The sequence below is a fragment of the Manis pentadactyla genome, chromosome 1 (genome assembly GCF_030020395.1).
Source record: "Manis pentadactyla isolate mManPen7 chromosome 1, mManPen7.hap1, whole genome shotgun sequence".
NCBI lineage: Eukaryota > Metazoa > Chordata > Mammalia > Pholidota > Manidae > Manis > Manis pentadactyla.
Window position 1 is genome coordinate 83,021,426 of NC_080019.1, and position 72,089 is coordinate 83,093,514.

The window sequence follows — 72,089 nt, forward strand, 5'->3', positions numbered from 1 at the left end:
TCTTTTAATTTTTTTTACTAAATCTTTTTAATTGAAGTATTTTTGACATACAATCTTACATTGGTTTCAAATATACCACACAGTGGTTCAACAATTATGCATATTACTAAATCCTCACCCTCACTAGTGCAGTTACTATCTGTCAACATTGGAAGATGTTACAGAACCATTGGCTATATTGTCCATGTTGCACTACTATCCCCATGACCAGCTTATGTTATGATTGAGAATTTTTGTGCTCCTTTATCCCCCTCACCCTCCCCACCCATCTATCCCCACCCCTCCCCCATGGTAACCACCAGACACTTCTCAGTGTCTATGAGTCTACTGCTGTTTTGTTCATTCTGATTTGCTTTGTTTTTATGTTCCACAAGTAAGTGAAATTATGTGGTATTTGTCTTTCTCTGCCTGGCTTATTTCATTTAGTATAATGCCCTCTAGAACCACTCATGTTGTTCCAAATGGCAGGATTTCTTTTTTTTTTATGGCTGAATAATACTCCATCGTGTATGTGTACCATATCTTCTTTATCCATTCATTTGCTGACAGACACTTTGGTTGCTTCCATATTTTGGCTATTGTAAGTAATGGGGTGATAAACATTGGACTGAGGATATCTTTTTGAATCAGGGATTTTGTTTTCTTCAGGTAAATTCCTAGAAGTGGAATTACTGGGTTGAATGATATTTTCTTTTTAGTTTTTTGAGGAACCTCCAAACAGCTTTCCACAGCAATTTTACCAATTTACATTCCCACCAACAGTGTAGGAGAGTTCCCATTTCACCACACCATCACCAACACTTTCAGATAGTCTTTGGATAGTGGCCATTCTAACTGGTGTGAGGTGACATCTCATTGCAGTTTTGATTTGCATTTCCCTGATGATTAGTGATGTGGACCATATTTTCATGTGCCTGTTGGCCATCTGTTATTCTTCTTTGGAAAAATGTCTAGTCATGTCCTCTGCCCATTTTATAATTGGGTTATTTATTTTGGTGTTGAGGTGTATGAGCTCTTTATATGTTTTGGATGTTAACCCCTTACCTGATAAATTGTTTACAAATATATTATCCCATATTGTAGCATGCCTTTTGTTCTGCTGATGGTGTCCTTTGCCATAACTTTTAGTTTGATGTATTCCCACTAGTTCATTTTTTATTTTGTTTCCTTTGCCTGAGGAGTTGTGTCCAGGAAAAAACTGCTCATGCTTATGTTTAAGAGATTGTTGCCTATGTTTTCTTCTGAGAGTTTTATCGTTTTATATCTTACATTCAGGTCTTTGATCCACTTTGAGTTTACTTTTATGTGTGGAGATAGACAGAAATCCAGGTTCATTCTCTTGCATGTATCTGTCCAGTTTTTCCAATACCAGGTGTTGAAGAGGGTGTTTTTTCCCCATTGTATATTCATGGCTCCTTTATCATATATTAATTGACCACGTATACATGGGTTTATATCTGGGATCTCTATTCTATTCCATTTATCTATGGGTCTGTACTTGAGTTAGTACCTTATTGTTTTGATTATTATAGCTTTGTATCACAGCTTAAAGTCAGGGAGTGTAATACTCCCATCTTTGTTCTTCTTTCTCAGGATGGCTTTGGCTATTCAGAGTCTTTTGTGGTTCCATACGACTTTTAGAACTATTTGTTTAAGTTCATTGAACAGTGCCACTGGTATTTTGACAGGGATTGCATTGAATCTGTAAATTGCTTTGGGAAGGATGGCATTTTTACAATATTAATTCTTCCTATCCATAAGCACGGGATGTATTTCCATTTATTGGTGTCTTTTAAAATTTCTCTTATGAGTGTCTTATAGTTTTCAGAATACAGGTCTTTCACCTTGTCTTGCCAATGGGTTTCAGCCTTGGGCAAGTTCACTGTGGATTCAGTGTGACCAAAGAAAATGACAGTAGAATATTCTTGGGGTGAAAGGGTTACACCCAACTTTATTTCCATGGTGGCAGGTCAGTCACTAAAATCCCATTTACTCAGAGCAAGTCTACATGCAGCAAGCCAGTCTCTGCCTCTGGGCCTTTCTGCCCTCACAGCCGTCCCGCACAGCCATCCTCTGGGCCTCTGTTCTCCACACTGCCACCACTCCAGCCTCTGCTCTGGTCTCCTGCAGCCTTGCAGCCATGCCACCATGTCACCCAGAGCAACGGGTGGAGCTTTTTATATAGAGTCAATAGCAACATATTGCCCACACGTAGTGACCTAGCTGACCAGGGCCAGGTGAGAATCCTGGTCATAGGACCTTTCATTTTATCCACACATCTCCTTGGTTAGGTTTATTCCTAGATATTTTATTCTTTTTGATGCAATTGTAAATGGAATTGTTTTTCTGATTTCTCTTTTTGCTAGTTTATTGTTAGTATATAGGAATGTAACAGATTTCTGTTTATTAATTTTGTATCCTACAGCTTTGCTGAATCTGGTTATTAGTTCTAGGAGTTTTTTGGTGGAGTCTTTAGGGTTTTTCTATGTTTAATGTCATTTAATCTCCAAATAGTTACAGTTTAACTTCTTCCTCACCAATTTGGATGCCTTTTATCTCTTTGTGTTGTCTAATTGCCACAGCTAGGACCTCCAGAACTACGTTGAGTAAAAGTGGGGAGAGTGGGTATCTTTGTCTTGTTCCTCATCTTAGAGGAAAAGCTTTGAGCTTTTCGCTATTAAGTATGTTGACTGTGGGTTTGTGGCATATGGCCTTCATTATGTTGAGGTACATACCCTCTGTACCCATTTTGTTGAGAGTTTTTATCATGAATGGATATTGAATTTTGTCAAGTGCTTTTTCAACATTTATTGAGAAGATCATGTGGTTTTTATCCTTCTTTTTGTTAATGTGGTATATGATATTGATTCAATGGCCTCAGCAGCCCAAAAATAGCTTTTACTGATGTATAAGAACAGATTCAGATAAGGCTTTGCTATGACTGTTATGTGTCATACTGTTATGTCCTATTATTTCAGATCTATACTGATACATATTAGCTGAACTAATTTAATATTTCTATCTCACTTGATAGAAACTAAAGTTCACTCATCAGTGAAAAGGAAGAGGCAAAAGCCAAAATAGAGACATTTAGCATGGATCAAGATACAAGTCTAGGAACCTCTTTTTTCACAAAGGTGGCAGTGGTGAGTAGCAAGAGCGGACATGAAAAAACAAAAAATAATTGAGCCCTCAGTGTAGCACGGTTCCTAAAAAGCAAGCTAATTAAAGGCAGGGAGTTATAAGGTGGCGACTGATAGCAAGAACCATCTCCCTGTGTCTCAGTCGCTCAGCTGCTTCTCTCCACCTGTCGCCCAGCTTCCCCTGGAATACTCTGTGCTTCCACTTACTCCTTTCCCTTTCATTCCCTCTTGCATTTCCTCAGCTGGCTAACCTTAGGAGGAAAACTACATGATTTAGTACTTCACAGTAAGTGGTGAATGGTGGAGAGGCTTATCTTTCTCATTCGTGGTGCATTCACACCAAATTTTGATTTCACTATTCAGAATGGCCCCTCAAACTACATTTCTCCCTCTCCCAGAGAACAGGGAATTGAGAAGTCCTGGAGGGTTCAGGAAAGGCAAGTTTCCTGCACTCCAGGGACGACTTCAGGGCTTTCCTTGTCCAGCTCTCAGCATCTTTCTGCTCAAAAACACCTTTATCACTGAGTAGGAGATCCCGTGCTGGGCTGACCTTGCAGACTCAGCATCATCCCTACTTCCTGCCCTTGGAAGGGGAGATACTTCACTGTCCAAAATCCTTTGCTAGCCGGTTTCTTACGATTCCCCATAAGAGGCACCAGCCCCAAGCCTGAGGGTTGCCCGGCCTGGACAAGCAGCAGCCGTCACTCACCTGCGGCAGGAGGGGCGGCTGTCTTGGAGGCGGCAGCTTCTTGGGTTTCCGGCACTTGTTCGCCTGGGCACGGCTGGCTTCCTGAGCTTCCTTCACATCCACGCTTCCTGAAAGCCTGCAGGGATTCTCCTTGACCTCCATTTCCCCGGCCTTTAGGATGCTTCTGGAAGCACCTAATCCCTCCCCACTATTTTCCTGACAGAACTCCAACTGAAATGGACGCGGGTGCCACTTTGTTCATTCTCTGGTATCCTGAAGTGAGTTTCCTGAACAAGAATGGAAACTCAAGTTGTGTCCTAAATTTATAATGAAGCATATTTCTTGGCATTTCCTAGTCATTTTATATACTTTTCTTGAAATCTCCCATACTCCCCCAAAACTCAACAAATGAAAGCACCATCATTCTTATTTTTTTTCATTTATTATAGCTGCTATTGTTGTTATTGTATCTTGCTTTATACCAGAATTGTGACAAAGAGCAATTAATTTTACAGAAAGTGAAGAAAGGTAGGAAGGTTGCTCTAATTTTTCCCAAACCTGGCTGGAGGGAAAATTTGCACATCTTTGAAGTTTATGAAACAGGCGTCGAATCTTTATTAAAATGGCCAGCAGAAGAAGGTCATCCCCATTCAGGTACCAGAGAACTGGAATCTCCTTGGGGTTCGATAGCTTGTCAGCAAAGAGAAAGAGAGAAGCTCAGTTCCACCGTGGGAATGGTGACCGTGCACAGGGGTGGGGGTACCATTTGGGGTTGGAGTCCCTCTGAGTCTAATTAATCTACAAATGGGGGCAGTAGTGTTATGCTCATCTGGACGAGGAATGTGCTGAAATGCTGTGTTAGACTAGACCAAACAATTTGAATACTCTGCAGTGCTTATAATTTATTCAAATAACTTACCAGCATATTACCAAGGGGCACACAAAGGTGCTGCAAATACAGCTCCTTCCCTGGGAAGTGCCCAGTAGCAGGGAGCGTGGTATGTGCTGGGCTGGATGCTGGGCAAGCACTGAGGGGACGGCCTTCCTCAGGAAAGGTAGCACCTGAGCTGGGTTTCCAAGAAGGACCAGGGACGATTAAAATGCCCCTCCTTCTAACATGCCCCTGCCTCCAGGAGGCCATCCACATTAACCTCTCCATGACCCTTCCTCGGCCTCTGCTCGCCCCACTTCCTCACAGCCTTTGGTAGTTCAGGCTGATGTCTCCTCGCAGCTGCAGGAAGGTGATGGATCTGTAAGAACTGTCTTGCTTGAGGTGTTTTCAGTCTGTGGCTTCGAGACCAGCCTGGGAGCAGTGTTTAACCTCAGCGGGGGTGGGGGCTAAGCGCAAGCTGAACTACTACTTTCTGCTCAGGAGGACCACTTACCTGCAAAGGACACAAGAACTCACAGTATTTTTCTGCATTTTAATCCCTCCCACATTGAAAGGAAGGTAGGAAGGGAAGGAGGGAAGGTGGGGTATGTGACAGATGAATAACGAAGAATGGATCAGCATTTTCAACCTCCCTTCAAACCTATACCCCATAAAATGACAGAAAACTCTTTTGGAGAGTAAATCAGTAATGGTTCTAGGAAATAGGGAAGATTTTCATCAGCAGGAATAATCTTAAGGAATTCCTGAAAATCAAAAAGGAGGTGAGACCAATACCCACAGAGAGATAATGACCCAATGACACCCCTAACTCCGGACAACACATTCTGAGTTCAAAGTCAACGGAAATGAGCAGCAAGAGGGGCCCTGATGTTAAATATTAGGAAGATCAGTTGGAGGCAACCCCTTTCTCTCCCCTCTGTGCTGAGCCGTGATGCCCGTGTACTGGGGCTGGAAACCCAGCCCTGGGACTGGCCTTCTGCCCCTCCCCAGCACACACCACATCTCCATGGGGGCAAACTTCAGTAAGCTGAACATGCAGGAAAACGGGGATTCTCAAATATGAAAATGAACACACAACCAAGAATCACTGCATATTTGAGGCCATGAAGGATAGGCACCAGATTTACCTATCAGAGATACAGGCACTCAAGGAAACAGAATTAGTAGCCTAAGGAAGACTTGAAAATATATATAGTTAATATTTTCTGAGGGATTTGAGAGAATTATTGTTGAGGAGAAGAAATAACTAAAGGGCTTGGAGGTTAATTCTGTACATATAGAAAAAAGATATGTTCACAATTTTAGAGTAGCCATTAAAATATCATGTATATAAGATTAGTCTGTCAGGTTGAAGAAAGCAACAAAACCCAGTTATATGATATTTGTTTTTAAGAGACACATCTAACCCAAAACTACATAAAAAGGGTGAAAATCAAAGGTTGAAAAAAATGTAGCAAGTGAATGCTAAGTACAAGAAAGCAGGTGTAGTAATTTAGCATCATGGAATAGCACTGAAGGCAAAGATGAGTAATAGGGAAACTGGGAATAATACACATTGGCAATATTAAAAATTTTTTGTCAAAATAAAAACAAATTTTTTACATAATGGGCACAGCCAAAGACCAAATATTTGAAGTGGAAGATGGAGCTGTCTCAGGGTGAAAGGTACAATTTACCAAGAAGAGAATCAACATCTTTAATTTCCTAACCACAGAGTTTCAAGATATATAAAGCAAAACCTGATAGAAGTAGTAGGAAAAATGGACATCTACACAATCACATTGGGAGACTTTCATGCATTTCTCAGAAATAATCCAACAAACTAAAAACAGTTATAGGGAGAAGTGTGAATAGAACAATTAGATATATACAATTCTGTGCCAACAATATACTTTTGGTGGTGGGGTGGTCAAATGTGTATGGGATAGAGAAATTGTGTAATAATACCAGTACATTTTAAACAGGAAAAAATGCAAGCCATATTTACTTGACCATTTGGAAATTAACAAGAAAAGGATAGTAAATTTTAAAACTCTCTTTGAAAGTTCAATAACTATTGAGGTAAAGAAATCAAAATAGAAATCACAAACTCTTTGGAAGTGAAGGGAAATGAGAGCACTACATAATAAACTGTGGCCTATGGCCAAAGGGGCTCAGAGTGCCGGGGAGGGTGGATGGAATGCTGCTAGTTTCGATACAAGTGGTCAGGAAAGGACTCTGTGACCAGAAATGAAGGAAGGGAGGCAGCAGCTACATGTTAAATGGGGGAGGATCATTTTAGGTTGAGGGCATAGCAAGTGCAAAAGCCCTGTGGCAGGAACATGCCTGCTATTATCTAGGAACAACAAAATGCCAGTGTGGCTGGAGCAGCACAAGCGAGGAGAGAGTACTGCATAGGGAATGGAAGGAAGCCCAGATCATGTACAGTATTGCAGGCTTTTTGTAGGATCTTGGCTTTTAGTCTAAGTAAGATTAGAAGCCACTGGATAGTTTGACCATACTTATGTTTTTAAAGTATCACTCCAACTCTTTGGTTAGAATAGACTTTGGGAAAACCAGTCACTCCAACTCTTTGATTAGAATAGACATTGGGAAGACCAGAGGCATGGAGGCTCATCAGGAGGTGCTGTAATAATTGAAACAGATGGATTAGGTACAGGAGGCAGATCTGAGTGATAGTATTAGAGGATGTGAGGAGGGTTAGCATTTATAGGACTTGCAGATAAAGATGTGGGGCTGTGAAACAGAGAGGAGGAGAACTACTCCCGAGTTTTCGGCCTGGGCAACTGAAAGAATGCAGTTGCCATTTTTTGAGATGGAGCAAGCTTTTTTAATATAATTTTGCTATGGTAAGTTTTTAATGTTCTCTTAAACACTCAAATGGAGATGTAGGCTTGGAATTGGAGATATGCAAGTTTAGAGTTATGGGAGATCCATCTGGAGATAAAATTAAAGGATTATCTGCATGTAGATAGAATTTAAGGGCAGGAGACACTGAATGAGATCACTTAGGAAGTGAGTATAGAGAAAAGATGAGCCCAAGAACAAGTCTTGGAGCCTCTCCATATTTAGAAAACGAGGAGATGAAGAAAATCAGTAAAGAAAAATGAGAAGGAATAGTCATTGAGGTGGAAGTAAAACCAAGGGAGAGTACTGTCCTGGTAACAAGGGAAGAAATGCTTCCAGGAGGAGGAAGTGAGCAACCATGTCCAGTGCTGCTGAGAGGTCATTAGATGTAGCATGAGTTATGATGGGACAAATGGAATATTTTGTAGCAATTAAAAATAAAATGTAGACATGGAAAAACCTCTAATACTTAGGGCATTCTGTTTGTTTTCCACTTAACAATACAATCAGTATAGTATGATCCAGCTTTTATTTTTAAAAAGGAAGATGTATGTAAATAATTTGTAAATATGTATAAAAAAAATACACACCGAATTTTGGGTGGTGATTACCTTTGGGAAGGGAGTTTGAGTAGAAGAAAGGATGAAGGGGCATCTCATTTTTTACTCTATTTTTTTTAATTGAAGTGTTGATATACAACCTTATATTGATTTCAAGTATATAACACCACTGTGTTACCCACATTATTCAGCAGTTACCCATATTATTAAATCCTCACCCCCACTAGTACAGTTACTATTTGTTGACACAGGAAGATATTACAGACTCATTGGCTGTATTCTCCATGCTGTACTACTATCCCCATGACCAACTTATATTAATGGTTGTGAATTATTATGCCCTTTACCCCCCTCAACCTCCCGACTCACCCACCCTAACCCCTCCCCCATGGTAAGCGCTAGTTACTTCTCAGTGTTCATGTACTCTCATATTTTTATATCATTTGAATCTTCAAATATGAGAATGTATTCACATATCACTTATGTAATTTTTAAAAAGGGGTAATCATAAGGACAATGAGAAAAGTAAAAACTTTTAACATAAAGTTATTTTGCGTCAAAAGACTTTTTCTGATTAAAAACACTTTTAAGGAGGGAAAGGGGACAAGGAAAGAGTGTTTTTCACATTTTTGGTAAGAATGCATTTACCATGAATGGAATGTACCAAAAGGAGGCTATATCGTAAATTTCTAACCAAGAAAGAAACTTGTCCGGAGCCTAAACAAACTGAACGTAGCTAGAATGGTGCTTAGCACATTGTAAACCCTCACTCTGTGGTGGTTGGATCTGAAGTCTCCCTTTTGTTGATGTTTGTAAAATATTCCTGCTTGTGCTGTATATTGAGGTCATATTTCCACTTAAAAGTATAGCCATTTTAGAAGTTGAAGACACCTTTGAAGTTTGGCGTGATCTCTTCCTTTAATAATAGATGACATGAAGGTCCTCAGAGTTTAAGAGACTTGTTCAAAGTGACACATTATATATGCTATATATGTATATAGATACACATAGATCTTTATTTATATCTTTCTTTATATCTATATATATGTTTCAGCTTTATTGAGACATAATTGACAAACCCTACATCTGTGCTGAGCTATCATTCACTGAGTATTTGTTGCCAAGCACCACACTAGGTACTTGGCATTCTCACTGAACCTTCACAGCTTCTATAAGGTAGGAATTATTATCCCCACTTTATAGATGAAGGAACTGAAGTTTAAGTACACCCACTTAGCTAAGTGGCAGAGTTGTAGTCAAAACTACATCTCTGTAACCTGAAGTCCATCTTCTCAACCATGTGTGGCAGTGCCAGTCTCTGAGAGTGTACACTGGGCATGATCGAAGAATCAGTAAGGGAGAGATTCTGTCCTTCAGGAGCTCAGCATCCAGTAGAAAAGTCAGCCATGTGGGCAAGTAAGGGAGCATGGTTTGGCAAATGCAGGAATAGGGCTGAGTACATGGACAATGAAGAGAAGGATGTCACTGACCTTGACCTGGTAAAGGAGTCGGGGGTTTTGGAAGAGCCTCCACAGAGACGGGGCTTATGCTTGGTCTTGAACATGGTTAGAACCCACATCTCCTGACTTAGCCCTGGGCTTTCTATTATAACTTGGAGAAAAACAAGCCCAATACAAAATCCTAAGACCAGCTCCCCAAATCAGCTCTACTCAGTCACAGAGTAAACATTTAGGAAAGGTCTCGTGGATCCAAGTATGAATTAAAAAGAATTTCTGAGGAGGAAGAAACAATTGATAATGCTGCCTTCATTCCTTACGAAATTTTCACTGTGTGTTTTTTCATTGAATTCCAAAATTCTTAGTAGACAGTAGATTATACACAAGTATAATGTATTAGTAATAACACTAATGAAAGTTATTTTACTCTTACTATTCTAAATGTTTTAAACTCTTTTAAAAAATATACCTACCTTCACTTTGCTTCCAACACTGATTCTTGCCTGTTGGCCCATTGCTAGAAAAGTGATTGAAATCTTGTCTTGTTCTAAGATGCGAACTCCAATGTAACGATTCAGAGCCAGAAAAATAGGTTTAAATGAAGCAAAGGGTGAGAAATTGATGGAACTTGACCAATTCCAAGCTCTTACTCTGTTGCCAGCTTGATCTGAATATTGACCTCCCAAGATATTGATGTATACCCTGGGCAGAAAGGAAATTAAAACCATAAACAATAACATTAGACTTCAATCTTGAAAATGGCCCTGCCACTTGCTAACCAACATGAGTAGCACTATAAGCTAGCCAATAGCATATGAATGGTGGGAAACCTCAGGTGACCTGAGGACTACTAACACTGTGACTGAATGCTATGCTAATCTGGAATACTGGGTCCAATTCAATACCTACTGATAAATTAAAATGGATCCCAAGGATGAAACCAGGATGATAAAGGGGGTCTGAAAAATTATGTGCTGGGAAGGATGAAGGAGCAGGGAAGTTTAGTCTGGACAAGAAGAAATACAGGAGAGCAGGCTATATCTGAAAGGATAAAAGAGCAGTGCCATGATTCAGGGGATAGCTAATGCTATAGTGGTAATAATTTTGCAATATGTAATTATCAATGTTGTATACCTTTAACTTACACAATATTACCTGTCAATTATATTCAATAACATTGGGGGAAAAAAGGAGAAATAAAATTTTGCAAAACCCAAAAAAACAAATGACAGCAGGAGGAACCTAGAAGCCTACCAGACATTTCCATTGGGATGATAGCAGAAACTTCTGCCTGAAGAATCTAGCACTGCCAGGATTGCAGGATTAGTGGGTATGTCTCCTTGGACTATACAGGTGAAACCACTTATTTTGTTGGGCACTCGGATGATGGCTAGGTTTCCAGATGGGTAGCTGGGATCAGGTAAGGTCACTGAATTTTTCTAATAGTCCTTGACTATTCTGGGAATAAATTCAATTTAAGAGAGAGCCCTATGAAACTATAAAGTTCTGAGGATAGGAGGTGCTCTAATTACAAAAGGATTTTAGCTCTTTGTGTGGACCAAAATATACTTATGAAACACAAATGGAAGATAAAAATATATAAAAAGAATTATATATCATGACAAAGTACTGTTTATCCCAGGAATGCAAGATTGGTTTAACATCTGAAAATCAATTAATGAAATATACTAAATTGATATAATAAAGAGCAAAAAACACATGACCTTCTCAATAGGCACAGAAAAAACATTTGGTAAAGTCCAATACCTTTTCATGATAAATAACTCAATGAACAAGGAATATAAGGGAATCTCCTCAACCTGATAATTTAACAAAAACCCAGAACTAATGTCAGACTTAATGATAAAAGACTAAGTGTATTCTTCCTGAGATGAGGAACTAAACAAATTGTCCACTCTCTTCACTTCTATTCAACATTGCACTGGATGTTCTAATCAGAGAAATTTTATGAAGAAAAAGAAATGAAAGACATCCAGATTGGTAATGGAAGAAATAAATCTATCTCTATTTGCTGAGGACATACAATTGTATATAGAAAATCCTAAGGAATCCACAAAACAACATATTAGAATTAGCAAATGAGTTCAGCAAGGTTATAGGCTACAAGATTAATACATAAAAATAAATTGCATTCTATATAGTAGCAGTGAATTTCACATTCTGAGAATGAAATTTTCAAAAATTCCATTTATAATAGCATAAAAAATGTTCATCAAATAGCATCAAATTTGTTCAATAGATTGTTCAACTATTCTATTGTATTATTATTACTATTATTATTGTCTAATGGTCCTCTTAATTATTTTTACTGATGTCTAGTTTATATACTATCTTAGATTGGTTTCAAGTATACAGCACAGTGGTTCAACCAGTTACCCATATTACTAAATCCTCATTCTCACTAGTGCAGTTACTATCTGTCAGCATAGGAAGATGTTATAGGACCACTGGCTATATTCTCCATATTGTACTGCCATCCCTGTGACCAACTTATATTATGATTGAGAATTTTTGTGCCACTTTGCTCCCCTCACCCTCCCCACCCACCTATCCCCACCCCTCCCCCATGGTAACCAGTAATCACTTCTCAGTGTCTGTGAGTCTACCGCTGTTTTGTTCAATCTGTTTTGCTTTGTTTTTAGATTCCACAAAAAAAAATCACACACAATAATTTACTGTTACTATTCAGTCCTATCTAAGCTGGCCAGAAATCCAGAGATGAAGTATACACAAGACTGATTCTGAATCATTTTGAAAATCAGCCATGGCCTTCAAGAAAGTTAAGAAGAATTAAAGGCAGGCATGAAATGATAACTAATAATAAAAGTTAGGAATGTTATTTAAAATTTATTGATATAATCAAAACCTACACTCTTTCTCATAGGCACTAAAACATATTTCTTATGCCATGAAAGTCATATTTCTGGTTGACTATTGAGGTTTGACTAAGTATTTAGAAAACTATAACTAAAAATGACTTTTTCCCACAAAGTGAGTCCTCAGGTGACCAAAAAAGACCTTGTTATTTCATAGTTTTGTCTGTTTTTTACTTTCCTTGAGTAATAACTTTTGATACTGTGTCAGATCACTAGAATTACAGATCACTGACAGTTCAAGTGATCAATAACTTAGTGTTCCATAAAATGGATATTGAATTTTTGTAATAAAAAATAACATGCTGCTCATGGATGTGTAAATTAGTACACATTTTCTGGGGGGCAAAACTCTATCAAAATTTTAACATATCCATAATCTCTTACCCAGAATTTCTACCTCCTGGTATTTAACTCAGGGAAATAAGTGGTAAGATGCAACAAAAAATGCACAAAGCTCTTCATTTTGCTGTTGTATGTAATAGCAAAAAATTCAACTGCCTTTGTTCAATACTAGGGTATAGGTTAAATGAAGTATAGTTCACCCCTACAATGAAATACCATGAGGTTATAAAATGGTGATATATCTCTGTATGTATTTATTGCATATTATGTAAAGGGATGAGTTATAAAATACTAGTAACTAGTTGAAGAATTGATTTTTAAAGAATTATATATTTGCTCATAGGAAAAAGGAAAGATTTATAAGAAGAAGGTAACAGCTTTTCCCTGGGTAGTAGCATTTGAGGATAATTTATATTTTTCTGTTTATGTATTTTTATATATTTTCTCTCTCTGTAAAGAAATAAAGCCAATAAAATAACTTGATTAAAGAAAGGATACAATATTTGCATTGTCCCATCTGGAAATGACGTCAGAAACTTGCTGCCATGTTTGTAGTACCTCTCTGAAAGCTCATTCCTCACCGTCTATAAGTTACAGGCAATAAAAGGATACCGAACTGTTAATTGTTTCCGATACAACGCATTAAGTATGACAACAACAGACATCTCTGCTTGTTAGGCAGTGATACAAACCATTTCTTACTTTACATTTTTGGCCTCGCATCAGTAACAAGGAACAATCCTTGGGAATCAGTAAAGATCAGCCCTAACTCTTGCAGCTAACTTGATAATAGCCTTCGCAGCAGCCCTCTGATAATACGTGTCTGTTTGAAGGAGCTTGTGGTTGGTTGGTTGGTCAGTTTTTACTTTGTTCACATATTGCTATAGAAACAAGACAAGATAAAAACCAGCCCTAGCACAATGGAAATCTTCAAAATATTGATTGTTGTGGTGGTTACTGTCAATAGTCATGGAGCTGTACATCGAAGAAAGGTGGATTTCACTGTATGTGAATTATTCTTCAATAAATTGCCTTTGAACTCCAGCTTGTGCTGTAGCATCTGGTGTCTCTTCACGATGGCTCATGAAGTTGTTTGGGCAAGATACTTAGTGGAGTGCGAGCAGATGAAGAGAGAAATAAAGGGAGATATTCTGGATTAAAGCCCCAAGTTTAACTATTTTATATGAAATAATAGATGAATTTGTACCCAACAAGGCTTTATAATAAAGATTCCATTTAATTCTATTTATTCTGGATCTTGAATTGTAATCAAATGGATATAAAAATTCCTAGAGCTGAATAATTAATCGAAAATTTCATGCAATAGTTGCTATTTCTTTTGGAAGATAATACAGTTTTTCATTTTTAAAACTTACAAAATACATTGAGTTAAGTGTTAAAACATGGTATTCTGTTAATGAATAATTATAAAGTGAATACCCATGTTATCACCATCCAGGTCAAGAAATAGAACGATGCTGCTGACTTAGAAGCCCCCTGTGTATCTGGCATAAAGTCAATATCCTTCCTTCCTAGACATAACCACTAGTCTGATTTCATAGTCATTGCTCTGCTCTTTTAAATTTATAAACAATACAGTTTAACTTTTCCCATTTTGAATTTTACATAAATGGAATCATAATTATGTAGTTTTTGTATTTTGTTTCTTTCTATTAACATTATGTTTGTGAGATACATACACATCCCAGTGTGTAGCTGTTGTCCAATAACTTTTATTTGTGTATATTCCATTGTATGAATTTATCACTGTTTACCTATTCATTCTATTCTATTGTTAATGGTTATTTGGGTTGTTTCCAGTCTGGGGCTATGATAAACAATTTATTTAAACATTTTTATGTATGTATGCTGGTACCCAGTTCCGCTGAGATATTATACCTAGAGGCAGAATTTGCTGAATTCCAAGATATGCCTGCCTTCCCCTTTACTAGATAATGCCAAAGTGATTTCCAAATTGTACCAATTTACATCCCACTAAAGGCAAATAACAGTGACTATTGCTCTATATCCTTCACAACATTCAATACTTTAAACTCCCACTTAACTTTTTAAAACTCCAGACTTTATTATTATTATTGCCAATATCTAGGTAGGTACTGATCTCTAATTGTAGCTTTAACTTTTCTTCCCTAAAATATAAACATTTTCCTTTTAATTTTCCTCAGGTTACACTAATGAGGTCGAGCACATTTTCATGTTTATTAACCATTTGATTTTTCTTCTTTGAGAAGTGTCCGAGTTTGACCCATTTTTTTGTTAGGTAGATTATTTTTTCATGGTGATTTACAGAAATTCTTTATATGTTTAGGATTCAAGTTCTTTGTATATCATATGTGCTGCAAATATTTCTCCCTTCACTTGTCTTTCACCATTTCAACTTTAATTTATCAAATTATATATGGATACTGCTTTTTTCATCAGATAGTAAATCTTCCCCCAGCCTGAGGTAATAAAGCTATTCTATATATTAAAGAAATCTTTGTAGTTTTGCGTTGCACATTTAGGTCTTTAATCCACTTGGAGTTGATTTTTACGTAAGATGTGTGGTAGGGGTTCCAATTTCTTTAAAAAAGTATGGATATCTGGTTCTTCCAGCATTATGTATTGAAAAGATGTTCCTTTCTCCGTTATTGTGCAGGGCCACTGCTGTCATAAGTCAAAGTTTATGTATGCAAGAGTCTGATTCTGTATCATGGATTTCTCTGTTTATCTTGCCCCAACACTACACTGTCTTACTATATTCTGTAATAGCTTTTTATATTTGGCAGAGCACAGTCCCCTCTCTCTCAACCTCCTTCAAAAATGTATTGGCTATTCTAGGCTCTTCATATTTCCATGTAAATTTATAATCAATTTGTCAAGACTTCCCTTCTGCCAACACACATAAATATACAATCCTGTTAGAAAAGAATGTCATCTTTAAAATATTTAATCTTCCAACCCATGAACATCGGGTCAAATTTGTTGTTCAACAGGTTGTTCAACTATTCTTTTGTATTATTATTACTATTAATATTGTCTAATGGTCCTCTTAATTATTTTTACTGATGTCTAGTTTATATACAATCTTAGATTGGTTTCAAGTATACAGCACAGTGGTTCAACCAGTTACCCATATTACTAAATCCTCATTCTCACTAGTGCAGTTACTATCTGTCAGCATAGGAAGATGTTATAGGACCACTGGCTATATTCTCCATATTGTACTGCCATCCCTGTGACCAACTTATATTATGATTGAGAATTTTTGTGCCACTTTGCTCCCCTCACCCTCCCCACCCACCTATCCCCACCCCTCCCCCATGGTAACCAGTAATCACTTCTCAGTGTCTGTGAGTCTACCGCTGTTTTGTTCAATCTGTTTTGCTTTGTTTTTAGATTCCACAAGTAAGTGAAATCACATGGTATTTGTCTTTCTCAGTCTGGCTTATTTCATTGAGCCTAATATCCTCTAGGTCTATCCATGTTGTCACAAATGGCAGGATTTCTTTATTCTTTATGGATGAATAATATTCCACTGCATATATATACCACATCTTCTTTATCCATTCATCTATTGATGGACACTTAGGTTGCTTCCATATCTTGGCTATTGTAAATAATGTGGCAAAAAACATAGGGCTGCATATAACCTTTCGAGTCAGGGATTCTGTTTTCTTTGGGTAAATTCCTAGGTGTGAGTTACTAGTCATATGGTATTTCTATTTTTAGTGTTTTGAAGAACTTCTATACTGCATTCACAGTGGCTGTACCAATTTACATTCCCACCAACAGTGTAGGAGGGTTCCCATTTCTCCACATCCTCACCAACACTTGTTAATTCTTGTCTTTGGGATAGTGGCCATTCTGGTGTGAGGTGGTATCTCATATGGTTTTGATTTGCATTTCACTGATGATTAGTGACGTGGAGCCTCTTTTCATGCCTGTTAGCAGACTGTATTTCTTCTTTGGAAAAATGTTTATTCAGGTCCTCTGCCCATTTTTAAATTGGGTTATTTGGGGTTTTTTTGGTGTTGAGGTGTGAACTCTTTATATATTTTGGAGGCTAACTCCTCATCTGATAAATTGTTTATGAATATATTCTTCCTTACCTTAGGTTGCCTTTTTGTTCTGCTGATGATGTACTTTGGTGTACAGAAGGTTTTTAGTTTGATATAGTACCACTTGTGCATTTTTTGTTTTGTTTTTCTTGCCCAAGGAGTTGTGTCCAGGAAGAAATTCCTCAGGCTTATGTTCAATAGAATTTTGCCTATATTTTCTTCTAAGAGTTTTATGGTTTCATGTCTTATATTTAGGTCCTCAAACCATTTTGAGTCACTTTGTGTATGGAGTTAGATAGTAATCCAGTTTTCTGTTGCATGTAGCTGTCCAGTTTTCCAAATAGCCCTCTCAATTTTTGAGAAAGGTAAGCTAAAGTATCCCATTTTGATTATGGAGTTTCAAATTTTTCCTTTTACTTTGAAATTTTGCTTTATATATTTTGAGTTGATGTTAATGTGAGAAATTGTTTTGTGATGTTACAGCTTCCTGGTGGATTAAAACTTATCATTATGAAGTGATCCTCTTTACCTCTAGTAATAGTCTTTAGTATTTTTATATTATAGTACTTTTATTATTTATATTTAATATTTTTTTATCCTTATATTTTTTATGTGTCTCTTGTAAACAATGTATGGTTGGAATTATTCCTTTAAAAAGGTAATCTGAGAGGAGAAAAGATGGTGGCATGAATAGGATGATAGAAATCTCCTCCTGAAACCACATATATTTTGAAAATACAGCAAATACAACTATTCCTAAAAGAGTGACCAGAACTAAGAGTATACCAGCCAGTCTATATCGTGGAGAAGTCAACAACTCACAGAAAAGGATAAAGTAAAAAGACATGACCCAGCAGGAACTGAGCACTCTCCCCGCCCCAGCTCACCCATGGGAGGAAGAGAATCAAAGCGGGGAGGGAGTGGAAGCACAGGACTGCTAATACCCAGCCCTAGAAATCTACCCTGGGAGCACAGACCCACTCTGCATGGTGATCTGGAGATTAGAGGGGCTGAAAACCAAAGTCAGAGACTAAGACTGAGAACAGGTTCCCATGACTGGCTGCCCTGGGACAAAAGAAAAGCAGGAGCATTAAAAGACTTCTCAAGAGTCATAAGGCTGCTAAAGGGGCAAGGGTTTAGGAGAAGGAACAGGTGGACATAATTGTCCTGACACACTCAGCCCAGCAGGTTGGGAACTTTTAGGAGCTTCAGGCACTCTATCCCCCTGGTTGGCAATGCAGCCCTGAGGCCCCTCACCATGATAAGCAACCTGCTGCTCCTTCTTACCCACTGGCACCTGTGCACAAACCCACTGTCCCCACCATAGGTGCAAACCAGCCATAGGACAGCCCTGCCTACAGCAACTATACAGCTTAATGCAGAGGCTTCTCCTTGCAAGCAGCTAACCGGCCCAGACTGCAGAGACAGGCACAGTGACCAGGAAGCACGAAAGGCCTCCCTGCAAACACCTATGCCACTTGCCAGTGACCCCCGCCATTGCCCTAAACAATCCTGAAGGCCACACCACCCATGGCAGCTTAGGGGATTAACCCAGAGGCTGCTCCCTGAATGCAGTTAACTGGCACAGACAGTGGAGACAGGCACTGACTGTGACTGGCAAGTAGGAAGGGACGTTGTCCTCCCAGCTGACACCTGCATCATTTGCCTGTGACCACTCCCATTGCTCCAGGACTATGAAAAGGCAGAAGAACCTTTTTCAACCCCAAATCCCTCAAACACCAGAAAGAGGGCTTGGTGAGACTGAAATAATCAATCTTCCTCCAAAAGAATTCAAAATAAAAGTCATAAACATGCTAATGGAGCTACAGAAAAACATTGAAGAGCTAAGGGACGAATTCAGGAGGCAGATAATTAAAATGAAACAAACAATGGTGGGATTTAAAAGCAGAAGAGATGAGATAGAGGAGAAAGTAAATGGAATAGAAATTAAAGAACAGAAATACAGAGAAGCTGAGACAGAGAGAGAAAAAAGGATCTCTAGGAATGAAAGAATATTAAGAGAACTGTGTGACCAATCCAAATGAAACAATATTCACATTATAGGGGTACCAGAAGAAGAAGAAGAGAGAAAAAGGATAGAAAGTATCTTTGAAGAAATACTTGCTGAAAACTTCCCCAATGTGGGGAAGGAAATAATCTCTCAGGCCATGGAAGTCCAGAGATGTCCCAACACAAGGGACCCAAGGAGGACAATACCAAGTCATACAATAATTAAAATGGCACAGATCAAAGACAAGGACAGAGTATTAAAAGCAGCCAGAGAGAGAAAAAAGATAACCTTCAAAGGAAAACCCATCAGGCTATCATCAGACTTCTCAGCAGAAACCTTACAGGCCAGAAGGGAGTAGTATGATATATTCAGTGCAATGAAACAGAAGGGCCTCAAACCAAGAATACTTTATTCAACAAGATTATCATTTAAGTCTGAAGGAGGGATCGAACAATTCCCAGATAAGCAAAAGCTGAGGGAATTTACCTCCCACAAACCATCCCTACAGTGTATTTTTTTTTTTGAGAGGGCATCTCTCATATTTATTGATCAAATGGTTGTTAACAACAATAAAATTCTGTATAGGGGACTCAATGCACAATCATTAATCAATCCCAAGCCTAATTCTCAACAGTCTCCAATCTTCTGAAGCATAATGAACAAGTTCTTACATGGTGAACAAATTCTTACATAGTGAATAAGTTCTTACATGGTGAACAAGTTCTTACATGGTGAACAGTGCAAGGGCAGTCATCACAGAAACTTTCGGTTTTGATCACGCATTATGAACTATAAACAATCAGGTCAAATATGAATATTTGTTTGATTTTTATACTTGATTTATATGTGATTCCCACATTTCTCCCTTATTATTATTATTATTTTTTAAATAAAATGCTGAAGTGTCTCTACAGTGTATTTTAAAGGGACCGCTCTAGATGGAAGTGTGCTTAAGGCTAAATAGCTGTCACCAGAGGAAAAAAAAAAAACCACAGCAAAAGTAGACCAACTAAATACTACACAAATGCAAAATTAAATCAGCTACCCACAAAGTCAGTCAAGGGATACACAAAGAGTACAGAATGTGACACCTAACATATAAAGAGTGGAGGAGGAATAAAAAGAAGGGAGAGAAAAAAGAATTTTCAGACTCTGTTTATAATAGCATAATAAGTGAGTTAAGGTAGACTGCAAAACAGAAAAGAAGCTGCCCTTAAACCTTTGGTAACCACAAATCCAAAGCCTGCAATGGCAACAAGTACATACTTATCGAAAATCACCCTAAATGTACATGGACTGAATGCAACAATCAAAAGACATAGAGTTACAGAATGGATAAAAAAGCAAGACCCATCTATATGCCGCCTACAAGAGACTCACTTCAAACCCAAAGACATACACAGACTATAAGTGAAGGGATGGAAAAAGATATATTGTGCAAACAATAGGGAGAAAAAAGCAGGTGTTGCAGTACTTGTATCAGACAAAATAGACTTCAAAACAAAGAAAGCCACAATAGACAAAGAAGGACATTACATAATGATAAGGGGTCAATCCAACAAGAGGATATAACCATTATAAATATCTATGTACCCAACACAGAGGCACCTACATATGTGAAACAATACTAACAGAATTAAAAGGGGAAATAGAATGCAATGCATTTATTTTAGGAGACTTCAACACACCAATCACTCCAAAGAACAGATCAACCAGACAGAAAATAAGTAAGGACACAGAGGCACTGAACAACCAACACATTAGAACAGATGGACCTAACAGACATCTACAGAACTCTACACCCAAAAGCAGCAGGATATACATTCTTCTCAAGTGCACATGGAACATTTTCCAGAATAGACTACATACTAGGCCACAAAAAGAGCCTCAGCAAATTAAAAAATATTGAAATTGTACCAACCAACTTCTCAGGTCGCAAAGGTATAAAACTAGAAATAAATTGTACCAAGAAAACAAATAGGCTCACAAACACATGGAGGCTTAACAACATGCTCCTAAATAATCAATGGATCAATGACCAAATTAAAACAGAGATCAAGCAATATATGGAGACAAATAAGAACAATAGCTCAACACCCCAACTTCTGTGGGCCACAACAAAGGCAGTTCTAAGAGGAAAGTATATGCAATCCAGGCCTATTTAAAGAAGGAAGAACAATCCCAAATGAACAGTCTAAATTCAAAATTATTGAAACTGGAAAAAGAAGAACACATGAAGCCCAAAGTCAGCAGAAGGAGGGACATTATAAAGATCACAGAAGAAATAAATAAAATTGAGAAGAATAAAACAATACAAAAAAATTAATGAAATCAAGAGCTAGTTCTTTGAGAAAACAAACAAAATAGGTAAACCCCTAGCCAGACTTATTAAGAGAAAAAGAGAATCTACACACATAAACAGAATCAGAAATGAGAAAGGAAAAATCACGACGGACACCACAGAAATACAAAGAATTATTAAAGAAGACTATGAAAATCTATATGCTAACAAACTGGATAACGTAGAAGAAATGGACAAGTTTCTAGAAAAATACAACCTTCCAAGACTGACTAAGGAAGAAACAGAAAATCTAAACAGACCAACTACCAGTAACGAAATTGAATCAGTCATCAAAAAACTACCCAAGAACAAAACTCCTGGGCCAGATGGATTCACTGCTGAATTTTATCAGACATTTAGAGAAGACATAATACCCATTCTCCTTAAAGTTTTCCAAAAAATAGAAGAGGGAATACTTCCAAACTCATTCTATGAAGCCAGCATCACTCTAATACCAAAACCAGGCAAAGATCCCACAAAAAAAGAAAATTACAGACCAGTATCCCTGATGAACAAAGGTACAAAAATACCAACAAAATATTAGCAAACTGGATTCAAAAATACATCCAGAGGATCTTACACCATGATCAAGTGGGATGCATCTCAGCGATGCAAGGATGATACAGCATTCGAAAATCCATCAACATCATCTACCACATCAACAAAAGGAAGGACAAAAACCACATGATCATCTCCATAGATGCTGAAAAAGCATTCAACAAAACTCAACATCCATTCATGAAAAAAACTCTTAACAAAATGGGTATAGAGGGCAAATATCTCAACATAATAAAAGCTATATATGACAAACCCACAGCCAACATAATACTTAACAGTGAGAAGCTGAAAGTTTTTCACCTAAGATTGGGAACAAGACAGGGATGCCCACTCTCTCCACTTTTAATTCAACATAGTACTGGAGGTGCTAGCCATGGCAATCAGACAACACAAAGAAATAAAAGGCATCCAGATTGGTAAGGAAGAAGTCAAACTGTCACTGTTTGCAGATGACATGATACAGTATATCAAAAATCCCTAAAGAATCCACTCCAAAACTACTAGAACTAATATCTGAATTTAGCGAAGTTGCAGGATACAAAATTAATGCACAGAAATCTGTTACATTCCTATACACTAATGATGAACTAGCAGAAAGAGAAATCAGGAAAACAGCTCATTCACAATTGCATCAAAAAGTATAAAACACCTAGGAATAAACCTAATCAAGGAAGTGAAGGACCTATGCCCTGAAAACTACAACACACTCTTAAGAGAAATTAAAGAGGACACTAATAGATGGAAATTCATCCCATGCTCTTGGGTAGGAAGAATTAATATTGTCAAAATGGCCATCCTGCCTAAAGCAATCTACAGATTCAATGCAATCCCTACTGAAATACCAACAGCATTCTTCAATGAACCAGAATAAATAGTTCTAAAATTCATATGGGACCACAAAAGATCCTGAATAGCCAAAGCAATCCTGAGAAGGAAGAATAAAGCTGGGGGGATAACACTCCCCGACTTCAAGCTCTACTACAAGCAACAGTAATCAAGACAATTTGGTACTGCACAAGAACAGAACCATAGATCAATGGAACAGAATACAGAGCTCAGATATAAGCCCACATATATATGGCCAATTAATATATGAAATAGGAGCCATGGACATATAATGGGGAAATGACAGCCTCTTCAACAGCTGGTGTTGGCAAAGCTGGACAACTACGTGTAAGAGAATGGGACTGGATTACTGTCTGACTCCATACACAAAGGTAAACTCAAAATGGATGAAAGACCTGAATGTAAGTCATGAAACCATAAAACTCTTAGAAGAAAACATAGACAAAAATCTCTTGAATACAAACATGAGCAACTTTTTCATGAACATATCTCGTTGGGCAAGGGAAACAAAAGCAAAAATGAACAAGTGTGACTTCATCAAGCTAAAAAGCTTCTGCACAGCAAAGGACAGAACCAGCAGCAGAACACAAAGGCATCCTACAGTATGGGAGAATACATTCATAAATTACAGATCCAATAAGGGGTTGACATCCAAAATATATAAAGAGCTCATGTGTCTTAACACCAAAAAGTAAATAACACGATTAAAAAATGGGCAGAGGATCTGAACAGACACTTCTCCAAAGAAGAAATTCAGATGGCCAACAAGCACACGAAAAGATGCTCCACATTACCAACCATCAGAGAAATGCAAATTAAAACCACAATGAGACATCACCTCACACCAGTTAGGATGGCCAACATCCAAAAGACAAACAACAACAAATGTTGACAAGGATGTGGAGAAAGGGGAACCCTCCTACACTGCTGGTGGGAATGTAAATTAGTTCAACCATTGTGGAAAGCAGTATCGAGGTTTCTCAAAAAACTCAAAATAGAAATACCATTTGACCCAGGAATTCCACTCCTAGGAATTAACCCTAAGAAAACAGGATCACAGATTCAAAAAGACATATGCAACCCTATGTTCCTTGCAGCACTATTTACAATAGCCAAGATATGGAAGCAACCTAAGTGTCCACTAATAGATGAATGGATAAAGAAGTTGTGGTACATATGCGCAATGGAATATTATTCAGCCATAAGAAGAAAACAAATCCTACCATATGCAACAAAATGGATGGAGCTAGAGGGTATTATGCTCAGTGAAATAAGCCAGGTGGAAAAAGACAAGTACCAAATGATTTCACTCATCTGTCGAGTATAACAACAAAGCAAAAACTGAAGGAACAAAGCAGTAGCAGACTCATAAAACCCAAGAATGGACTAACAGTTACCAAAAGGAAAGGGACTGGGCAGAGTGGGTGGGAAGGGAGGGATAATGGCATTAAGGGCATTATGATTAGCACTTATAATATAGGAGGGACACGGCGAAGGAAGTATAGCACAGAGAAGACAAGTAGTGACTCTGTAGCATCTTACTATGCTGATGGACAGTGACTGTAATGGGGCATGTGGTGGGGACTTGATAATAGGGGGAATGTAGTAATCAGAATGTTGCTCATGTGAAATGTGAGCGTAAGATTGTATATCAACTATACCTTAATAAAAAATAAAAAAAAAAGAAAAATAGAGTCAGGAAGCCCTGAAGGGGGAGCTCTCACACAGGTACACCTGTAGCAGCTTACTTTGCATTCACAGGCAGGAGGAAGCTTACCTTACTACCCCAGTAGAAGGAAGGAAGAATTCCTCCTGGCCCACCAACAGCACAGCCAATGAGAAACTTTCACAACCCAGCCAACAAGAAGCCTCTACATTTCAAATTCCCAGTTTCTTCCAGTGAACTGGACTATTGTTGAAAAACACCACTCCCAGCTCCCCCTTTTTTCTGTAAAAGAATACTCCTCTCCTTTATTCTCCAGACTTGCCCATAGTTTGCATATCCCAAATTGTAATTCAACTGCTATTCCTGAATAAATTCCTTTTGCTGGTGAAAAAAAAAAAAGTAATCTGACAGTCTTTGTCTATCAACTAGAGTATTTATTTTATTTATATGTAATTACTGACATTCCTTGATGTTTTCATTTTGTTACTTGTTAGGTGTTTTTCTTTTCCCTTATCCTTTCTTGTCTTTGGTGGGGCAACAAATCATTCTATTCTTTTATTCTATCTCTACTAGCTTGGAAGTTATTCTTACTGCTTCTATTATTTTTCTGGCTACCCTAGAAATTTCAGCAAGAAAACTTAATTTATCAAAATCTGAACTTAATTCATGTATTTGCCTTCTCCCAAACCAGGGACTTTACAACACTCTAACTGCATTTAGTCTTCTTCCCATTTCATGAACTATTTTATCAGGCATTTTTATTCTACACTGGTTTTTTGAAACTCCACAAAACATTGTTATTATTGCTGTTGTTGTCATCATTGCTGTATTAACAGCCAATTTTTAGTTTTATCTTTGGTTGGGTCTTAACTGCATTTAACTCTCATCTTTTAAGTTTTTAATGTCAGCTGTATTTTTCATTTCTGCAAGTTCATTTTTTTTCAGACCTGTTATGGCATTTTATAGTTTTCTGTTATCTCATATGTCTTCAAGCTGATCTTTTATTTTCATAAATATAGATAGATTATTTCAATTTCCAAAGTGTTTGCAGGTCTTTTTTTTTTTATTGGATATTGTTCCTCTGGATTTCCAACTGTGGTGTTCAGTTTCCTTGTATTTTTGAGTATTTTTCATTGTGTGCTCATAATTTAACTTGAAAGATAATTAGTAGGAGTAATTTGAGGGCTGGATGAGTAACCATCTTCCAGACAGGATTGGATTTGATTCCATCAAGCACTTCAGTTCACTGCTGCCCCTTAAATTCTACATCACCCAAGAGAAACAAACCTGATCTCCATAATTTAACTTCTAGGAATCCATTCTCAGGAACTAATATAAAAATAAATTTATACACAGAGATATTCAAAACAATGTTATTTCGTATTTTAAAAACTGTTAACAAACTGTATGTCCAATAACAGCGGAATGGTTGGACTATATGAAAATGCACATAAGACATTAAAATGAGTTATTGTATAAGTATATAATATTATGGAATTTTTTAAATAATTAAGCTAAAAGATAAAAATTACATGTTATATAATTGCACATATGTAAATGAAAAACTATGCATAAAACACCTCTAAAACAGTGCTAATAGAACTTTTGTGACCATAAAAATGTTCTATACGTGCACTGCAATCCGGTAACCATTAATCACACACAGCTGTTTAGCACTTGAAACATGACTAGTGTGACTAAAGGATTACATTTTAAATTTTATTCAATTTTAACTATTTTAAATTTAGATAGCCAGGTATAGCTATTGTATTGGGCAGTGCAGATATAGAAATATTGACAGTGATTTTTGGGAAGTGCCTGAGACTTTTGGTGATTTTCTCCCCTTTTTAGTTTTCTAAGGGTCCAAATGTTCCTTAACATTTTACAGTAAAAAGGCTTTAACCAAAATAGCACCCTCATAAAATATAGGTAAAGCATTGTTATAAAGCCCAGTAGAACTTCAAAGTCTAAGTCTGTACAATTTAACAAGAAGTTAAATGTATCATGTAGCCAAACTGTCTTGGTTGTCATGACAGCTTTTATAATTTTAGGTAAAACTGATTTTTAAAGAATACCAAGCAAAAAAAAAATCACAAGGTAATTACCTTTCCACATGCTATCCTAGAATCACAACAAACAATGGATATGTTTCTGTTGTCTCGTTCATAATCAAATAGCCTGTCATCAGTTAGCTCTTTTTCTGGAATATCCATGGAAAGTTGATAAGAAATTTTTTTTAAGTTCTTTGAATCTAATGGGAAAAGAATCACATTAAAGTACATACATGTTTTAAATTTTCCAAAACCTCTCTTCAGAAATGAAATTTCAAACTTTATTACAAATGCATTGATTCATCACACTTTTTTAATGGAAGAAAAATGAGGACCTTCATTAAGTTAAAGTGAGGGCTTCTTTTGTTAAAAAATGAAAACATTCCTTCGTTTAAAGAAGAAAAATGATTTTTCAGTAAGTGGGATTTTTTCTGGCCTTACATAGTAGGAAACAACTGAATATGGAACTTTATACTAGGAATTTAGTTGAAAAGTAAACTAAACAAAAAATATATTCTCAAAGTATCTTTTCAACAGCTCTGGGTGGTAGAAGAGGAGTCCAGTGCTCAGAAGTTTAAGTAATTTACCCTAAATCATACAGCTCTTAAGGAAAAAACTAAGATATAAATCTAGAACTTCTGGTTCTAAAATCAATGCTCCTTCAATTGTACCAGTACTACAGCTATACTGGCCAACTGATAGAAGCCATATATGAAGAAAGGAATATGATTTACTTTTGACAGATTCTGATATCCCAGCTTGAAAACAAAATGGACTGTGTGCTTAATAAAACAAAAACAAGAGTCAATGAACTCAAAACTCTTTATAGCTAATCTATAAAGTGCTCTACAGAGGTCGCTAATTTATTCCAATCAATAACACAATGAGCTACTGATTAAGAACTTCAAAAGCCAGAGACCTAAAACATCAGTTTTTCCCCCCTCTAATTAACTTCATCTAGATTAAGATTCTTCTGAGTCATTTGACTGATGCATTGGGTGAAATAAAACATTTAAATATTATTTTTAAAATATGCTAATTTTAGCTCTTGGTCATACGATGAGCTTTCTGATGCACAACTGATCTGTAACTTCAGCACTGATGCACTCACCTTCTTCAGAGAAAGTAGTCTGTTCATTTGTTATTGCAAACTGTCTGGCCATTTGTTGCTCCTGTTTTCTACACAACCAAAAAATGTGATGCATAAATACAGCTGAAGTTTAAAACAGAATACTACACATTTTAATTGCTTAAATGCCATTCCTTGTTATTTTTATCTGTTATTACTTATGAATCCAGTCACTTAATCAGTGCACATGAAACTGTACTCTGCTTAGTGGACAAATTTCCCCACTGTAGGAATTCTGAATTGCCCTAAAAAATTTGTGATTGGTAAATTTCTACTTTAAATCAGTGAGTTCATAGAGTTTCTGGGAGCTTCCAAATCTCATAACATCCACCAGGAATTGTAATAGGCTTGCTTTGGGCAATTTTTGTTTCTTCACTGGGATCTATCTTCAAAATTATGTATTTCAAAAAAACAAGGTTCATTTTACAAAAAACTCTCCAAGGGGGCCTATCTGAATTTCAATATCAAAGGCTCAATGTTACCTCGCCAGGGCTTTTTCCTTTGCTTTGAGTCTATCAGCTTCACTGCCATGGGCTGTGTGAGGGTCAATAGAGATTAATTCAGCTTTGCAGCTTTGGATTTTTTGTTTTTCCTCATAGATGTGGTCAATCAGATTTTGGAAATAACTGCAACAGGGGGCCTGAAAAAGAAAGAGGTTGTTTTCATCTCATCAGTCCAAGATGCAGTTAATTAGAGGGGGGAAAACCAAAAATAGCTAATGGGATTTTGATAACAATCTATACTAACTTTTCTTTAGTAACAGCTTTACTGAGATATAATTCAAATACCATAGCATTTGCCCATTTAAGCTGTAAAATTCTATAGTTTTTAGTATATTCACAGAGTTGTGTAATCATCACCACAATCAATTTTAGAACATGAAACCTGTACCCATTAATAATCACTTTATCCTCTTCTCTCAGCTCCCAGCAACCACTAATCTCTTTTCTATCTTTCTAGCTTTGCCTATTCTGTACAGTTCATATAAATGGAATCATATAATTTGTACTTTGTGAATGGCTTCTTTCACTTGGCATAATGTTTTCAAGGTTCATATATGTTGTAGCATATATTAGTACATCATTTCTTTTAATGGCTGAATAATATTCCACTGTATGGATATACCACATTTACCTACCCATTCATCAGTTGATGGACATTTGGGTTTTCACTTTTTGTCTGTTATGAATTGTGCTGCTATGAACATTTGTATACAAGTTTTGTGTGTACATATGTTGCCAATATCTTGGATATATACCTAGGGTTGGAATTGCTAGGTTATGTGGTAGGTCTAACTTTGTGAGTAATTGCCCAAATATTTTCCAAAGTAGCTGCACCATTTTATATTCTTCAGCAGTGTGTGAGGGTCCCAGCTTCTCTACATGCTTGTCAACAGTTGTTATTATCTGTCTTTTTGATGATAGCCATCATAGTGGGTGTGAAATGGGATCCCATTGTAGTTATGATTTGCATTTCCCCAACAGCTAACAGATTACTCTTGTAAAAATGGCAATGCAGAAGAAAATAATACATAAGCTTAAAAATGGAATTTAGGGGGCGGAAGATGGTGGCGTGAGTAGAGCAGAGGAAATCTCCTCCCAAAACCACATATATCTATGAAAATATAACAAAGACAACCCTTCCTAGAATAAAGACCAGAGGACACAGGACAATATCCAGACCACATCCGCACCTGAGAGAACCCAGCACCTCGCGAAGGGGGTAAGATACAAGCCCCGGCCCGGCGGGAGCTGAGCGCCCATCCCCCCAACTCCCGGCGGGAGAAGAATAGGCAGAGCGGGAGGGAGACGGAGCCCAGGACTGCCGAACACCCAGCCCCAGCCATCCGGGCCAGAGTGCAGGGCCCTGGATACTAGGAAAACAGGGCAGCAAGAACAGTGAGTGGGCACTGGAGGCCGGGTGCCCAAGGACATAAGAAAAGCAAGCGACCAATTTTTTTTTTTCTGTTTTGTTTTGGCGAGCGCTTTTTGGAAGTCTTAAAGGGATAGGGACCCCAATACTAGGGAAACAGGGCAGCAAGACTGGTGAGCAGATGCCTGAGGCTGGCGCCGGAGAATAAAGAAAAACGAGCAGCCACTTTCTTTTTTTTAATTAAAAAAAATTTTTTTTTTTTGGTGGTTGTTGTTTTGTTTTGCGGGTGCTCTTTGGAAGTCTTAAAGGGGCAGGGCAGGACACTTAATCCAGAGGTAGGGAATCTGGGGACCTCTGGGCACCCTAATCCCTGGGCTGCAGGGAGCAGGGAGGCCCCTTACGGAGATAAATAGCCTACCAGCCACTCCCCCTCCAACGCGACTCCACCACTTTGGAGTAGCTGCCCGAGCCAGGCCATGCCCACAGCAACAGCGGAGATTAACTCCATAGCAGCCGGGCAGGAAGCAGAAACCCTGTCTGCACGCAGCTGCCCAGCACAAGCCACTAGAGGTCGCTGTTCTCCCAGGAGAGGAGGGCCACAAACCAACAAGAAAGGAACTCCTTCCAGCCGTCACTCGTCCCAGCTCTGCAGACTATTCCTATCACCATGAAAAGGCAAAGCTACAGGCAGACAAAGATCACAGAGACAACACCAGAGAAGGAGACAGACCTAACCAGTCTTCCTGAAAAAGAATTCAAAATAAGAATCATAAACATGCTGACAGAGATGCAGAGAAATATGCAAGAGAAATGGGATGAAGTCCGGAGGGAGATCACAGATGCCAGAAAGGAGATCGCAGAAATGAAACAAACTCTGGAAGGGTTTATAAGCAGAATGGATAGGATTCAAGAGGGCATTGATGGAATTGAAACCAGAGAACAGGAACGCATAGAAGCTGACAGAGAGAGAGACAAAAGGATCTCCAGGAATGAAACAATATTAAGAGAACTGTGTGACCAATCCAAAAGGAACAATATCCGTATTATAGGGGTTCCAGAAGAAGAAGAGAGACGAAAAGAGATGGAAAGTATCTTAGAAGAAATAATTGCTGAAAATTTCCCCAAACTGGGGGAGGAAATAATCGAACAGACTACGGAAATACACAGAACCCCCAACAGAAAGGATACAAGGAGGACAACACCAAGACACATAATAATTAAAATGGCAAAGATCAAGGACAAAGAAAGAGTTTTAAAGGCAGCTAGAGAGAAAAAGGTCACCTATAAAGGAAAACCCATTAGGCTAACATCAGACTTCTCGACAGAAACCCTACAGGCCAGAAGAGAATGGCATGATATATTTAATACAATGAAACAGAAGGGCCTTGAACCAAGGATACTGTATCCAGCATGACTGTCATTCAAATATGACGGTGGGATTAAACAATTCCCAGTCAAGCAAAAGCTGAGGGAATTTGCTTTCCACAAACCACCTCTACAGTACATCTTACAGGGACTGCTCTAGATGGGAGCACTCCTAGAAAGAGCCCAGCACAAAACAGCCAACATATGAAGAATCGAGGAGGAGGAATAAGAAGGGAGAGAAGAAAAGAATCTCCAGACAGTGTATATAACAGCTCAATAAGCAAGCTAAGTTAGGCAGTAAGATACTAAAGAGGCTAACTTTGAACCTTTGGTAACCACGAATTTAAAGCCTGCAATGGCAATAAGTACATATCTTTCAATAGTCACCCTAAATGTTAATGGGCTGAATGCACCAATCAAAAGACACAGAGTAATAGAGTGGATAAAAAAGCAAGACCCATCTATATGCTGCTTACAAGAAACTCACCTCAAACCCAAAGACATGTACAGACTAAAAGTCAAGGGATGGAAAAACATATTTCAAGCAAACAACAGCGAGAAGAAAGCAGGGGTTGCAGTACTAATATCAGACAAAATAGACTTCAAAACAAAGAAAGTAACAAGAGATAAACAAGGACACTACATAATGATAAAGGGCTCAGTCCAACAAGAGGATATAACCATTCTAAATATATATGCACCCAACACAGGAGCACCAGCATATGTGAAACAAATACTAACAGGACTAAAGGGGGATACAGACTGCAATGCATTCATTCTAGGAGACTTCAACACACCACTCACCCCAAAGGATAGATCCACCGGGCAGAAAATAAGTAAGGACACGGAAGCACTGAACAACACAGTAGAGCTGATGGACCTAATAGACATCTATAGAACTCTACATCCAAAAGCAACAGGATATACATTCTTATCAAGTGTATGGAACATTCTCCAGAATAGACCACATACTAGGCCACAAAAAGAGCCTCAGAAAATTCCAAAAGATTGAAATCCTACCAACCAACTTTTCAGACCACAAAGGCATAAAACTAGAAATAAACTGTACAAAGAAAGCAAAGAGGCTCACAAACACATGGAGGCTTAACAACACGCTCCTAAATAATCAATGGATCAACGACCAAATCAAAATGGAGATCCAGCAATATATGGAAACAACTGACAACAACAACACTAAGCCCCAACTTCTGTGGGACACAGCAAAAGCAGTCGTAAGAGGAAAGTATATAGCAATCCAAGCATATTTTAAAAAGGAAGAGCAATCCCAAATGAATGGTCTAATGTCACAATTATCGAAATTGGAAAAAGAAGAACAGATGAGGCCTAAGGTCAGCAGAAGGAGGGGCATAATAAAGATCAGAGAAGAAATAAGTAAAATTGAGAAGAATAAAACAATAGCAAAAATCAATGAAACCACGAGCTGGTTCTTCGAGAAAATAAACAAAATAGATAAGCCTCTAGACAGACTTATTAAGAAGAAGAGAGAGTCAACACAAATCAACAGTATCAGAAACGAGAAAGGAAAAATCACGACGGACCCCACAGAAATACAAAGAATTATTAGAGAATACTATGAAAACCTATATGCTAACAAGCTGGGAAACCTAGGAGAAATGGACAACTTCCTAGAAAAATACAACCTCCCAAGATTGATCCAGAAAGAAACAGAAAATCAACAGACCAATTACCAGCAACGAAATTGAAGCGGTAATCAAAAAACTACCAAAGAACAAAACCCCCGGGCCAGATGGATTTACCTTGGAATTTTATCAGACATACAGGGAAGACATAATACCCATTCTCCTTAAAGTTTTCCAAAAAATAGAGGAGAAGGGGATACTCCCAAACTCATTCTATGAAGCTAACATCACCCTAATACCAAAACCAGGCAAAGACCCCACCAAAAAAGAAAACTACAGACCAATATCCCTGATGAATGTAGATGCAAAAATACTCAACAAAATATTAGCAAACCGAGTTCAAAAATACATCAAGAGGATCATACACCATGACCAAGTGGGATTCATCCCAGGGATGCAAGGATGGTACAACATTCGAAAGTCCATCAACATCATCCACCACATCAACAAAAAGAAAGACAAAAACCACATGATCATCTCCATAGATGCTGAAAAAGCATTTGACAAAGTTCAACATCCATTCACAATAAAAACTCTCAGCAAAATGGGAATAGAGGGCAAGTACCTCAACATAATAAAGGCCATCTATGATAAACCCACAGCCAACATTATATTGAACAGCGAGAAGCTGAAAGCATTTCCTCTGAGATCGGGAACTAGACAGGGATGCCCACTCTCTCCACTGTTATTTAACATAGTACTGGAGGTCCTAGCCATGGCAATCAGACAAAACAAAGAAATACAAGGAATCCAGATTGGTAAAGAAGAAGTTAAACTGTCACTATTTGCAGATGACATGATACTGTACATAAAAAACCCTAAAGACTCCACCCCAAAACTACTAGAACTGATAGCGGAATACAGCAAAATTGCAGGATACAAAATCAACACAGAAATCTGTGGCTTTCCTATATACTAACAATGAACCAACAGAAAGAGAAATCAGGAAAACAACTCCATTCACAATTGCATCAAAAAAAATAAAATACCTAGGAATAAACCTAACCAAAGAAGTGAAAGACTTATACTCTGAAAACTACAAGTCACTCTTAAGAGAAATTAAAGGGGACACTAACAGATGGAAACTCATCCCATGCTCCTTGCTAGGAAGATTTAATATCGTCAAAATGGCCATCCTGCCCAAAGCAATATACAGATTTGATGCAATCCCTATGAAACTACCAGCAACATTCTTCAACGAACTGGAACAAATAATTCAAAAATTCATATGGAAACACAAAAGACCCCGAATAGCCAAAGCAATCCTGAGAAAGAAGAATAAAGTAGGGGGGATCTCACTCCCCAACTTCAAGCTCTACTATAAAGCCATAGTAATCAAGACAATTTGGTACTGGCACAAGAGCAGAGCCACAGACCAATGGAACAGACTAGAGAATCCAGACATTAACCCAGACATATATGGTCAATTAATATTTGATAAAGGAGCCATGGACATACAATGGCGAAATGAGAGTCTCTTCAACAGGTGGTGCTGGCAAAACTGGACAGCTACATGTAGGAGAATGAAACTGGACCATTGTCTAACCCCATATACAAAAGTAAACTCAAAATGGATCAAAGACCTGAATGTAAGTCATGAAACCATTAAACTCTTGGAAGCAAACATAGGCAAAAACCTCTTAGACATAAACATGAGTGGCTTCTTCTTGAACATATCTCCCCGGGCAAGGAAAACAACAGCAAAAATGAGTAAGTGGGACTATATTAAGCTGAAAAGCTTCTGTACAGCAAAAGACACCACCAATAGAACAAAAAGGAACGCTACAGTACGGGAGAATATATTTCAAAATGATACATCTGATAAAGGCTTGACGTCCAGAATATATAAAGAGCTCACATGCCTCAACAAACAAAAAACAAATAACCCAATTAAAAAATGGGCAGAGGAACTGAACAGACAGTTCTCCAAGAAAGAAATACAGATGGCCAACAGACACATGAAAAGATGCTCCACATCGCTAATTATCAGAGAAATGCAAATTAAAACTACAATGAGGTATCACCTCACACCAGTAAGGATGGCTGCCATCCAAAAGACAAACAACAACAAATGTTGGCGAGGCTGTGGAGAAAGGGGAACCCTCCTACACTGCTGGTGGGAATGTAAGTTAGTTCAACCATTGTGGAAAGCAGTATGGAGGTACATCAAAATGCTCAAAACAGACTTACCATTTGACCCAGGAATTGCACTCCTAGGAATTTATCCTAAGAATGCAGCAACCAAGTATGAGAAAGATCAGTGCACCCCTATGTTTATTGCAGCACTATTTATAATAGCCAAGAATTGGAAGCAACCTAAATGTCCATCGATAGATGAATGGATAAAGAAGATGTGGTACATATACACAATGGAATACTACTCAGCCATAAGAAAAGGGCAAATCCTACCATTTACAGCAACATGGGTGGAGCTGGAGGGTATTATGCTCAGTGAAACAAGCCAAGCAGAGAAAGAGAAATACCAAATGATTTCACTTATCTGTGGAATATTAAGAACAAAGGAAAAACTGAAGGAACAAAACAGCAGCAGAATCACAGAACTCAAGAATGGACTAACAGGTACCAAAGGGAAAGGGACTGGGGAGGATGGGTGGGTAGGGAGGGATAAGGGGGGGAGAAGTAGGGGGGTATTAAGATTAGCATGCATGGGGGGTAGGAGAAAAGGGAGGGCTGTACAACACAGAGAAGGCAAGTAGTGATTCTACAACATTTTGCTATGCTGATGGACAGTGACTGTAAAGGGGTTTATAGGGGAGACCTGGTATAGGGGAGAGCCTAGTAAACATAATATTTGTCATGTAAGTGTAGATTAGTGATACCAAAAACAAACAAACAAAAACAAAACAAAACAAAACAAAAAACAAACAAACAAAAAAGGGCAGTTCCTGTGTGGTAACGTCCAATGAGTTCTACACAAGGGTATAAAGGGCATATAAAAGTGTAGGCAAAGGGTCTGTTTGCGTTTATACAGAAGATCAAAGCCTAATTAGGCTACCCCGAAAATGAACTAAGATACGATATGAAAAAGAACTTCCAACATCAGCACTCTCTGGAAGACTCATGCCAGAAGATGATCATCAAGAAACCCCAACAAAGATCCACGCACTGCTACAGCTGTAGATGCACTCATCCCACCAGTTCCTGGACTTGCCATGGGAATGAAGGAGATATCTAAGCTGGCCTGTGCATACAGTAAAACAACAAATTTGACTGGATCTATACTGTTGGAACTCAACCAAGAATTAGGAGAAGTGCAAATTGTAGCTCTCCAAAATCTTACAACTACAGACTATTTACTGTTAAAAGAACATAAGGGATGTGAACATTCCCCAGGAATGGGTTGTTTTAATTTGTCTGATTTCTCTCAGACTGTTCAAGCTCGGTTGGACAATATCCACCATATCATAGATAAGTTTTCACAAATGCCTAAGGTGCCTAACTGGTTTTCTTGGTTTCACTGGAGATGGCTGGTAATTACAGATATGCTTTGGTTATGTAACCAACTCCTATTATGTTGATGTGTGTGCGCAATTTAAGTAGTAGCTTAAAACCTATACATGCTGAAGTTACTCTACAAGAAAATATGTCAAGGAAATAATCAATCTTCCCATGTTTTCTTCCGCCTGCTACTTCTATAGCTTTTCTTCTTCCTTCCTAATTACAACCCTTAAATAGAATTCGTGCCTCATATCAAATTTACCGAGTATCATAATTCTTCCAAGTGGTAAAGATACCTCAAGACAAATGCTGGGCATAGAAGCTACAGGGCATAAATATGCAAAGAAATAAAAAGCTAACCATTTCAAACAATAAGGCTTCTCCCTCACTTACCAACTTTACATTTCCCTGTATGGCCCCGGAAGATGACTGGTTAGCCAGAGATGGGTAAGATTCCTCAAGGGAGGAACAACCTAAGACAGGCACAGTCGCAGGGGGGCCATCAGGTGAGAAATTGGGGATCAACAGAGGTGAGGCTTAGAACCTCACCCCCCCTGTTCTGAGAGAAATCTTCTGCATCCGTGGATGTTTTATTGCCCTTGTCTAGCTTGGATTAGCACATAGTCTACAGGCACACACCTGATCATCTACATTTGCTCCCTTACAACACTAAACTATGTTTTCTACCTTTATCTTGTATCTATCTACCACTTCAGCATTTTATTAAAAATAATAATAAAGAGAGAAATGTGGTATCCACATATAAATCAAGTATAAAAATCTAATGAGTATTCATATTTGAACTGACTGTTTATAGTTCCTAATGCATGAGCAAAACTGAAAGTTTCTGTGATGACTGCCCTTGTACTGTTCACTATGTAACTTATTCACTATGTAAGAATTTGTTCTCCATGTAAGAACTTGTTTGTTATGCCTCAGAAGATTGGAGACTGACGAAAATTAGGCTTGGGGTGGATTAATGATTGTGCATTGAGCATTGATTCCCCTATACAGAATTTTATTGTTGTTAACAACCATTTGATCAATAAATATGAGAGATGCCCTCACAAAAAACAAAACAAAACAAAACAAAACAAACAAACAAACAAAAGTACACACTTCTAATGGTAAAATAAATAAGTAACCGGGATGTAATGTATAGCATAAGGAATATAGTCAAGATATTGTAACAGCTTGGTATGATGATAGCTGGTACCTAGAATTGTCATGTATATAAATGTTGAATCACTATGTTGTACACCTGAAACTAATGTAATGTAATACTGTGTGTCAACTACCCTTCAATAAAAAATAATTATCTACAAAAAAAAAAAATCAAATGAGTATTCATATTTGAACTGATTGTTTATAGTTCATAATGCATGAGGAAAACCAAAAGTTTCTGTGATGACTGCCCTTGTACTGTTCACTATGTAACCTATTCACTATGTTAGAATTTGTTCTCTATGTAAGAACTTGTTTGTTATGCCTCAGAAGTTTGGAGACTGACGAAGATTAGGCTTGGGGTGGATTAATGATTGTGCATGGAGCATTGACTCCCCTATACAGAATTTTGTTGTTGTTAACAACCATTTGATCAATAAATATGAGAGATGCCCTCACACACAAAAAAAATGGAATTTAAAAACATCACTGTTTCCTGAGTAAGCCAGCTATAGAACTTACATGTTGTATTGATTCGGAGCTACAGTAGTCAGAGGAAAGATCCACATTGGAAAGAAATGTTCTTAGATCACTCCCACAAAATTCACATTTGGGTGATAACTCCTCCTCTTCTTCCTTCAGAGAGAAGAAAAGAAATGATGGAGTACCCACAAGAATGCCCTGAGCCTCTGAGAACAAGAGGAGCCAGGGCTCTGGCAGGGCCAGCAAGTGTCTAGGAGGACAGCAGCACTGGTGGCAGGTGTGCAAATCTGCTTGGGAACAACTGTCAGACATGTAGGGGGCTCCCAGTAATAGTTGATAGGGAACTTTCAGAGGGTTAAAATCCTTTACCAGAAGGCACCAAGCCAGCAAGATCTGTATATTCCAGTAATGAGACATCATTTTTATTTAAAGGCTGCTGAGGACGGAGAAGGCTGAGGTAGTGTTCTGAGGGCCTCTGCCTGGTGTCAGAGCACAGCTGAGCCATCAGGAGCTGTGTGTGTCCTTAGGATGCCTCTTCAGCATAAGAACAAAGCTGCAGAAATGCCTTTACTGTTGACATCACAGTCCCTTGTGGGGGAGGAGGACATACAGTGTGTAACTAGATGCAAGAGACAAAGGATAACACACACTAGACTTACGCAAGTGGTCTAAGGTGTTTGAATATCATAAACTCTTTCAAAAAGTGACTGGTAGGAAGAAGTCTTTTCATTAGTATGTCAGCCACCATTTACAATGATCAACGTCCTAAATCAGAGTCCTTTCTCAAGGGGAAGCCCAGGTTGCAGTCCCGAATTCTCCTGTCTGTGCTGTGAAGGTGATTCAGGAGGAGTTGAAGGAGACCAGGGGTAGTAAAAGGGAGTTAGGGGCTCAGGTGACTCAGTGAGGGGCTGACACTACAGTTGTGTTAGTGATCTGAGCTCATGACTACAGAGGCTCCTGGGCAGGCGAGCGGTCAAGCCTCATCAGCACAGGCCTCCAGGAAAAGACCCAGATCACACAGGACTTGTAGGTCACGAGCACTTCCAGGACATCTGTATTTGCCATGGAAACCATTCTCTCGGGGCTGGCAAAATGGCCACTGTGGGACTAAAAGGTGACCGAGGTGTACAGGGCAGCCAGGCATTCACCACCCTAGAATAAGGTCCAATGTCATTAGGCCCCTGAAACTGCCTGGTTGTAAGTGCTGCACATTGCTGAAAGCAGAACACTTGGGGAGTAAAGCCTTGCAATAGAGAAATGGCAGTAAAAAACCTAGGATGGCCACCAGATGATGGAGCAGGGCACAGAGTGTGGCACTGCCAGGTCATCTGCAACCTGCTCCACACAAGGGTCTGGGTGATGAACTCCTCATCCCACTGTCCCTTCACCCTTCACCTGGGCGTAAAGCAAGGTCTTCAAAAGGTCATGAAAGGTTTGGACCCTGTACCTGAAGAGGGTGTGGCTAGAGGCGAGCTGCAAGCCAGCCGCTGCTGCCCCCGAACTAGGCTAGTGTCCAAGTCCCACCTAGAGGACCTGAAAGACCTGCCAAGCTGCAGGAGGAGCCCACCCTGCCCACGTGCCAGTGCGGGGACAACTCCCTGGAAAAAAGGCCGCAAAGCTCTCCTCATGTTCGGGCTGTCTCTGGGCGTCAGGGGAAGAAAGCTCAAGAAACTTCTCTGGATACAAACTTCTGTGGTTCAGAAAAGGGAAGGTCCCATGTTTAAATAAAGAGTCTCAACCTGAGGAGTCAACCTGAGGAGGGTGACCATAAGGTTGAGAAACCTGGGCAAATATAAACAGTAAATGTTGGTTAATGTTCCATTACATGATGTGTTTAGTGGGCTGCCTGTTTTTGGAGTCGCATAGTTCAGTGTGCTGCACAAAACGGCGGTGGGGACATGTCAGCGCGCCTACACCGTGTCCCCACTGGCTCCTGCCCGCACATGGCCACGCATTGCCTCGGGGCCTGGGCCTCCTGTTTTCAGTGAATAAGCTTGCGCCTTTAGTGTGTCCCAGAAGGAGCAACCAAGGGGGCTCCGACCCGGGAGTGTGCAGCTCCCTCCACAGAGCTGGGCCGGACCAGTTAGGAGATGATCCTGCCCCCAGTCAGTCCCCCACCACCTGCTGCACTGGGGTGGTGTGCCATCCTGTCGGAATTACCAGGGTGGCCTTTCCCTTGATCATCAAGCACAGGCATTAACTGGTCACTTAACAAACACAAACACAGCAAATGTTCACCTATGTTCCCAGGCTTTATGGCCACTGTTACGGGTTGAATTGTGTCCCCTGAAAAGATATTGAAGTCCTAACCCCTGGTGCCTGTGACTGTGGCCTTATTTAGAAATGGGGTCATTACAGATGGACTCCAGAAGAGGTCATTAGGGTGAGCCCTAATCCAGTATGACTGGTGTCCTTGGAGAAGAGGGACACCTGGACACAGACACACAGAAGATGCTGGGACAACTGCGGCGAGATTGGAGTGATGCTGCCCGGTGCCGAGGGCTGTGGAGGACTGACGACCCGCAGCGAGGGAGGGGCAAGGAAGGGTGCTTGCTCCCTGGCCAGTAGGAGACAATTTCCTGGCACTTGATTTTGGACTTCGGCCTTCAGAACTGTGAAGCAATAAGCTGCTGTCATTTTAAGCCACCCAGTTGGTGGTACTTTGCTACAGCAGCCCTCAGAAATTAATAGAGCTATCCTTAGTGCTATTCCAAGTAAATGACCCCTTTGCCTGCTTTTTTCTTTTAAGTCTTCACTGCCTTTTGTGCAAACCATTATGTGGCTTTTTATTATATCATTTATTATAGTAAGAAAAAATATGAATTAAAATCACCTTGAAGTTAATGCCTAAACTGGAACTCTCTTGTCTGAATGCCAGAATGGGTGGTGGTCCAACGCTAGGTAATGTTCTCAGAGAAGGCTCGAACAGGGTTAGGTAGTCTTCCTCAAACTAAATTTTAAAAAGAGAGAGAGAAAATTGAAGATTGAATAAGTGATTCTTTAACATGGGCACATTATGTTATTGGACTGACAAACATGTCTTACCTCCAACTCACATAAAATATTCAGTTTGGACTCTTCTGGATTAATTACCCATTTTTCTGAAGGGAAAAGGACAGACTTAGAAGGAAAGTTCAAAACCTTTGTGCAGTGTATGCCATTTTCTCTAGTTTGCAGATCCTAGCGTAACAGAGGAAAACTGAACTAATCCCTGAGTTTAAAATTCAAGCCAGAGACGGGTAAGATTCCTCAAGGGAGGAACAACCTAAGACAGGCACAGTCGCAGGGGGGTCATCAGGTGAGAAATTGGGGATCAACAGAGGTGAGGCTTAGAACCTCACCCCCCCTGTTCTGAGAGAAATCTTCTGCATACGTGGATGTTTTATTGCCCTTGTCTAGCTTGGATTAACACATAGTCTACAGGCACACACCTGATCATCTACATTTGCTCCCTTACAACACTAAACTATGTTTTCTACCTTTATCTTGTATCTACCTACCACTTCAGCATTTTATTAAAAATAATAATAATAAAGAGAGAAATGTGGTATCCACATATAAATCAAGTATAAAAACCAAATGAGTATTCATATTTGAACTGACTGTTTATAGTTCATAATGCATGAGCAAGACTGAAGGTTTCTGTGATGGCTGCCCTTGTACTGTTCACCATGTAACTTATTCACTATGTAAGAATTTGTTCTCCATGTGAGAACTTGTTTGTTATGCCTCAGAAGATTGGAGACTGATGAAAATTAGGCTTGGGGTGGATTGATTGTGCATTGAGCATTGACTCCCCTATACAGAATTTTATTGTCGTTAACAACCATTTGATCAATAAATATGAGAGATGCCCTCACAGAAAAAAAAAAAAAAGGACAGACTTCCAATGGTAAAATAAATAAGTAACCGGGATGTAATGTATAGCATAAGGAATATAGTTAAGATATTGTAACAGCTTGGTAGGGTGATAGCTGGAACCTAGAATTATGTATATAAATGTTTTATCATTGTGTTGTACACTTGAAACTAATGTAATGTAATACTGTGTGTCAACTACCCTTCAATAAAAAATAATTATCTAAAAAAAAAAAATTCAACACCAACATTAACTGGAAAACGAACTCAAGTAGCCCCCAAAACCCTGTTACCATGAACAGGTGGCAGTTTCTTTTTGTTCCCCTTATTTTCTGAGTCTTAGGGTCAGATATAAGGCAGAAAGCTGATTTTGCAGAAACCAAGACATCCTGTCCCAGGTACTGAGGAGGAAGTGGTAAGAAAAACAAAAAGCAATTGAATGGGTGCAAGAATGTCTGCTGGGCTCCTTGCAGGTTGCTACTGTTTGTGTCTATGGTCATGAATATCACAGCCTCTCTCCCACGATTTCCCCCTTAAAGGCCCTAACTCCTTGTGTTTCGGGGGGACAGGGGTTCTTTAAGGCATAAGCCTGCCACTCCCTCCTTTCCTGGCAAATTATTAAACTATTCTTTTCCTTTCCTCAAAACCTTGTCACAGTGTTTTGTGTTGTGACTCTGGTGACAAGGACTGGTTTTCAATAACACTAGCATATCACATGCTCTGTTTAAATGCCCTGAAACCCTACTTTCTCACCACCTTCTTGCATATATTCCCAGGGGAGGGCTTTTCTCGAGGGTGGGCACCGTCCAAGTGAAGGCTGGTTGGTTCTCTAAAGACAGTCTGCCTTTGCCAGCAGAGGACATGATCCCAAGCAGCCATTACCTCTTAACTTCACAGCTGGGCCTTCAGGTTTGCATTCTTTTATTACAGAGGGTGGTTTCTTCCCTGTGAAAAGAGTGTACATTTGTCATCAATCCTGACAAGGTAGGAAAACAGGTTAATATAAAAGAAAATAAACCTTTTGGAAAAAAAAGTACCCTTTGTTGTGTTTGTTTTATCTTTTAATATTTTGCCTTTTCTGCATAATATTTTATCAACAGTAAAGAACACAGGATGCTCACCAGTAATGTATCACATTTAAAAATGATTCCCTGTTCCTTTCTAATCCTAGAATATTGCATGAATGCATATTTTACTTGATTATAATCATGGTTCACCGACCCTTTTGTGTTCTGCCCTTTTAACATACTATTCTGTTATTTGGTGTCTGTTATTCTGTGAAAGACTTCTCAGGTTCAGGAGTCTGGGACTGCAGTTCCAGACAGTGAACTAAACCATGAGGATTATGCCCTCCACAGATTCTAGGGCAGTACTGGAAATGGGGAAGGCAGCCATCAACACACCAGCAACTTGACGTAAATGTCTAGAAGATGTAAGCAGATAGGACTGGAATGATGAAAACCAGTCAGAACAACCTACAGCGGGACAGAGGTAAAGGCACAGGGCTGATTCACTTTCCCAGCAGAGCCAGAGACAGCAAAGACTGCTGTTGGACAAAGAGAGAAGCTTCAGAAGATGAGACACTTCCTGGAATATTTGAAACAATTTTTAGGCATTTTGTCTAACAGACATGGCAGCACAGGTATAAAAAAGATGAATGCATGAAAATTTTCATTAAGGCATGATTTGTTATAAGGAAGACCTGAAAATACCAAGCCAAACCAAACAACATAAATAGGTAGCAATCAGATTTATGACATAAGTCAGAATAATTGTATATAAGGAAGTACTATGCAGTGGTTTCAAAGACTCGGATCAGTCTTTCATGACATGAAAAGATGTCCATGAAAAACTAAGTGAAAAAATCAAAGAAGAGATAAAACTGCCATTATTCATAGGAAATGTAATTGTCTAGTAGACTTTCAATGGACAAATTAGTGGATTTCATAAGAAATTTAGCAAGGAGTCAGATATTAGATGAATACATGGAAATCAATAGTTTTCCTCTATGTTGACAATAACCAGTTAACCATAGAAAAAAAGAATCTAATTGTTACATCAGTAAAAGACTATAAAATAGGTAGGAATAAACTAATAAGAGCTGCATAGGAGTCCCATATTAAAAAAATACTGTAAAAGATCTGAAAAAAATGGAGCAGTGCACTAGGTTCCGCTGTTGGAGTGATCAAACGAGGCAGCCAGTAGATGAAGCGGCTCTCATGCCTTGGAAGCCTGCATAAGAAAACTGAAATCTATGCCAGAGCCAATTTCTGTAAAGGCCTCAAGGTTAAGAACAACCAGTCATAAATCGCCCACTAGGTTTTCCCGATTAACGCACCGCTTAACCTATAGAGCCAAATAATTGCCTCGTTTACTCCCAAGTCTTCTCTAAAAAACCTCTCCCCTAGCTCTTGTCCGTGGAGTGCACCAGACACTTCCAGTGATCCCATTCCAACTGTTGTTTGCTCAAATAAACTCTTAAAAATTTGAAAATGCCTCAGTTTATCTTTTAACACTGCAAAGCATGACCTTTGATAAGAATCAGCTTGTCAAATCCCACTGAAAAATCCCATCAGGGTTATATTGACTATATAGATAAATTTGGGAATAATGAACATCTTTTAATATTTGGTCCATTTGTTAGATTTTGTCACTCCTTTGTGCAAATCCTCCATGACGTCCCACTTCATTCTCACTGAAGATCTGCTCCTCAGTTTCTCTTTGACCTTATCCGCTGGGATTCACCTCCTTACTCTGCTGCAGCCACACTGGCCACCTCCTTGTTCTAGGAGGCACTGGGCCTTGTACACTCTTCCCAGAGATCATCCCGGATCACTCTCTCATGTCCCTGAGGTCCTTGCTCGAATACTTCAGCTACTCAGTGAAGGTTTCCATGAGCATCCCGTGTGAGCCTGCATGCCTCCCACCCAATGTTTTCCGTCCCTTTCCCTGTTTTATCTCCTTAGCACTTACATCACCTAATGTATTATATCCTTACTTATTTTGTGTATTATTGATCTTGTCCTAACCTCCACCTCCACACTTTAATAGAAGGTCACTGAGACAGGTTTTGTCTGTTTTGTTCACTGCCATGTCCCTAGAATGGGTCCTACCCTAAGACAGGTGCTTGGCACATGGTAGGTGCTCAATAAGCGTCTGATGAATAAGATATAACAGGAAAGGCTATTCATAATGATTCATAATGATTACTTGTGAGGAATATTCCAGGGTAACTTAAAACTTTTTTACATTATCTTTCTTAATGGTTTGAAATTTAAAAACAGTGTGCATAAATTATTACTTCTATAATAAAAAGTAAGATATGTATCAAAATATAATGGCAATTATTTTCTTTTTTTTTATTTTGGTATCATTAATATACAATAACATGAGCAACACTGTAGTTACTAGATTACCCCCATTATCAAGTCCCCACCACATACCCCATTACAGTCACTGTCCATCAGCGTAGTAAGATGCTATAGAGTCACTACTTGTCTTCTCTGTGGCAATTACTTTTTATGTAAAATAAATGCTACCACTTATTAAAGACTAGTGCTAAGGGGTTTAGGTAATCACATTTTGATCTTTATAACAATCCTGCAACAGAAGTATTATTACGACCAACACCTGAAGAAATGGAGACTCAATGAGGTTAATACAATGTTAGTTTGTGCTGGGGCTGGGATTCAAACCTAGCTCTGCTGGCTGCCTACACCCACTCGCTTTCCAGTGCAGAATCCCATCTCCCAGCAGAAGCTAAGAAATCAAACTACTCACTTGACTGCTTTTTGCTGGACATTTCTTGAAGCCAGCTTTCTTCTGTTTGTACTGATATTGGAACTCTTGGATATAAATTGTAATAGGTGGTTCTGAAATTTAGATAAAATGTTAGTTTTTCAGCATACCTACAGAGTTGTCAGGAGTTCTTCTATAGTACAGTTAGCGATCAAATAATAAATATGCAACAAAGATCCTGAGTTCTATTTTCTTTGAAATATTACCCCTCATTCTTATCTCTTAGGTAAAGTCAGGCACAGTGTGTTTGCATCATATCTATTCTTTGGGAAGTATGCCTTTCTAAATGCCAGGGGCTCCCGATACCATAATTTTCCCTCAGGGAGTAAATTACTACTGCTCTCTCTGTGCACGTGTGATGGTGATGGTGGTGGCAGGGATGGTGTGTGTTTAAACATTGACTTGAATTTAAAAATTGTTTAAACATTAGTTGAATGAGAACATATTATTCATTTAAAATAGCTTAAAAATAATCCAAACCCTTTTGAAAGGGCTGAAGTTAACTGCACTGCAATTAAAACAATCTATTATTTCTCCAAGTAGTTTAATCAGTTATTTGAGTTATCATTGATATGATAGGAAGGCAAGAATTTATTTACTTTTACTAGTTAAAATTCACTAGTTACTGCTGGTAATGAGTGAACAATAACTATTGCTTTTCACGTTCCTTTGCCCCATTAAATTTCAATTTTTTTGTCGTAACTTGCTGGCTTTTCTAAAATGATCAAACGAAAGAATTGAGGCAGTTTTGGGATTGTCACTTTTTGACCGTTCTCAGTTCTCTAAACGTTTCCACCTTCTTTGTTGATGCTTTGTTCCTCGGCGTATTGCTTCAGTGGGGTGTTTGAATTCTGAAATGACTGTGTCCTAGAGTAAGTGAAGAACTCCTTTGCCAGAGCCACCTGTGCAAGTCTCTGGAGAGTCCTGTTATCTCACCTCTCAGAGAAACAAGGTACAGGGACCAAGAGTAAAGGAACATTGAAGAACAATCCATAGACCACATTTAGTGTTTGGATTTTTTCCAATTCTATGATTAACAAAATCAACACATTATTCATCTAGGTCTCTTTGCCTTCCTTAAAGTAACACCAAAGATTGCTTCTGAAATTTGCTGTAAAGATCCCAAATGACCGAGGACAACAACAAAAATAACATTTACTGAGAACTTACTATGTAGTAGCACATATATAGTAGCTTTACTCACAGTATATCCTTCAGCTTTACGAAACTCAATCAAGGCAGCTATTAATATTCGCTTTCTACAGGCAAGGAAACTGAAGCTCAAGGGAACCTCTCAGAAATCACGTAAGGCAGACACAGATGGGGCCCAGAATTGTTTGGCTCCAAAACTTGTGTTTCCCCACATTCATCTGCCTCCTAAAGTTTGCCCTATTTTCAAGCAGCATAGTAAGAGGGTAATTAAAAATAGAAGATAAGTCAATATTGATTGCATTTTTTTACTTTTAAGGACAGATTTCCTTAAAAACACAATCACACCAATTTCACCAAAGAATGCTTTGAAATATAAAAGAAGCATCTTATTAGGGTGGTTTATGAAGAGAAATTAAGCATTTGATTTAGGAAAGTCAGTAGTTACATCAAAACTTGGTAAGACAAGGAATGAAAATACACTATTTAAAATTACATGGGAAACTAAACAAACTTCACAGTATGTTACCTCTGGTGTGGATGGGGCAGCTGTAGAGAAGGGCATGGAGTTTTTCATCTTATACCTTTGTATACTTTAACATTTTAACCATGTATATATAAAGTCTTAAAAAGTTGAATTAAAAGGATAAATAAAAATGTATTCATGGGACAGAGTAATTCTCTTTATGCTTAAGAGTTTAACAGTTGCTTCTTGTAAAAGCAAAGCTTAGGTGAAGAGTAATTCAAGACTGTGGACTTGGGTTTGGTGGACTCAGATTTCAGGGAAGATCTCTGATGATGTTCCAAAGGGTGTTTCTTTGCTGTCTTCCTATTAAAGTGTTTGAAGGCTAATAGCAACAAGAAAAAAAGGGAAGACCATAAATTCCACTCTCTTCCATAGAAGGTATCGTTAATCACCCTCACATTTAGCCAATATGATACTAAATACAGGTCCTAGATAATTCATAGCACTTACTGTTGTACACATGGCAGTTATTATTTTGTATTGTATTAATAGGTGGGTATGTCATCAGTACAGGTAGGTAATAAGCCCGGGATGGGCAGGTACCTTTTCTCTAACTCATCCAAACTGTCTAACAGTGTAGATTAAAATATAATAAAAAAATTTTTTAAAATAAGTTAGTTGTCAATGCCCCAGATATATATTTTTACTTTACATCCTGACATATATATATATATATATATATACAAAAGGTAATATCATCAGTTTCAAAAACTAATAATTTGAAAACTGAAAACATTTTCTTACCTATCTAAATTTATTTTAGACATGTCTTTCTTAAATGTCTGAAATATTTTAGGAAAACCTGTTGAATAAAACAAAAAAATTTAGTCACTCCCTCTGAATGAATGGTTCTTAAAGGGACAACCCCACCCCTCTTCCTCCCTGCCCAGGCGACATTGGCTTTTGATTGCCATAAATCACACACACACACACACACACACACACACACACACACACACACACACACACATTTTTGCTTTTGATTGCCATAAATCACACACACACACACACACACACACACACACACACACACACACACACACACACACGATCCTGGCCAAAATGCCATCCTGGGGGGTTGAGAATCCTACCCAAATAACTGCTCTACCTCTTTTTGCTCGACTGTTTCCATAGCAGAGTTATTGTATATGTGTGTGTGTGTGTGTGTGTGAGAGAGAGAGAGAGAGAGAGAGGGAGAGAGAGAGAGAGATTGGAAAAAGACACACACACACACACACACAGAGGCACGGGGAGAGAGAGAACGCGATTATCGCCTGACGGCCCTCAGATGTGAGCCTCAGTACAGCACTGCCCAAGTTTCCAGTTCCACCAAGCATTTCACCTATTTCTTAAATCGTGAACCAGCATAACGGCCCAACCGAGATTTCAGTGCCTTTGGCAGAAGGCAGGAGAGAGGAGATAGACCGGAGTGTGTGCGGAGTGTGCACGTTTTTAGAAACCAGGCACCCCTGTAGACTACGGCTCAGCAGTCGTGGAACCAGCTGCCCCCTAGGGGTCGGGAGACTTGGAGGAAGGGGCGCGCAGGGCGGGTACTTTTCTGGGGAGAGACGGTCGAAGATGAGGTCTTGCTCGTTGTCGGGCTGCACGGGAGGCCCGTCGCCTCGCTGGGCAACGGCGTCGGCATCGGGCTCAGGCTGACGACGCTGGTTAGGCGGGGGCGGTGCAAGTCGTCGTCCCCATTGCCTTCAGCGACGTCGCTCATGTCCGAGAAGTACTCGTCGCTGGACGTCTGGTCGAGCGCCACCTTGTCCCTCGCCGCCTTCTCCTTTTCCTCCTCCTCCACCTCCGGCTCCTGGCCCTCCTCCATCGCGGCCTTTCTGAGGCTGCGATGCGGTGCCAGCTGGCCACAGCGGGCGGGAAAGGGGGTCACAGCGGCTCGGGGCCGACGCCGCGGTCGGGCTGAGCCTGGACGCGCGCGCCCGGTGGCGTCGGGGCCGCCGTCTCCCTGGGCAACAGCCGGGCGCGCGGCCCCGAGCCTGGGGGATTTAAAGCGGCAGGACCCCTTCGCCCCGAGGGTCGGCGGGGCGGGGAGAGGGGCAGGGAGGGGCAGAGAGCCTCTAAACGGAGCCGGGCCGCGGCAGTCTCCTTTCGCACCTGCTCTCCGCGGTCTCAGAGACCCCCAGCAACCTGCAGCAAAATGGTCTTCCTTCCTTTGGGGCCAGTCTCTCTGGGTTTGAGTGGGTCGGAGGAGCGGCTGCACCCAGAAGGTCACTTTGTATGGCTGATAAGCATGAGTTTGGTTTTTGGGTAGACGGATGCTGGTTGGGACCTAACGATAAAACTTGATTGACAAGACAGGCACTGGCCCTTGGGTTGTAGTTTGCAGATTTGATTTTTAACAATATTGCCTTAAATATTATTCATCTTCATTAGTGAGATTTTTGCGTGCGAGAGGAGTGCCTCGGTCTGGTTCCGGTCCTGTTTTTGCTTCTTCCTCCCTTCCTCCCTGCCTCCCTGCCTCCCTTCCCCCCAACCTCCTTTCGTCCCTCCCTCCCTTCCTACCTTCCTTGCCTTCCACGTTTGGCCATCTAGGCTCCACCCGCGCCTTTCTGGGCTTTGTTTTCAGTTCCTTGTACTTAACTAAAAATTTTGTAAAATACCTGTATACACACCAAACGGTATACAAAGTAATGTAATAGACATCTGTTTCCCACCCAGTTTGGAATGTCCACCTTCGCTGTAGAGTTCAGCTTCCTTTCAGAGGACTCTCGAGAAAGAAATGTTCCTGCTGCTTGACAGGAAGTGAAAACGCGGCAGAGGCCATCTGGGTGCTGTGAACAGGGCCTGGATTGACCCTTACGTTAAGTGACCAGGGTTAGGCTGAGACATCCCCTTGTATGATCTCTCCTAAATCACCTGACCTCTTTCTGCCTTCGTTTCCTGGGTGTAAATTGGGAATAATAACACCCCTAAGATGTTTGTGGACATCCACGAATGTGAAATGACATGCCTACAGCTGTCAGGGCATTTAAGCCAGGGACCACCAGGATCACATATGTAATTAGATAAGTTGGTTTATTGCTTATAAAAGCAAGGTATCTTAGTAAGAGAATGTTAGAAAGAACCATTTAGGCTGTGGTTAGATGATTTGGGAGAAAGTCTAAGGAGGCAGGGTTTTGCTCTGAATTGGATGCTGTCAGAAAGTGGGGGCATTCTATGAGTTGGCACAGTGACCTTATTTTTGTCTGGTCTTAGACAAAATTATAAAATGGCTTTGTTTTGTTTCATTTAATCTTGGCATCAGAGTAACCTTGTATCTTACTCTGTTTGGGGTATTATAACAAAATAGCATAAACGGTGTGGCTTATAAACACTAGAAGTTTATTTCTCACAGTTCTGGAAGTTGGAAGGCTAAGACCAGGGGTGGCAAATTTGGTATCTGGTGAGAAACTACTTCCTGATTCATAGACCTGTTTTTTGACTCTGACCTCACATGGCACTCCCTGGGGCCTCTTTTATAAGGGCACTAATCCTCTTCATGAGGGCTCTGCCTTTATGACCTAATCACATCCCTAGAGCCCCACTTCCAAATATCACATTATAGATTAAGTTTTTACATAAGACTTCAAAGAGGACGCAAACATTCCATCTATAGCACCTTTTCTGAGGTTGTTAATTTTTCAGAATGTTTCTGTCCAACAGGAAAACAAAATGGGCTAGCTGTGTCAGACCAGCTTGTAATCATATTGAGGTCTAGCTGTCAGTTCCTGGCATCAGGGACTCACAGCCATGAGCCTTTCAGCCCAGGGCACTTGTACTAACAGGACGTTGAAGGGAGAGGGAAGGTAGAAGTTAGGTGTCTAGAATCACTAAGCAATATTTTATGACTGTCACATCAAACCAACATTTATTGAACACTAAAAGCCTGCCCTCTGCTGGGTGCTGGGCCATGGCAGCAGGAGAGGCATGGTCTCTGCCCTTGCTGCCTGTCAACAACACTGGGCAGCTGGCAGGAGTCCGGCCAGCTATCAGGCACCGGGATAGAAGGAGGGTGAGAAGCAGAAAACTGCCTGCGTGCTGCAGGGAGTCAGAGAGACATTCAGGGAATATTGTCTTGAGCTGCTTTGGAAGGAAGGGTAGAATGTGGGTGTTCAGAGAGGAGAGTCAGAAGCATTTAAAAGCATTCCAGCAGGCTTGGGCAGGAAGGAGGGCCAGCACAGGCAAGTGTGGGTAGAGATGTCCAGGTACAAATGAGGTAAGTGGAGTTTAAAAACAGGAAAAGAAATAGCCCGACCCTTTTCTGGGCAATAAAAAGCATTTTGATGCTAGAAGAGATCTTAAGAGGTCATGAAATTCAATCGGTTGCTTCTCCATAAGGGGAGTGACCTGTTCCAGAGGAGGCAAGTCTGTTCCCAGTCTGTCCCCAGAGAGCAGAACGGTGATCAGGCTGTGAGCAGGAGATGGGCACTGGGAGAAAGCAAGGCTAAAGCACTGAGCTTCTTTGTTTTTTTGTTTCTCTTTTTATGTTCCATTTTCTCTCTGAAGAGAGTCATGAATACAAACCAGCTTGAAAAAGGCAAGAGAGTGAATTTTCCCCAGTACGAACTTACTAATTTCAAGTGGAATATTTTAATGTGCTGAAGATAGCTCTCTGTTCAGGAAGAAGGCACCAGGTCTCTTCAGAGTGTTTTTGCTAAGCATTGCTCTAGTTCATAATGGAAGAATGAAAGCAAAGAATAATAACCTCCGCCTCAATGAGGGCTGATTAAGAATGTGCCTGACTGCTGCTATAACAAAATACCAAAGACTCAGTAGTTTTATAAACAACAGAAATTTATTTCACACAGCTCTAAAGGCTGGGAAATCCAAGATCAAGGTGGTGGCAGAGTGATGTCTGGTGAGAGTCCTCTTCCTAGTTCAAGATCTCTCTTTTCTTGCTGTCTTCATGCTGTGTCTTCACTTGCTGGAAGGGTCTCGGGAGCTCTCTGGGGAGCCTTTTATAAGAACACTAATCCCATTCATGAGGACTCTACCCTCATGATCTAAGCACATCCCAAAGGCCCTTCCTCCTAATATCATCACATTGAGCTTTATGATTTTGACATGTAACTTTTGGGGGCACACAAACATTCAGATCATAGCAATTAGCTATGAGGGGCATTTTTAAAAATTCATTTTATTATCATTAATCTACAATTACATGAAGAACATTATGGTTACTAGACTCTGCAATTCACCAAGTCCCCCCTGACAAACCGCATTACAATCACTGTCCATCAGCATAGTAAGATGCTATAGAATCACTACTTGTCTTCTCTGTGTTGTACAGCCCTCCCTATGCACCCCCCCACATTATACATGCTAATTGTAAGGCCCCCTTTCTTTTTCCCTGCCCTTATCCCTCCCTTCCCACCCCTCCTGCTCAGTCCCTTTCCCTTTGGTAACCATTAATCCATTCTTGGGTTCTGTGATTCTGCTGCTGTTTTGTTCCTTCAGTTTTTCTTTGTTCTTATACTCCACATATGAGTGAAATCATTTGATACTTGTCCTTGTCCGCCTGGCTTATTTCACTGAGCATAATACCCTCTAGCTCCGTCCATGTTGTGGCAAATGGTAGGATCTGTTTTTTTCTTATGGCTGAGTAATATTCCATTGTGTATATGTACCACATCTTCTTTATCCATTCATCTACTGATGGACATTTAGGTTGATTCCATTTCTTGGCTATTGTAAATAGTGCTGTGATAAACATAAGGGTTTACCTGTCTTTTTCAAACTGGAGTGCTGCATTCTTAGGGTAAATTCCTAGAAGTGAAATTCCTGGGTCAAATGGTATTTCTATTTTGAGCTTTTTGAGGAACCTCCGTACTGCTTTCCACAATGGTTGAACTAATTTGCATTCCCTCCAGCAGTGTAGGAGGGTTCCCCTTTCTCCACAACCTCGCCAAGATTTGTTGTTTGTCTTTTAGATGGTGGTGATCCTTATTGGTGTGAGGTGATATCTCATTGTGGTTTTAATTTGCATTTCTCTGGTGATTAGCGATGTGGAGCATCTTTTCATGTGTCTGTTGGCCATCTGAATTTCTTCTTTGGAGAACTGTCTGTTCAGCTCCTCTGCCCATTTTTTAATTGGATTATTTGCTTTTTGTTTGTTGAGGTGTGTGAGCTCTTTATATATTTTGGATGTCAACTCTTTATTGGATCTGTCATTTATAAATATATTCTCCCATACTGTAGGGTACCTTTTTGTTCTATTGATGGTGTCCTTTGCTGTACAGAAGCTTTTTAGCTTGATATAGTCCCACTTGTTCATTTTTGCTTTTGTTTCCCTTGCCTGGGGAGATATGTTCATGAAGAAGTCACTCATGTTTATGTCCATGAGATTTTTGCCTATGTTTTTTTCTAAGAGTTTTATAGTTTCATGACTTACATTCAAGTCTTTGATCCATTTCAAATTTAGTTTTGTGTATGGGGTTAGACAGTAATCCAGTTTCATTCTCCTACATGTAGCTGTCCAGTTTTGCCAGCACCATCTGTTGAAGAGACTGTCATTTCCCCATTATATGTCCATGGCTCCTTTGTCATATATTAATTGACCATAAATGTTTGGGTTAATGTCTGGGGTCTCTATTCTGTTCCACTGGTCTGTGGCTCTGTTCTTGTGCCAGTACCAAACTGTCTTGATTACTGTGGCTTTTAGTAGAGCTTGAAGTTGGGGAGTGAGATTCCCCCAACTTGATTCGTCCTTCTCAGGATTGCTTTGGCTATTCGGGGTCTTTGGTGTTTCCATATGAATTTTTGAACTATTTGTTCTAGTTCATTGAAGAATGTTGTTGGTAATTTGATAGGGATTGCATCAAACCTGTATATTGCTTTGGGCAGGATGGCCATTTTGATGATATTAAGTCTTCCTAGCCAGGAGCATGGGATGAGTTTCCATTTGTTAGTGACCTCTTTAATTTCTCTTAAGAGTCTTATAGTTTTCAGGGTATAGGTCTTTCACTTCCTTGGTAAGGTTTATTCCTAAGTGTTTTATTCTTTTTGATGTAACTGTGAATGGAATTGTTTTCCTGATTTATCTTTCTATTAGTTCATTGTTAGTGTACAGGAAAGCCACAGATTTCTGTGTGTTAATTTTGTATCCTGCAACTTTGTTGAATTCCGATATTAGTTCTAGTAGTTTTGGATTGGAGTCTTTAGGGTTTTTTATGTACAATATCATGTCATCTGCAAATAGTGACAGTTTGACTTCTTCTTTACCAATCTGGATTCCTTGTATTTCTTCGTTTTGTCTAATTGCCATGGCTAGAACCTCCAGTACTATGTTGAATAACAGTGGGGAGAGTGGGCATCCCTGTCTTGTTCCCGATCTCAGGGGAAAAGCTTTCAACTTTTCACTGTTCAGTCTGATGTTGGCTGTGGGTTTATCATATATGGCCTTTATTATGTTGAGGTACCTGCCCTCTATACCCATTTTGTTGAGAGTTTTTATCATGAATGGATGTTGAATTTTGCTGAATGCTTTTTCAGTAACTATGCAGATGATCATGTGGTTTTTGTCCATCTTTTTGTTTATGTGGTGGATGATGTTGATGGAAATTTTCAAATGTTGTACCATCCTTGCATCCCTGGGATGAATCCCACTTGGTCATGGTGTATGATCCTTTTGATGTATTTTTGAATTTGGTTTGCTAATATTTTGTTGAGTATTTTTGCATCCACGTTCATCAGGGATATTGGTCTATAATTTTCTTTTTTGGTGGGGTCTTTGCCTGATTTTGGTATTAAGGTGATATTGGCTGCATAGAATGAGTTTGGGAGTATTCCCTCCTCTTCTATTTTTTGGAAAACTTTAAGGAGAATGGGAATTATATCTTCTCTGTATGTCTGATAAAATTCCGAGGTAAATCCATCTGGCCTGGGGGTTTTGTTCTTGGGTACTTTTTTGATTACCACTTCAATTTCTTTGCTGGTAATTGGTTTGTTTAGATTTTCTGTTTCTTCCTTGGTCAGTCTTGGAAGGTTGTATTTTTCTAGGAAGTTGTCCATTTCTTTTAGGTTTTCCAGCTTCTTAGCATATAGGTTTTCATAGTAGTCTCTAATAATTCTTTGTATTTCTGTTGGGTCTGTCATGATGTTTCGTTTCTCGTTTCTGATTCTGTTGATTTGTGTTGACTCTCTTTTTCTCTTAATAAGTCTGGCTAGAGGCTTATCTATTTTGTTTATTTTGTCAAAGAATCAGCTCTTGGTTTCATTGATTTTTTCTATTGTTTTATTCTCAATTTTATTTATTTCTTCTCTGATCTTTATTATGTCCCTCTTTCTGCTGACTTTAGGCCTCATTTGTTCTTCTTTTTCCAATTTTGATAGTTGTGACGTTAGACTGTTCATTTGGGATTGTTCTTCCTTCTTTAAATATGCCTGGATTGCTATATACTTTCCTCTTAAGACTGCTTTCGCTGCATCCCACAGAAGTTGGGGCTTTGTGTTGTTGTTGTCATTTATTTCCATATATTGCTGGATCTCTATTTTAATTTGGTCATTGATCCATTGACTATTTAGGAGCGTGTTGTTAAGCCTCCATGTGTTTGTGAGCCTTTTTGCTTTCTTGGTACAATTTATTTCTAGTTTTATACCTTTGTGGTCTGAAAAGTTGGTTGGTAGAATTTCAATGTTTTTGAATTTACTGAGGCTCTTTTTGTGGCCTAGTATGTGGTCTATTCTGGAGAATGTTCCATGTGCACTTGAGAAGAATGTGTATCCTGTTGCTTTTGGGTGTAGAGTTCTATAGATGTCTATTAGATCCATCTGTTCTATTGTGTTGTTCAGTGCCTCTGTCTGGTGCCTCTTACTCATTTTCTGTCTGGTGGATCTGTCCTTTGGAGTGAATGGTGTGTTGAAGTCTCCTAAAATGAATGCATTGCATTCTATTTCCTCCTTTAGTTCTGTTAGTATTTGTTTCACAAATGCTGGTGCTCCTGTGTTGGGTGCATATATATTTATAATGGTTATATCATCTTGTTGGACTGAGCCCTTTATCATTATGTAATGTCCTTCTTTATCTCTTGTTACTTTCTTTGTTTTGAAGTCTATTTTGTCTGACACTAGTACTGCAACACCTGCTCTTTTCTCCCATTGTGTGCATGAAATATCTTTTTCCATCCCTTGACTTTTAGTCTGTACATGTCTTTGGGTTTAAGGTGAGTCTCTTGTAAGTAGCATATAGATGGGTCTTGTTTTTTTTATCCAATCTGTGACTCTATGTCTTTTGATTGGTGCATTCAGTCCATTTACATTTAGGGTGATTATCGATAGGTATGTACTTATTGCCATTTCAGGCTTTAAGGTGATTATCGATAGATATGTACTATCAAAGGTTCCAGGTTACTTTCCTTACTATCTAAGAGTCTAACTTAACTCACTTACTATGCTGTTACAAATACAATCTAAAGGTTCTTTTCTATTTCTCCTCCTTTTTCTTCCTTCTTCATTCTTTATATATTAGGTATCAAATTCTGTACTTTTTGTCTGTCCCTTGATTGACTTTGAGGATAGTTAATTTAATTTTGCATTTGCTTTGTAATTAGCTGTTCTACTTTCTTTACTGTGGTTTTATTACCTCTGGAGACAGCTATTCAACCTTAGGAATACTTCCATCTATAGCAGTCCCTCCAAAATAGACTGTAGAGATGGTTTGTGGGAGGTAAATTCTCTCAGCTTTTGCTTATCTGGAAATTGTTTAATCCCTCCTTCAAATTTAAATGATAATCTTGCCACATAAAGTAATCTTGGTTCCAGGCCCTTCTGCTTCATGGCATTAAATACATCATTCCACTCCCTTCTGGCCTGTAAGGTTTCTGCTGAGAAGTCTGATGTTAGCCTGATGGGCTTTCCTTTGTATGTGATCTTATTTCTGCCTCTGGCTGCTTTTAGCAGTCTGTCCTTATCCTTGATCTTTCCCATTTTAATTACTATGTGTCTTGGTGTTGTCTTCCTTGGGTCCCTTGTGTTGGGAGATCTGTGGACCTTCATGGCCTGAGAGACTATGTCCTTCCCCAGATTGGGGAAGTTTTCAGCAACTACCTCCTCAAAGACAGTTTCTATCCCTTTCTCTCTCTCTTCTTCTTCTGGTATCCCTATAATGCGAATATTGTTCTGCTTGGATTGGTCACACAGTTCTCTCAATATTCTTTCATTCTGAGAGATCCTTTTTTCTCTCTGTGCCTCAGCTTCTTTGTATTCCTCTTCTCTAGTTTCTATTTCATTTCTTGTCTCCTCCACCGTTTCCAACCTGCTTTTGATACCCTCCATCATGTTCTTTAACAATTGGATCTCTGACCTGAATCATTCCTGAGTTCTTGGATGTCTTTCCGTACCTCCATTATAATGTTGATGATTTTTATTTTGAACTCCCTTTCAGGAAGAGTCACGAGGTCCATATCATTTAAATCTTTCTCTGGAGTTGTATTAATAATTTTACTCTGGACAAGGTTCCTTTGGTGTTTCATGTTTGTATATGGCGCCCCCTAGTGTCCAGAAGCTGTAGTCTCTGGAGCTGCTCAGCCCCTGCAGCAATGTCGGGGGTCACAGGGGAGCGGTATTGGTGCCTGGGGGGAGGAAAGAGCTGTTCCCCGCTTCCTGGCTGCTGTGCCTGTCTCTGCTGCCTGAGCCAGTGGGCCGGTCACACAGGTATAAGTTTTTGTCCCAGAGCAGCCGGATATGGATCCCTGCTTTCCACAAGCGGCCGGAATCCCAGTCTCCCCAGGAACTCTGCCTGTATTAACTTTCCAACCCGGTAGTCATGCGAGTATCATGAAAGCACCTTGAAATGTAGGTTTGTGCTCTCAGCACAGGACTCCAGGGCTAGGTATTCAGCAGCCCCAAGCCTTCCACTCCCTCCCTGCTCTGTTTCTCTTCCTCTCACCAGTGAGCTGGGGTGGGGGAAGGGCTCAGGTCCTGTGGAGCCACAGCTCTGGTACGTTACCCCGTTCGCTGAGGTCTGCTCTTTTCTCCAGGTGTGTGCAGTCTGACGCCGTCCTCTTTCCTGTTGCTCTCTCAGGATTGGTTGCACCAACTATATTTTCTAATTGTATCCAGTTTTAGGAGGAAGCCTCTGTCTCTCCTCTCACGCCACCAAGTTTCTTCCTTGTCTCTTTGAGGGGCATTTTTTGAAATGTCAGATCCTCCCCCCCTTCTTTTCCATAAGCTCCTTTCAAAAGATGATTTCTGAAAACATGTTTAATGCCTCTTGACTGGCACTGACGTGCACTTTATCTTTCCCCTTGCTGTTTTACATGGAGTGCTCTCTGCTCTCCCCCTGATTGCTGTGTCACCAGCAGAGACAGCCCATGGTAAGCGGTGATATAGCAAACACTCTCCTCTACCCTAAGTCTCTCAGTCCTCCTGCTCTCTCCTCCCTGGCTTCATATCCTCTCACTGGTTCTTTTGAGGTCAAGCCCAGCTTCACTGCCCTTTTGACTCCATCTCTTTCAATCTACAAGTCTGTGTTTCTTGTTTCTTGTCACTGGACTGTCCCTGCAGTTACAGTGAAGTAGGTACCCTTTATTACTACTGAAACAAACTGCTCCAGCGCCAACCCCCCTTCCTGCCCCCTACAGAACTTCCCATCCATCCATCCATTTATTACACTCAATAATTCAGTCATTCAAAAAATATTTATTGAATGTGTACTTAATATATGTATGTGTACAATATGCACCATCCAGGTCCTGGGAAAGCAGCAATATACAAGGTTTCTACTCTCACTCATGGTGCTTAGACTGGGGAAGGACCACACAATAATGAGTAAGACTGAAGGTCATACATATTATGGAGAAACATAAAGTAAGTGTGTGTGCAATGGTGCAGAGTTGTGAGCAGGAATAGTTGCTATAGTTGCTTTTTTATACAGGTGGGTACAGAAGACCTTCCTAAGTAGGGTGACATTTGTGCAGAGGCCTGAGGAACATTAGGGAGCTGGCCAGGGGGATTTTTGAAGTGTTCTAGTCACAGCAGAGACCAGTGTGACTGGAGTGGAGGAAACAAGTAGTCAATTGTGTAAGGCCGTTGGCTTTTCCACTGAGTGAGATGGGGAGCCATTCACCAGAGGGCTTTGGGCAAGGTGTGATTTACGTTTTAAATTAAACTACTAGATTCAATGAGATCAGTCTGTTCAGCTAGATTAATCCTAAAAATTAATTTCCTCACAGTTGTAAAGGCCAGAAGGCATGGTCAAGGGGCTGGCAATTCTGGTTTCTTCTGAGAGCTCTCTTCTTGCCTTGCAGACAGCTGCCTTCTGGCTGAGCTTGCACTTGGCCTTTCCTTCCCTGCTGCAGGAGCACGGGGATGGGGTGGTGAAGGGACAGATCTCTGGTGTCTCCTCTTATAAAGACACTCGTATTGTTGTGTCAGGCCCCACTCTTATACCTCATTTAACCTTAATACTTCCTTAGAGGCCCATCTCCAAATACAGTCACCCACCACCAGGTTAAGGCTTCAATATAATGAATTTGGGGGGGACACAGACATTCAGTCTGAACACCACCTTGAGGAAAACAAAAGAGCCAAGGGTTCAAGTGAGCTATTGTGCCAGAAGTGATGACCACGGTCTGGGAAAAGGTGACCAGATCTTGGTGGTGAGATTATGTTTGTAAGGGCAGTTTCCATAACAGGGCAGAAGTTTGCTCATCCTTCATGCTCTTTGTATAGTTTGGGTCCTTCAAGGAGTAAATGCCAAGATGGGGAAAAGGCCTGTGAGAGAAAAATGGAGAGAAGGAGCTGGAAGAGGTGGGGGAGGCCTGTGAGAGAAAAATGGAGAGAAGGAGCTGGAAGAGGTGGGGGAGTCATCCAATTGCGTTGCAGGTCTGAACCCTGGGGAGGAGAAGGGGGAAGGAAGGAAGAAAGGTATGGTGTGAAGTGTTAGCCAACAGCCCAGTTCTGTGGAAATTTGGCAAAGCTGCCCTGGGGTCCCTGAGCCTAAGCCACCTGTCTGGGAGTCTGCATCTTGCAGGCGCATCTCTGCCTGGTATCCATTCTGCACTCAGCCCTTGACTGAGAGCTGCCTCAGACCATAGGGCCATATGGCGAATGTGGTGGGGGGTTCAGATGGCCGCCAGTGAGTTGCCCTCCACCCCCTCCCTGCAGCAGCAGGAGAGAAGCAGGATGCTTTCATGGCTGCCACAGCCTACTCAAGTGTGCCTTCCCTTGCGGTCTCCCCTGACCATTGTCCGGGTCTTCCCAGAGCACTTTATAGCCGCATCAGAACACAGACTGGTATTATTATGAAGGGCAATAGTGAAACGGTGTGGGGCATGGATTCAAGGAACAAGACTACTTGTGTTTAAATCTCAATCCCAGAACTGACAAGTTATATGACCTAAGACACCTACCTTCTCTGTGCCTCAGACTCCACATCTGTAAAATGGGAAAAACATTTAATCTTGGCAAGCCCATGAAGTGGGTACTAATATTCTTTGTACCTTTGTACAATGTTCTTTGTAGTTTGATAGGCTAGTCATGAACGCCCCGTGAGTTAACGTAGGTGATAACTTAGAGCAGCTCCTGGCACATGATAACTATTGCCTTACCTATTTACATTTTTTATTGCTCATTGTCTTGCAATTAGAATGTGATAAATGTCTGTGGATGGAGGCAACCTTGTAGATACCCTGTTCAAAGCTTGTCAGTGACCCCCAAAATAAGTGAGAAGGTCAAGAAAAGAGAGATTTAGTGGCTATGGACAACAAATACTCATGTGTATTTATAGGCTGAGAAAGGAGTGGCAGTTTGATTGTAAACTCTTTGCCGAGTCAGACTCTCCTCCATTTGTTAGCTCCTTACTGTCCCGGGTTTCAGCAAATGAGCAGCTTAACAAACGAGCTGACCCTACATGAATGTTAGGTGTGGGAAAATGGTAGAGGTACAAACACCTTTGACTAGGGGAGAGATGCGGGAGTTTTCTCTTTACTCTATTTTTCTGGATTATAGTTTTTTTTTCATTCTTGAACTCAAGTGTTGATAATGCTCCAGGCCTTGGATGTGCAAGAATAGTTTGCCATGGGTTAAAAGTCTTGCTTTATATCCTAGCATGGGTTTAATGAAGAGAAAAAGGCATATGACCTGTTAGTATAGGAGAGGCCCTTTGAGTGTGTTTCAGGTTTCTGGGTGGTATTTCCATGTTCACCCTGTCCCATCAATGACTTCTACGGTGAATGGGTCAGCCACATTCAGGTGGAGGCTGACTTAGTAAGCTGCTGGCTCCTACTTCTCCAGCTGTGTCTTGTGCGATCCTTACTCTCTGTGTTTAGGTCCTGTGGAAAGTCTTTGTGTCCCTTAAATCTGTCATGCCTTCTCTCCCTCAGGACTTAGAGCGCGCTGTTCCTACTGCCTGTGTGCTCTTCTGCTGCGCCTCACCAGGCTAACACCTATTCATCCTTCCTGATTTCCAGGGTGCTCCCATAACACCCCCATTGCTCCTGTGCTACTCCTTTCAGAAGGCACAGTTCATTGGCAGTCTCTGCTTTAGTACTTGTCTGTTTCTAGTTACTAAATTGTTAGTCCCACCAAGGCAGGAAATATATCTACCTCGTCCTCCAATGTGTCCTGAAGGTCTAGTACGTACTTCATGAAAGTAGATGGATCACATAAAAGTAAATGGGTTTTTTAAGTAAAAGTAACTTAACCCCTCACTTCACAGGTGAACAACTCTGTCTCAGAGAAGCTTGCTGGTCTATCTCAGCCCAGAACTAGTTGGTGGCAGCACGAAGACTCAAGTCACCTGGCTCCCAGGGTGATGTTAGCTTCTCAACATCACAAAGATTCCATGTGTCCTTGACAATATTATGATCAATGTGGGGCAATTTTAAAAAATGCAAATTTTAAATTAAACCACACGTGTAGAAAAGTGCACAAATGGTCAGCATACAGTGTGGCAAATTTCACAAAGTAAACACATTAGAATGAGCTTTAATAATTAAATATTAACTAAAATATGTATAATTAATACAAACTCCATAATCAGTGTGAAAATAGTCACAATTTCTTTTCCCAATTAATCATGTAAGTGGACTCACCTGCAGAGGCTGCATTCTGAGCTTTCTAGAAAGGATAATCTATTTCCTAGTAGCTAAGTGCCCCTGGGTCAGTAAAGATAGGGCTCTTAGGCCAGTCTGTTCCCATCTTAGCTGCCACCAGGTCCCGGTACCCACCACACTGCAGACCCCGGACCCCTGTCTGCCTTCTCTCCCTAAGTCTCGCAATTGAAGAAGGAGCATTTCCCTTAAACATCTACAGCACAAAGGATCCGAAAAAGGTGTGTGCCTTTCCCCTGGACCTTGGAGTTATTTGCCCTTCTGGCCAGGTTAGTTACGGCTTCTAGGAGAGAAGTCCCGAGGAATTCCTCGGTGCCGCATGCATTCCCTTGGGAGTCTGGTGAATTGAATAGATGGCTACAAATTTCTTCCTTACATGTAGGCACACTCCTCTGCAATGTAACTGCTACTTTTCTCATCAAGAGGTGAAGTTCATTTCTTGGCTTCTTGAACCTGGGTTTGGTCATGTGACTTGCTTTAGCCAATGGGGCATTAGCAAACTTGACGTAAGCAGAAGCCCCAAAGCACTTAACACATTGGGAGTCTTGCCTGTTTTGGCTGCTGTGATCCGGGCTAGCCTGCTGGAGGATGGGACGGAGGGGGCCGGGACAAGCTGCTGCAGCTTGAGGGCCCTGCACCAACCAGTTCTGCCAACCAGTTGACTGTGAGAGCACTGGCCACCCACCAACTGACCACAGGTGAGCTGCCTGGCCCTGATCAGAAGAACTGCCCCGCTGAACTACAGAATGTAAACGAAGTAAAATGGTGAGTTTTCCATTTTGTTTTTAAAGTCCCTAAGTTTGGGGTGGTTTGTTATATGACAATAGGTGACTGAGTTAAAGGTGATTTTCTGTTCTGACCTACAGAGTGCAGTAGCTAGAATTTCTCTAAAGAAGTGAATAGACACACATTTGATGGCCCTCAGGTGTGGCAGTGCCCTAGGTTCAGATGGAGATGAATGCACACATGTATGCACACATGTATACACTCAGGTACAGGAGAGGGCTTTTTGTTTTTTACTTTTAGAAACAAATACCCCTGGGGAATAGGAATGAGTTGGGGGGGGGTTGGGGCAGGGAAGAAGTCCTTCAACTTCAGCTCTATGTACACCTCTATCTAGATATTTTTGCAGCAAATATATATTTACAATATAACCCAAGTAATTTTTAAAGTTAAATACATTATGCGGAGGAGCTTCCATACCCAGCTTATGGCCTGGAGGACTATGTCTCCTTCCCTGTCAACCATAGCCCTCTGGGATGTCCCTACCCACAGGAGGTGGGAGGAAATCCCCTCTCCGTCTAAATGTCTCAGGCTTCACAGCAGCCTGGAAAGCTCTCTGCCCTCCTTCCCACCCTTTGGGTTTATTGGGAGGGTGTGGGGTAGTAGAGAGAAGGCTGGGGGAAAAGGGTAGAGAAAGAAGAAGTGGAAATGTGTTCTGCTGTTCACAGAGGGCAAGGAATAACCGCAGGTCTGGGGGTGGGAGGGCTGCAGTGCCCGAGGGCTTGGTCTGGCCTGTCCCATCAACTCATTTATTGAACCAGAAGCTCTTTACATTGGAAGACTCAGTGAAAAAGTTGTGTGTGGGAGCTTAGATGTCCAGTACAGAATGGAACAGTTATAAGCAGATGGGGTCTGGGATTTCCAGAAACAAAACAAAACAAAGGAGCATGGCAGCATGCAGGAAGCTCTAGGTTGCTAAAGTTCTATACTAGGGATGAATTTTATTGGCAACTTCGTGGATGTTTATGTTTCCCCTTATTGAATAATGTAAGCTCTCCTGTTCTTTCTGTTACTAGTAGTTAATGAAAGCCCTCTGGTGGACAGTGATTGCTTTAAGTGGGCCAGCATTTCTTCTCTCAATTCCTTTTTCTTGTGGGAAACCGCTTTCATGAGATTTAGATGAGGATGATCTCTCAAAACCTCTCTCCATAAATGGGAGGTGCATGTGGTTTCCTAATTCTAGGCAATTTCTAATTCTATTTGGATATTCTAGAAATTCTAGAAAAAAATATACAATCTGTTCTGTCCTTTTTATGTTTTTGAATCCCCTGTTGAAATTCTGCCTAGTCTTTTGTCCCCTTTCATATTGTAAGCACGGTTATTTTTAAGTCTATGCCTGATGCTCCAGAGCTGAGAGCCCTCTCGGTCTGTTCCTCTTGTTTCTTTTTCTGCTCATTTTGTTGTTGGCATCATCTTTCATGTAGTCTTGTCTCTTTTAAGACCTGATTATTTTTTTTATCATGTGCCAGACATTGTTATCTGAAAAAAATTATATAATCCTAAACCTGAAATTACTTCTATAATCTTTCTTTGGAGAGGAATTACACTTGCTTCAGGAAGGAACCTGCTTGTGGTCATAAATCAGGATCACCTTAATCCAATTTCAGTGATTACTGTGATTCAATGCTCTTTATTCTGCTTCCACTGCACCCTATGCTTGGAATGCAGCCTTTGGTGCCCCAATCTCAAGTGGAGTGGAGGTGGGGAGGGGGTGATTACCAGCACTGCTCTCCTGTATTTAGTGGGCTTTGACTCATGTAAAATATTCCCTTAGCACATTCAAGGCTGTCAATCTTTCTTAGCTTCAGTTACCTTTTCTAGAATTGGCAAATGCCCAGGGGAAAAGGCAAGCCCAAACGCCCCTCTTTGGATTTCTCTCATCTGTTATTCTATTTAGTTATTTTAACTGCTTTGCTACCTCTCCAATGCCTTTAAGAAGATTAAAAAAAAGATAAGTACAATGTGTCTGACTTTTAGAGAGGTCCTCAGTGGGAAAGTTGATTCAAGTTATCTAGCCCATCGTTCCTGGAAGTAGATGCTTTTGTGGGAAGTGGCAACTGTCTTGGATGGAAATACATCTAAGAGGTGGTTTTACAGAATGAGTGCATGAAATCTCAGTCTTAGGAAAGGAAATAGGATTGAAGTTCTAGGAAGGATGCTGTGGGCTCTAAAGAAGGGACAGGCTAGGTTGTAACAAAAAGAAACATAGTAGTAAAAACAAAATCACAGTGTATTTGTTTCTCTCTCTTAACAGCCCAGAAGAAGGTGGTTTAGGTTCTGGAAGCAGTTCTGATATAGGAGCATCCAAAGACCCAGATTTTGTCTGTCTAGTTGCTCCACCAGAGCAGGGTGGTCCTCATCCTCATGGCCAGATGCCATATTAGTGTTCCAGCTGGAGAACAGGGAGAGGAAGAGGAGGCAACCAGGTGGTTTTGTTTTGCCTTTTAAAGATAGAATCTGGAAGTTGAATATATCACTTCCTTTTATGTACTCTCCGTCCAAACTAATTATTTGCAAGGCCTTATCTAGAGGCAAGAGATGATTGGACATGTCAATTCTCACTGGAAAGCCCTATGGCCTGCTAGAAGCTGTGGCTGTGTGGGGATGGGTGGTGATTGTATTAGTAGGAGAGATAAGGAAGGAATGGATCTGGAGGAACAATTAGGAGTCTCTCCCCTGGTCTGGTTAAGAGAGGCAGAGAATGATGTCTCATACCCTGGATGGGCCGTGGAGCAAGTAGGAGAGATCCAGTATGACTTCATACAGAAGTAGTGGCTCCTGATGTTTCTATGTGTTGGGATGGGGGGATGAATTCAAGTAGTGGTTGTCAAACTTGAGCATGCATCAGAATTATCTAGAAGGCTTGGCATGGCAGCCTGAGTCTCTTGACTTTATTTTTCTCTCCATACAGGACTTTTGCCTGGACTTCTGACAGAATGATTGGCATGACCTAGATATGACTCATGGCATTGACCCCCAGAGATTTGACTTTATGGGTCTGAGGCGGTTCTGAGAATGTTTGTTTCTAACAATTTCTGGATGATGCTGATGTTATTGATCCAGGGGTCAAACTTTGAGAACACTGTCTGTGCAGCTAGCTTGGATTGGCTTTGTTTCTAAGAGTTGACAAAGAGGGGTGTGTATACCAATAATAATGTAATTAGTCCTGACATTTTTAGTTGTGAAATTCTGGAATCCTTCAGCATTGTATTACTGAGGGGATTATTGCAGTCTGGACTAGATAAACTCCTTAGCATAGATGAGCATAACTACTTTACTTTGATTTCCTATTACCCCATTTCTCTCTCCCTCCTAATTCCAGCAGAATATCCTGGAAAGCCACGTAAAGCCCTACCCTTGGAGCATCTCTGACAAGCAGATTTCACTGGGGGTTTACTTTACAAAGATATGTGCAGCTTATTGACTTTATAGCATTTTATTTGTATTTTAATGAGAATTTTATGAATATGGGTCTTGGTTCTTCAAGACAAAATGGGACATGTTTTACTTAGTTGCTTCCTCCCCTTTTAAAAAAAATTAGGAAAGATACTGAATTTATTAAGGAGGTAACTGACTTTCCATACACTAATTTATAGAATGGAATTGAAAACAAGGACACATCAGTTTGAAAATCCCGTTTCCTGAGGAAATTACCAAAAATTGGATGGAATCTATTTTTAGGCTTCATTTTGATTATTGATGTCTACAACTTAGACATGGGGTTGTTGTATTTCCAATTCTAAGTGATAATTACCTGGCAGGTAGGGAAAACAGAGGGGAAATCTTTAACCCTGCGGTATCACAGCTGGCCCAGAGTGGAACATTAGGGGACACACCTGGGAAAACAGGAAGGTCCCCCCTCCCCCACAAGTATGAAGAGAACAAGAAAGTAGGACAAGTAGGGATGTAAGCATAACCCAAGGAAGTGGCCACCATTCAGGTCGAGTCCCAAGCAGTGTGGTTCTCATTTTCTTAAATCAGAAAATCCAATATAGTGGAAATAAGCTGAACATACAGTTTTGAAGAAAACTTGGTATAAGGTTCAGAGCTAGGTCACATCAATCATTCTGTCAGAAGTGCAGGCAAAATCCTATATGGAGAGAAAAAGAAGGTCAAGAGACTCAGTCAGAAGGTCAGGTAGGACTGTGGCTGCCGCCCAACATTGCCTGAGAAGCATCCAGGGATTTAGATGTCCCATGAGAGGTAACTGTCAGTTGAAGCCCCACTAGTTTTCCAGGCAAGGATGGTGTGCAGAGGAGCAGGGCAGCTTCACGGCAGTTAGATGCTGTCTTAGACAAATAGACACCCCCCCGGGGGCTGAGGTTCTTTGGACACTCAGGCTGAGTCAGGAAGATGCTTCCTTGAAAGCTACCCATCCAGAATGTCCGCAGCAAATGGAAGATCTCAAATGCTAAGAAAACATGGGAGTCTTTTCCTCTGAAAAGTGATGCCTCTTGAACAACTTTCATAGAGTCTGGGGTCATTCATTGCCTTTGAAGGAACAGTACAAAAACCTATTGTTGCTTTGCATTTCAGAAAGTATGTATTTAAAAACATCACTGACCTGATAAAGGAACTTGAATTTGAAGGATGACTATGGAGAGTATCAAGTAGTATTTTTTCCAAATATTTCTTTTATTTAGTGTCTTTTAAAAATTATTATTAAAGTATGTATTAGCAGCCCCCAGGAAACTCCCCTTTTGTCCAGTCTTCCCTGACTTCCTGTCACTGCCTACCCTGAATCCCTGTCCTGTCATCTGTCCTGTATATTGATTAGCTTTGTTCTTTATGTAAATAGAATCATATAACATACACTCTTTTATATCTGGTTTCTTTCATCTTTTTGCTGTGTGGAGTTGTAGATTGTGTGTTCTTGTTGCTGTATAGTATTCATTGTCTGCATATACCAGTTTATTGATTGATTATTCTGTTGATGGGTACTTGGGTAGCTTCCAGTTTGGGGCTGTTATGAGTTATGCTGCTGTGAGCTTTCCAGTTTATGACTTCTGGCAAGCATAAGTTCACATTCTGTTGGTACTTTATTTATTTATTTATTTATTATTTTAATTTTGGTATCATTAATCTACAATTATGTGAAGAACGTTATGTTTACTAGATTCCCCCCCTTCACCAAGTCCTCCCCACAAACCCCATTACAGTCACTGTCCATCAGCGTAGTTAGATGCTGCAGAATACCTACTCATCTTCTCTGTGTTGTACAACCCTCCCCTAGCCCCACCCCCACATTACACATGCTAATTGTAATGCCCCCTTTCTTTTTCCCCGCCCTTATACCTCCCTTCCCACCCATCCTCCTCAGTCCCTTTCCCTTTGGTAACTGTTAGTCCATTCTTGGGTTCTGTGATTGTGCTGCCGTTTTGTTCCTTCAGTTTTTCTTTGTTCTTATACCCCACATATGAGTGAAATCATTTGATACTTGTCTTTCTCTGCCTGGCTTATTTCACTGAGCATAATACCCTCTAGCTCCATCCATGTTGTTGCAAATGGTAGGATTTGTTTTCTTCTTATGTCTGAATAATATTCCATTGTGTATATGTACCACATCTTCTTTATCCGTTCATCTACTGATGCATGCTTAGGTTGCTTCCATTTCTTGGCTATTGTAAGTAGTGCTGCGATAAACATAGGGGTGCATCTGTCTTTTTCAAACTTGGCTGCTGCATTCTTAGGGTAAATTCCTAGGAGTGGAATTCCTGGGTCAAATGGTATTTCTATTTTGAGCATTTTGAGGAATCTCCATACTGCTTTCTACAATGGTTGAACTAAATTACATTCCCACCAGCAGTTTGGGGCTGTTATGAGTTATGCTGCTGTGAGCTTTCCAGTTTATGACTTCTGGTGAGCATAAGTTCACATTCTGTTGGTATTTTATTTATTTATTTATTTATTATTTTTATTTTGGTATCATTAATCTACAACTACATGAAGAACATTATGTTTACTAGACTCCCCGCTTCACCACAGGTGAAGGGTTCCCCTTTCTCCACAACCTCGCCAACATTTGTTGTTGTTTGTCTTTTGGATGGTGGCAATCCTTACTGGTGTGAGGTGATATCTCATTGTGGTTTTAATTTGCATTTCTCTGATGATTAACGATGTGGAGCATCTTTTCATGTGTCTGTTGGCCATCTGAATTTCTCCTTTAGAGAACTGTCTATTCAGCTACTCTGCCCATTTTTTAATTGTATTATTTGCTTTTTGTTTGTTGAGGTGCATGAGCTCTTTATATATTTTATTTATATTTATATATTGCATGTCAGCCCTTTATCGGATCTGTCATTTATGAATATATTCTCCCATACTGTAGGATACCTTTTTCTATTGATGGTGTCCTTTGCTGTACAGAAGCTTTTCAGCTTGATATAGTTCCACTTGTTCATTTTTGCTTTTGTTTCCCTTGCCTGGGGAGATATGTTCATGAAGAAGTCGCTCATGTTTATGTCTAAGAGATTTTTGCCTATGTTTTTTTCTAAGAGTTTTATGATTTCATGACTTACATTCAGGTCTTTGATCCATTTCGAGTTTACTTTTGTGTATGGAGTCAGACAGTAATCCAGTCCCATTTTCTTACATGTAGTTGTCCAGTTTTGCCAACACCAGCTGTTGAAGAGACTGTCATTTCCCCATTGTATGTCCCTGGCTCCTTTATCGAATATTAATTGACCATATATGTTTGGGTTAATGTTTGGAGTCTCTATTCTGTTCCACTGGTCTGTGGCTCTGTTCTTGTGCCAGAACCAAATTGTCTTGATTACTGTGGCTTTGTAGTAGAGCTTGAAGTTGGGGAGCAAGATCCCCCCTACTTTATTCCTCCTTCTCAGGATTGCTTTGGCTATTCAGGATCTTTGGTGTTTCCATATGAATTTTAGAACTGTTTGTTCCAGTTCATTGAAGATGCTGTTGGTAGTTTGATAGGGATTGCATTGAATCTGTATATTGCTTTGGGCAGGATGGCCATTTTGATGGTATTAATTCTTCCTAGCCAAGAGCATGGAGTGAGTTTCCATTTGTTAGTGTCCTCTTTAATTTCTCCTAAGAGTGTCTTATAGTTTTCAGGGTATAGGTCTTTCACTTCCTTGGTTAGGTTTATTCCTAGGTATTTTATTCTTTTTGATGCTATTGTAAATGGAATTGTTTTCCTGATTTCTCTTTCTATTAGTTCATTGTTCGTGTATAGGAAAGCCACAGATTTCTGTGTGTTAATTTTGTATCCTGCAACTTTGTTGAATTCCGATATTAGTTCTAGTAGTTTTGGATTGGAGTCTTTAGGGTTTTTTTATGTACAATATCATGTCATCTGCAAATAGTGACAGTTTGACTTCTTTACCAATCTGGATTCCTTGTATTTCTTTGTTTTGTCTAATTGCCATGGCTAGGACCTCCAGTACTATGTTGAATAACAGTGGGGAGAGTGGGCATCCCTGTCTTGCTCCTGATCTCAGAGGAAAAGCTTTTGGCCTCTCACTGTTCAGTATGATGTTAGCTGTGGGTTTATCATATATGGCCTTTATTGTGTTGAGGTACTTGCCCTCTATGCCCATTTTGTTGAGTTTTTTTATCATGAATGGATGTTGAATTTTGTCGAATGCTTTTTCAGCATCTATGGAGGTGATCATGTGGTTTTTGTCTTTCTTTTTATTTATGTGGTGGATGACGTTGATGGATTTTCGAATGTTGTACCATCCTTGCATCCCTGGGATGGATCCCACTTGGTCATGGTGTATGATCCTTTTGATGTATTTTTGAATTCGGTTTGCTAATATTTTGTTGAGTATTTTTGCATCTACGTTCATAAGGGATATTGGTCTGTAATTTTCTTTTTTGGTGGGTCTTTACCTGGTTTTGGCATTAGGGTGATGTTGGCTTCATAGAATGAGTTTGGGAGTATTCCCTCCTCTTCTGTTTTTTGAAGAAATTTAAGAAGAATGGGTATTGTATCTTCTCTGTATGTCTGATAAAATTCCAAGGTAAATCCATCTGGTCTAGGGGTTTTGTTCTTGGGTACTTTTTTGATTACTGCTTCAATTTCTTTGGTGGTAATTGGTTTGTTTAGATTTTCTGTTTCTTCCTTGTCAGTCTTGGAAGGTTGTATTTTTCTAGGAAGTTGTCCATTTCTTTTAGGTTTTCCAGCTTCTTAGCATATAGGTTTTCATAATATTCTCTAATAATTCTTTGTATTTCTGTTGGGTCTGTCGTGATTTTTCCTTTCTTGTTTCTGATTCTGTTGATGTGTGTTGATTCTCTTTTTCTCTTAATAAATCTGGCTAGAGGCTTATCTATTTTGTTTATTTTGTCAAAGAACCAGCTCTTGGTTTCATTGATTTTTTTCTATTGTTTTATTCTTCTCAATTTTATTTATTTCTTCTCTGATCTTTATTATGTCCGTCCTTCTGCTGACTTTAGGCCTCATTTGTTCTTCTTTTTCCAATTTCAATAGTTGTGACATTAGACTGTTCATTTGGGATTGTTCTTCCTTCTTTAAATATGCCTGGATTGCTATATACTTTCCTCTTAAGACTGCTTTTGCTGCATCCCACAGTAGTTGGGGCTTTGTGTTGTTGTCGTTTGTTTCCATATATTGCTGGATCTCCATTTTAATTTGGTCGTTGATTCACTGATTATTTAGGAGCATGTTGTTAAGCCTCCATGTGTTTGTGGGCCTTTTTGCTTTCTTTATACAATTTATTTTTAGTTTTATACCTTTGTGGTCTGAAAAGTTGGGTGGTAGAATTTCAATCTTTGAATTTACTGAGGCTCTTTTTGTGGACCAGTGTGTGGCCTACTCTGGAGAATGTTCCATGTGCACTTGAGAAAAATGTGTATCCTGTTGCTTTTGGATGTAGAGTTCTGTAGATGTCTATTAGGTCCATCTGTGGTACTTTATTTTTAATTATAGAAATAGTTTACCATCACCAACAGCCCTTTTGAGTCTGGTGGTCGCTGTGAGGAATTAAAGGGAAGCAAATAGGTGTCTCAAAGGGCGAAGCTGAGGTGAGGGCCTTTGGAATCCTGCACTGATCAGTGAGGAAGCTCTCTCCAGGCTTCACCCCTTTCCATACGCTTTTATTTAACCCTCCCAACAGGAGTTCCATTTTTTCTCCCATTTTACAGATGAGGAAATTGAGGTGTAGAGAGGCCAGATATCCTGCTCAAAGCCACACTGGCAGCAGGCAGAGGAGCCAGAACAGAACTCAGGTGGTCTGGCCCCAGAAACTGAGCTCTTTGTCACTCACCTTTGCTGCCTGTCTCTTCTTCCTCCTGTCTCTGCCAGTAGAGTGGGTCCCTCTCATTTACATGTAAATATGCCTCATCTTGCCATCTTAAACTTATCCCTCCCTTGGCCACACATCTCCTCCCAGATATATCCTTCTCTTTTGCCTTTTACCTCTCCAGTTCTTGGAGGAGTTGCCT

The 72,089-nt window shown here is 39.9% G+C and overlaps 1 protein-coding gene across 1 annotated transcript; it reads right to left on the reverse strand.

Annotated features, from left to right (window-relative positions):
• Positions 1 to 597: 597 nt before the first annotated feature.
• Positions 598 to 49,109, reverse strand: ERICH6 (glutamate rich 6). Its single transcript, XM_036896396.2, has 14 exons — positions 48,379 to 49,109; positions 47,569 to 47,626; positions 45,132 to 45,223; positions 42,234 to 42,296; positions 40,539 to 40,594; positions 40,327 to 40,443; positions 37,533 to 37,646; positions 27,972 to 28,129; positions 27,472 to 27,539; positions 26,415 to 26,560; positions 13,325 to 13,410; positions 10,842 to 10,997; positions 10,061 to 10,289; positions 598 to 4,521 (listed from the first exon to the last, which is right to left on the reverse strand). Exons 1-14 carry the CDS (start codon positions 48,650 to 48,652, stop codon positions 4,258 to 4,260), a joined length of 1,881 nt encoding a protein of 626 aa, XP_036752291.2. The 5' UTR covers positions 48,653 to 49,109; the 3' UTR covers positions 598 to 4,257.
• Positions 49,110 to 72,089: the final 22,980 nt, after the last annotated feature.

Excerpts from the sequence above, each read along its gene's own strand:
- ERICH6 (XM_036896396.2), bottom strand. The coding sequence starts at position 48,652 with ATGGAGGAGGGCCAGGAGCCGGAGGTGGAGGAGGAGGAAAAGGAGAAG. Across the intron at positions 47,627-48,378 it reads GACCGTCTCTCCCCAGAAAA|GTTTTCCTAAAATATTTCAG; the intron begins GTACCCGCCCTG and ends TTTATTCAACAG. Across the intron at positions 45,224-47,568 it reads TCTAAAATAAATTTAGATAG|AACCACCTATTACAATTTAT; the intron begins GTAAGAAAATGT and ends TCTAAATTTCAG.